Source organism: Petaurus breviceps, unplaced genomic scaffold (assembly GCF_028583685.1).
Source record: "Petaurus breviceps papuanus isolate PSGF00001 unplaced genomic scaffold, PetGlider_PUasm1.0 90804, whole genome shotgun sequence".
NCBI classification, from domain to species: domain Eukaryota; kingdom Metazoa; phylum Chordata; class Mammalia; order Diprotodontia; family Petauridae; genus Petaurus; species Petaurus breviceps.
In genome coordinates this window covers 6,399,683-6,453,203 of record NW_027187348.1, presented here as the reverse complement: position 1 = coordinate 6,453,203, position 53,521 = coordinate 6,399,683, and the positions used below count along the sequence as shown (strand labels likewise).

At 36.5% G+C, this 53,521-nt stretch overlaps 2 protein-coding genes and 1 pseudogene across 2 annotated transcripts; all 3 read right to left on the bottom strand.

Moving 5' to 3' along the window:
* Positions 1-20,563: 20,563 nt before the first annotated feature.
* LOC138147693 (olfactory receptor 10G4-like) lies at positions 20,564-22,199 on the bottom strand. The gene has a single exon (XM_069070267.1). It carries the CDS (start codon positions 21,503-21,505, stop codon positions 20,564-20,566), a length of 942 nt encoding a protein of 313 aa, XP_068926368.1. The 5' UTR covers positions 21,506-22,199.
* Positions 22,200-26,334: 4,135 nt separating this feature from the next.
* On the bottom strand, positions 26,335-30,525 carry LOC138147641 (olfactory receptor 10G7-like; annotated as a pseudogene).
* A 4,084-nt stretch (positions 30,526-34,609) lies between these two features.
* Positions 34,610-36,229, bottom strand: LOC138147692 (olfactory receptor 10G7-like). Its single transcript, XM_069070266.1, has one exon. The coding sequence runs from the start codon at positions 35,549-35,551 to the stop codon at positions 34,610-34,612; it is 942 nt and encodes a 313-aa protein (XP_068926367.1). The 5' UTR covers positions 35,552-36,229.
* Positions 36,230-53,521: the final 17,292 nt, after the last annotated feature.

The following is a 53,521-nucleotide window of genomic DNA, read 5'->3' as shown; positions in this document are numbered from 1 at the left end:
CACCTTTTAATTATCATCTCTTCCTGTTAAATTGGTCCTGTGCCCTGTATCTATGTATACCTGTAAACATATATACACACATTCACATATGTATTCATATGCCCATATACCCTCATATATAGACAAATATATATATTTCTAATCCCTTCAACTACTGAGAAAAGTTTCATAAGTTACAATTATTGTTTTTCCATGTAGGAATGTTAATAGTTCAACTTTGATAAGTTCCTTATGATTTCTTTTCCCTGTTTACCTTCTCATGCTTCTCTTGCTTCTTGTATCTAAATGTCAAATTTTCTGTTCAACTCTGGTTTTTTCAGCAAGAATGCTTGAAAGTCCTCTATTCCACTGAATGACCACATTTCCCCCTGAAACATGATGCTCAGTTTTGCTGGGTAGGTGACTCTTGGTTTTAATCCCAGCTCCTTTGCCCTCTGGAATATCATATTCCAAGGCCTTCGATCCCTCAGTGTAGAAGCAGCCAGATCCTGGGTTATACTGATTGAGTTTCCACAATATTCAAATTGTTTCTTCCTGGCTGCTTGTAATATTCTCTCCTTAATCTGGGAATTCCGGAACCTGGCTATAATATTCCTAGGAGTTTTCTTTTTGGGATCTTTTTCAGGAGGTGATCGGTGGATTCTTTCAAACTCTATTTTGCCCTCTGGTACTAAAACATCAGGGCAGTTTTCTTTGAGAACTTCCTGGAGGATGCTTTCTAGGTTCTTACTTTGGTCATGGCTTTCAGGTAGTCCAATAATTTTTAAATTATCTCTCCTGGATCTATTTTCCAGGTCAGTGGTTTTCCCATGAGATATTTCACATTGCCTTCTATTCTTTCATTTGTTTGGATCTCTTTAACAGCATCTTGATTTCTCATAAAGTCATTAGCTTCCATTTGCTCCAATCTAATTCTGAAGCAATGATTCTCCTCATTGAGCTTTTGAGATTCTTTTTCCATCTGGCAAAATCGACTTTTTAAGGCATTCTTCTCCTCATTACCTTTTTGAGCCTCCTTTGCCTTTTGAGTCAGTCTGTTTTTTAAGGTATTATTTTCTTCAGTCAGGCTGTTGACTCTCATTTCATAATTTTCTTGCATTGTTCTCATTTCTCTTCCCAATTTTTCCTCCACTTCTCTTATCTGCTTCTTAAGGTCCTCTATGGCCTGTAACCAGCTTGTATTTTCCTTTGAAGCTTTTGGTGCAGGAGTTCTGACTTCACTGTTTTCCTCCTGTTCCATGCTTTGCTCCTTTTTGTCCCCAAAATAGGAGTGTATTGTTGGAATCTTCTGTCTGCTTTGTTTCCTTTGCCTGCTTATTTTGCCACTCAATGATTTGACTTTTGGGCTTTTTGCCATAGTAGGACTCTGCTACCAGAAGACAGGGGAGTTTTCGTCCCAAACGCTGGGGTTTTCTCAGCTGCTGGAGTTATTAGATGGGTGCCCTCTCTGAGGTCTTCACACACTCTGACAAGCTGGCCACACACCCCAGGACCTCCACCCTAGACTGTAATCCAGATCCAAGCAGGTTAAAGCAAGAGCGATTACCCCTCAGACTGGTGCTTGGTCCCCCTACACTCTGCAGACCAGGACTGAAGCCCCCATGTGGGGCTGGCTGGCTGTGCCAGCATCTCAGCGGTTTCTCGCCCTGGGGGTAAAAGCCACACACTCCCACTTACTGGGTTCCAAAGTCCAGAGTGCACTGGCCTCTCACCTTGTCCTTCACATCTATGTGTTGAGAAATCTGGAAACGGCCATAACTGCTGCTGATCTGGAGTCCCTCTGGCAGGCGGCTGGTCAGGCCCACCCTGGGGCTAAAGCCTTGGCTTGGGGCTGGGCTCAGCTCCCAGAGCGCTGCTCTGGCTGATTCCTGCCGACGTGCCAGGCTGTCCCCAGCGGGAGGTTAGCTTCTCTGTGTCATTTTGTGGGTTCTGCAGCTCCAAAGTTTGTTTAGAGTCCCCTTTTTAAATGGATTGGGGAAAGTGGAAGCCGGAGCCATGGGAAGGTCATCCTTCTACTTCGCCATCTTGGCTCCGCCCCTGTGCTGTCTCCTGTTGATTCCTATGTTGATGATTTGTGTTGACCTCTTGAACCTTGTTTGTGGGTCCCTATTGATTTCACAGGAAGATAGTAAGTTGATGATGGTGCCAGCAATGTGAATGAATGTCGTTTTGGCTATATTAAGCCTTGTCTTCACAAAAACAGGAACTGTGAAGGACTTGTGGTGGACTGGACACTGTGAGCTTCAATATGGAACTAGACAATGAACTGGACAAGGAACTGGGAGCTGCCTGCCTTTGAACCCAGGTGATAGTTGTGTATATTTGGCCAGAAGCTGGGACCATGGAAAAGGAGCCATGGAAGCTGAGAGCCAGCCTTGAGTCAAGATGAAAAGATCTTTTCTTGGGTACCTGATGCTGACTGATAAGATTATGATTTACTGTGATCTAGGGGTAGAGAACTTTGACCTTAAGGAGGCAAGCCTCCTTAAAGATGATTGAATTAAAGACTTATTGAATGATTGAGTTACTAAATGACTGTACTTTGTTTAAAACTATGTGGCCACTTTGGTGAAAACTATATGGCCATTTTAGTGATAAGTTATTATGTCATAAAATTGTGAATGCTCTACTTTGATTTCTGTGAATGTTTTGCCTTAATTTACTGTTGAATAAATAGAGAGTTCACTATACTATGTAATAAGAACCTTGAAGCTGTTCACAGCAACAGTCCTCTGGAAAACTGCTTATGCTTGGCTTTACATTACTAGCATTATCATCTCACTTCACTTTCTGTCTGAGAAACCAATACAGAACAATAAACAGGACTTCTATCTGAAAAATCAACACAGAGGAGATAGGACTTCTGTCTGAGAAATCAGCATAAAACAACAGACAGGACTTCTGTCTGAAAAATCAACACAGAACAGATAGCCCTCCTGTCTGAGAAATCAACACAACAACAGACTGCCTTTTAATATTCATATTTTCTGTTATGTAATAAGCATCATATGTCTTATAAAATTTCCTGTCATGCTTTACTGAAACTTCAGGTTCCTTCTTGGAACTAAAGGCTGTTTCTGTTTATTATAATGTTTATTTTATTGAAAAGAATTCTTCCTCTCCTGCAAGTGCTCTGCTCTCCTGCAGAGCCATCAAGATCCCTGTCCCTCTGCTACTACACTCATCAGACATGTGTTAGCTCCATCTCCCCTGCAGCCACAGCCAGGGACTTGTCTGGTCAGCAGAGCTGTGCTTGGCATCCCTTGGCAGTGGAAAGTCCTTCAATCTTCTACGCAGCTGTCAGGCCTCCAAACTTTCTAGGAAGTGAAAGTTCCTGAGGCTGAGTCTACCTCTCAACCCAGCTGCCCCCAGGGCTTATTGTTTGTTGATTCCACTGAGTTGGCCTTGAGGTGTTTGCACTTCACTTAGGTCAAATCTCTACCCCTGGAGGTCAGGTCTTTCTGGGAGTCTTATCAAATTGTCTTAAGTGGACAACTACTTTATCCCAACTTTTATTTATTTCTGCTGCTCTACTTTCACTTTGAGGTAATGTTCTACCTTATTTTTGTGGAGGAAATTTGGAGAGTGTAAAGTTTTCTGATCTATCTTCCCAGAATCCTCAGAATTACATTTGCTAAGTACCTTCTACATACCAGTCACTGTGCTAAGTGCTTTTACAAATATATCTTATTTGATCCTCCCAAAACCCTACAAAGTAGGTGTTATTATTATCCCTATTTTATAGCTGAGGAATGTGAGGCAAACCTAAGTGGTTTGACTTCGATTACATGGCTTCTGAAGCTGGATTTGAACTTAGGACTTCCTGACTCCAGGCCCAGCACTCTGCACTGTGCCACCAACTGTCTCTTTGCATTGGAAGGAACTCTAGACATCATCTGATCCAAACCAACCATAAGAAATTGAATTGCTCTATCCTATCTCTCTCACTTTAATGGATGGATCAGAGTTAATGGTGCGGCTCAACAAGATCACCATTCTAAATATTTTCCCACAATTTCTGATACTCTATGCCATGCCATGTCATGCCTTAGTCACACCACATCATGCCTCTGTCATACCATGGGACACTTATGAGAAATAAGTAAGTTAATGAATTGTAAGGGTAGTGTGTTTAAGGAGTAACAACTTCCCCATAGTCATGTCCAGGCCATGCCACACCATGCCTGTGTCAGACAATGTCATACTAAACTATGACTATTTCTAAAATTACTACATGATGTCATGTAAAGTAGTACCCAAGTCATGCATGCCATATCAAACCATGTCATACATGTTTCTTCCTATGTCACACCTTATCAGATCATGTCATGACACATCATACTCATACCACAACATGCTGCACCTGTCATGCTGCAGCTGTGTCACACTATATCACTCTATGTCATCCTTGAGTCACAAAATGCCAGTCTATGTCACACCTATGTCATATGCATGCCACATTGCATACATGACATACCAGGGTAATGAAATATCATGCCACATCTATGTTGGTCTATGTCATGTCAAATCATACTTATGGCTCAGGAGGAATAAAGAAGCAAATCATGAGAAATGAGCAAGTTGATGACCTGTGAGGGTAGGGTGTTTGAGGAAGTATGAACATGTATGTTGAAGTCCCCTAGTAGGAGAGTTTCTAAGGAGGGGAGGATGACTATGAGCCAGGCACTGTCCTTATTGAGGAAAAAAGGAGAGTTTTCTGGAGATATGTAGAAAATAGCTACTAGGACTTTGATTGAATAGTAGATATGGACTAAGTGAACCTTAATGTAGGAGAGAGATTATTGAATTATGGTGATAGAGAGAGAACTTGTAAGGACAGTGGGGAGCAAGGAGTATTTGGACTTGCTCACCTTACCCAGTGAACTGAGGGAAATGAACAGAAGTGGAGCCAGTACTGGAAGGGGAGTTAAACTAGGTTGTGCCATCAGGAGGGAAGAAAATCTCAATGAGAGCTAGAAGATGGAAGTAGTGGGAAAGGAGAAGATTTAACATGAAAGCAAGTTTGTTACTTATGCAGTAAGCATTCCAGAGAGCATGGTAGAAGCAGTGAGTATAGGAGTTAAGTTGGGGTAAATGAGAATAAAGAATCAGTGAATGGAGGGATGGAGAATGGGGGTTGAGTGATAGCCAGAGTGTATTTGAGAGTCAATGGAATAGGGATGATATGACTAGACAGAATCTATTAATCATTGAGAAACGAATTTCAATAGTTTTTATTATTCATAGGGATTTCTCTTCAGGGTAGAGAACTATCATGGCCTTAGGCAATTGGACTGGGAGTTTAAAGAATGATTTTTCTTCTCTTCCCTAGAAGACTAGAGTCTGATCCCAAATGGATTGGTATCTGTCCTCTTCCAAAGCAAGGTGGGAGACCAAGCAAGAGACTTAGCTAGATGGAATAGCATTTTCTCATCTTACCCCAAAGGCATGAGACTGTTGCATGCAAGATCCTAACTTGACAATACAGAAAAGCAGGTCACAGATCTGAATGGAATGTCTGTCATTCATTCCCCAGTTTAGTTCTTAGATCCCTATGTGGGGTTATTCAAATCACCAAAGGCTACCAATCTTAAACACATATCAGTCCATCCCAAAGTACTTTTCACATAGTAGATGCTTAAAAAGTACTTTTTGAGTTGAGTTGATTGTAATTATGGAGTTTGTGCTTTCTTACTTTCCCCAGAATTCATTCCCTAAGGTAGCAGACCCCACTAATTATCCCAATTTACACACTTCAGGGATAGAAAGGAAGAAATATCCCAGTACACTCTGTAGGAAGATAAATAAAACAGTTCCTGTCTTTTATGAAACTGACAATCAGGTGGGAGATATAGAACCTAAAAAAATTAAAATGATATGAAATAGGAAATGAAAAATTCATTAGAGAATGCAAATAAAATGCTATCTAAAGCTTCAGGAATGATAAATAAATGGAAGGGAGAAATGTGAGATAACTGAAGAAAAGAATGACAATAGATTATGGTAATGCTTGAATGCCAAGCTAAAGAGTTTAAATTTTGGTTGGTAGGAAGTCATTGAAGGGTTTTGAACAAAAGTATTTTGCTTTGATCTCCATCTAAGAAAGATTAATCATGCATCAATGTAAAAAATGGATTAAACAAAAGGAAAGACTTGTTGGATCACAACATTGTAATGTAATGCCAAGGAAAGGCAACTTCCCAAGGTTCAAAATACCAGCATAGGTGCTCTCCATTTTATTCAGTGACAAACCAAGAACAGAGAAGGTCAAAACATGACATCATTCAAAATACAGCATTTACTAAGTGTGATTAAATAATCTCCAAGTACTACCCCACCCCAGGACCTTCCATTCATTCAATCAATTACAAAGTCCCTGTTCTAAATACTACTCCACCCCTAGGCTGTACCTTCATTTAGTCCACCACAAAGCCCCTCTTCTCAAATGGAGATTAGTTTCCAATCTAAGTAAAGTACATTCATTTGTTCAACCATAGAACACAAAAAGGTCAAAAGTTCCCCACCCCTGGATCACAATTGAATCTACCCCAGAGTTACATCAAGTTTAAGCACAGCACTTAATACCCAAATGGAGGTCTTTTCTTCATCTTGACAGGAGGCAAGTTCTCAGCAATCTTAGTTCCTGGGGAGACAAGGCTTAGCAAGGCCACAAGATAAATTGCCAGTCCCTTCATTAATTCATCCTCTGTCTGCAGAATAGTCCTAGAACCCCTGAAAACATTAGCAAAACCCTCTCCCAGGATTTCTGTAAACATACAACAAGAAAATCCTTCTTCAGGGCTTCTGAACCAACAGAAAGGTTCCCAGACCCCTGCAACAACAGCACTGTCCTTCACCAGTGGACAGTATTCACTCTGTCTGCAGGACAGTATCCAGACCCCTGCAACAACAGCACTGTCCTTCACCAGTGGACAGTATTCACTCTCTGTCTGCAGGACAGTCTCAGGGCTTCTTAACCAAAAGCCAGGTTCCAGGACTTCTTCAACAACAGGACTGTTTCACCAGTGGACAAATCTGGCAAAACAACATCAAAACAGACAAAGTACCAGCAAAACAGCCATGTCTCCTAAGTCCTTGGCAGCTCAGGGGGCAGGTCTCAAAAGTCCAGGGCAATTCAAAGCGGCAAAACAGCAATCCTCTCAGTGTCTCTCTGCCTCCACGAGGGTGCTGCTTCCAAAAAGTTCTTCTGCCTCTCTCTTGTCTCTCCAAATCTACGTCACCAGCTCCTCCCAGTTCAGGACTCTCTTTTCACATCAACAAGTCCATCCCACAGGTGGGATTAACAAGCTCTGGGTTTTAACACAATCAGTTTGAAAAACCAAGCCAATACAGGGGAATCTTTAAATGCCATTACTATCACAAACATCCAGACAGATGATCACCATTAGGATAATGATAATAGTGACTGAGATGAAGGAACAGATTCCAAAGTGTTTTTTTCAGAGGTAGCAGTTTAAAGACTTGTTAGCTAATTTGATGTGGAAAGTGAGGGAAACAAAAAAAAAATAACAGATAAAACCAAAAACATTAGCATGGGAGTGTGGGTCTCCCATAGTAGAAACAGGGAAGTCAGAACCTACAACATGGCTTGGGGAAAATTATAGTTTCATTTTGAACCCACTTAGTTTGAGGTGACCCCAGGACAGACACAGCATTAGAGACATTTCCTGGAAGTGAGAGTAAGGATCTAGGATGGCATTAGTCCTATTACTTGACTTTATGAATTGAGAAGTATTGAAGAAAAGATGGTCTTCAGCTGAAAGGGTTTTGAAGACTGGTGTTCTCAGAGGAAAAACTAAGTTGTAGTTAAAGTGGGGACACAGGATATTTGTAGAGAAGTTTGAGGTTATGGGGGTGGTGGCTCTTAATAATAGTTGGTTTTTCATGGTGATAGTAGAAGGGATTTTGAGAAGCTAAGTACTAGTGTAAACAGCAGACATCTTGGAAAGAAAGGAGAGGAAAATAACAATTTAAAAAGATAAAATTTTGAATCACAGGCAGCTAGGTAGTGGTTCAGTGGATAGAGTGTTGGGCCGGGAGTCAGGAAGACCTGAGTTCAAATTTGATCTCAGACCCTTAGTTGTGTGACCCTGGGCAAGTCACTTACCCTCTGTTTGCCTTGGAGTCAGCTAGGTGACTGAGTAGAGTGCTGGGCCTGGAGTCAGAAAGACCTAAATTCAAATCTAGCCTCAGACGCTTACTAGCTCTGTGACCCTGGGCAAGTCACTTAACCTCTATTTGCCTTAATCCACTGGAGAAGGAAATGGCAAACCCTTCTAGTATCATTGCCAAGAAAACCTCATGGACAATAATGGCATGCTACAGGTTACAAAAAGTTAGGCACAACTAAGCCACAACAATTTGGAATGACAAAGAATTAGACCCCTGTCTACGTGTATAAATTTGTTTATATCTCTAAAAGTTCCTCTTTTTCATCTTTGATCTGTAAAAATGTGTTCTCTGTTGATGGTTGAATATGGAATTTAGTAGCACTCCAAAAAATATATTTTATCACCCTTCTATATTTGGCATTTACTCACTTATTAATACTAGATGCTGATCCTAATGAGACAGCTTATTTTCCTGGTTCCTACTCAAGCACCTTATGTCAGATATTGCCTCTGTGACTTAAAACAAGGAGTGCAGAGTCCCTGCCTTTCTAGTCTCATAGAATGCTTCTGCTTCATATTATTTAAAGGAGTCTTCACTTCCAACTCTACACTAATTAAGGATGAGTCAGTCAATAAGAATTTATTAAGGACTTACTATACTTAAAGACTTATTATATGCTAAGTCCTAGAGATACAAGGAAAGGCAAAAACAAAATCTATGCCCTCAAGGAACTCATATTCTAAAGAGGGAGACTTCATGAAAATATCTGTGTATATTTGGGATATTTTTACTGTTGTTGTTCAGTCATTTTCAATCATATCTAGCTCTTCTTGACCCTCTTTTGGATTTTCTTGGCAAAGATACTGGAATGGTTTGCCATTGCCTTCTTCAGCTTGTTTTAAGGAACTAAGGCAAACAGGGTTAAATGACTTACCCACAGTCACATAACTAGTAAGTGACTGAGGCCAGATTTGAACTCATGAGGATAAGTTCCTGATTCCAAGTCCAAAACTATATCCACTGTGCCACCTACCTGCCCTACATATAAGACATGTATGGTATAAATGAGAGGTAATACCAGATGGGAAGTTGGATGGACTGGGAAAAGCCTCTTGAAGAATGTGATTTGAGCTAAACTTTAAAAGAAACTTGGAAAGCCAAGATATACAGGTGTAGAGGGAAAGTATTTCAGTCACGTAGGGCAGAAAGAGAAATGGCAGAGATGGAGTGTTTTGTGTGAGGAATAGCCTATCTTCCCAGTTCCTACTCAAGCACATTCGGTCAAATATTGCCTCTGTGAATTAAAACAAAGAATGCAGAGTCTGATGATGTTGCAGAGGTTGATGTTGCTACTTTATGCAGTATGTGGAGGGTAGTAAAACATAAAAAAACTGGAGAGACTATGTTGTAAAGGATTTTAAGTCAAACATGGTGTTTTTAATTTCGTCCTTGAGATAATAGTGAGCTACTGGACATTATTGAGTAGGGGATAATATGATCAAATATGCACATTAGGAAAATCACTGGCAACCAAGTGGAGAATAGACTGTAGTGGGGACAGACTTAAGGCAGGACTACCAACCCTCAGGACATTGCAAAATCAAGGAGTGAGGAAATGAGTGCCTGTGCTAGGGTGGTAGTTGTTTAACTGGAGTGAAAGGAACAGTATGAGCCAGTCTTATTTGCCTCCTCTCATTCACCTTACTAGAGCAATGTGAGACTCACTCAGATGAATACTTCCTACTAAAATCTGAGTTTGGAAGGAATACCCCCAACCTTTCCGCCAACTTATAATTCTGTCCTCAACCTACCTCTGAAACAAATAGATTGATCTATTCATAAGGAATCTGAATTTTCATTGTTCATCATGTTGTTTATCAATGAAGGGGGAGGGATGGGTAATGTGAAGGTCAGTTTATAATTGCATGGGAAAAACAAATAAATTTGTAAAAATGAATACATCTATATTAATAAATTATAAAACAATTGAACCAGCTAGAAAACGCATATTTCAAAACTAATAAAAACCACAATCTTACTGATGTCTCTTTAAAAACAACAACAACAACAAAAAAAAAAACAATGAGAGAAGTTGGACAACTCAATGAAGGCCAAAAGTGCTTCTTGACTAGAGAGAGAGCCAGTTGTCCCTAGGCCATGGTGGCCACCTGTTGGGAATGTTATAACGAGAATTTATGCTTCATGTAAATTGAACATGTAAATTGACATATATAAGATCTCTTCCTATTCTAAGGTTCTACTCCCCTTCATAGCCAAAATATCTTGTGGAAAGTTTTCTTTTGTAGGGGTAGAGAACAATGGTTCAAATTATTTTTTGAGTCTAGCCTCTACATAAATATATGCAGTTTTAAAAATGAAAAAAATTCAAATGAAAATTAACAAAAGCAAAACTAATCCAGTGAATTCCCTCCAACTTATGATTTAACAGTTATTTGTGCTGATGAGTCAAATTTAAAAGAGCACATGTAAAATCTCAGTGTGAATATGATCTGCCATTGTCACTATTAGTCAATGTAAATTCATGAAGCAAATTAGTAGCATTCTCATTCTTCTTGTTATATTTAAACATGAAATGTATTTTTAAAAGGATAAAGAATCTTTATGTGAAAGCAAAAAAAATCAGTTGTATTTCTCAAAATAATTACAATTATAAGTACAATATAATATGGTAGTTTCCCCCCTCCCCCCCAAAAAACACCTACATTTGCTTAAAAATTAAATAACTTAAATATAGTAGAGAATAATTATTTGAAGATTTAAATAAATAAATGTTAACTTAGTTTTCTTAAATTTTTATTATTTAATTTTTAAAAATTGAAATAATAACCCTTCATGACTTATAAACACATAAGAAGTTTGAAGAAAAAATCTGCTGAAGTCACTGAAACGAGTAAAAGTAAGGAAAATTGAGGAGACTAGGAATAGAAGGTAAAGCCTCAAACCAGAAAATGTGATCCAATTTATTGTATAGTGGCATTCACAGTAGGTTATTAACTGATTAATATTTATACTTTGTACAAATACTTTAGGTGTAGGTGGCATGGAATCTAACAAACTTCAATAGCTTCAAGGTGTCATGAAAATAGAATATATTAAAGAGAAAAGAGATATTTTTATTTTGGAAAAAAGTATATTTTATTTTTTAATTACATGTAAAACAATTTCTAATATTTTTTTTAATTTAAGTTCCAAATTTTCTACCTCTTTATTTTCCCACATCCCTCCTTGAGAAAGAAAGCAATTTGATAAAGGTTCTACATGTGCTATCATGCAAAACTTATTTCCATATTAGTCATGCTGTGAAAGAAAATAGACCAAAAAAATGAAGAAAAATAAAGTTTTTATAAAAAATATGCTTTGACCTGCATTCATATTCCAACAGTTCTTTCTCTCAAGAAGAATCTCATTTTTCATCATACAGTATTGTTGTTACTATGTACAATCTTCTCCTGGTTTTGCTCACATGACTTTACAGCAGATTTTTACTCAAACCATCCTGTTCATCCTTTCTTGGAGCACAATAGTATTCCATCATAGTTGTATACCACAACTTATTCTGTCATTCACAATTGATGGATATCCCCCCAAATTTTCAATTCTTTGCCACCACAAAAAAAGTTGGTAAAAAATGTTTTTGTACATATGGGACCTTTTCCTTTTTATAAAAAGAAAATCTCTTTTAGGTACAGAACTAGTAGTGCCATTTCTGGGTCAATGGGTATATACAGTTTTACAAACCTTTGGGCATCATTTGAAATTGTTTTTGGAATGGTTAGATCAGTTAAGAACTCCATCAACAGTGTATTAGTGTCTCATTTTCCCCACATCCTCTCCAACATTTGTCATTTTTCCTTTTTTTCTCAAATTAGTCAACTTGAGAGGTGTGAGGTGGTACCTCAAAGTTGTTTAAATTTGCATTTCCTCTAATCAATGGTGACTTAGAGCATTTTTCATATGACTATAAAGAGCTTTGATTTCTTCTCTTTTTTTATATGTAATTGGGGCTAAGTGACTTAACCAGCATCACACAGCTAGTAAGTTTCTGAATCTGAATTTGAACCCAGTTCTTTTTGACCCCAGGGCCAGTGCTCTACCCATTGCATCACCTAGCTATCCTGATTTCTCCTTATGGAAACTTTTTGTTCATATTTTTTGATAATCTACCAACTGGGGAATGAACTTATGTTCTTATAAATTTGACTCTGTTTTTTATATCTTCGAAAAATGAGGCCTTTATCAGAAAAAGTTGCTGTAAATTTTTTTTCCCATTTTCCTAATTTCTTTCTAATCTTGGTATAAAGCCAAGCAAAGGCAACTTCCCAAGGTTCAAAATACCAGCATAGGTGCTCTCCATTTTATTCAGTGAAAAATTAAGAACAGAGAAAATCAAAATATAGCATCATTCAAAATACAGCATTTGCCAAGTGTAATTCAATCAAGTACTACCCCACCCCTGGACATTATAATTCACTTAGTCAATCCCAAAGACCCTCTTCTAAGTACTACTCCACCCCTAGGCTGTACATTCATTTAGTCAACCACAAAGCCCCTCTTCTCAAATGGAGATTAGTTTCCAATCATAAGCAAAGTACATTCATTTGGGCAATCACATAGCACAAAAAAGTCAAAACTTCCCCACCCTTGGATTACAACTTAATAGGCCATCTACCCCAGAGTTACAACAAGCTTAAGCACAGCATTTATTACCCAAAGAGAGGTCTTTTTTTCATCTTGACTCAAGGCAAGTTCTTCTCAGCAATCTTTGTTCCTGGGGAGACAAAGCTTAGCAAGGCCACAAGATACATTGCCAGTGTCTTCACTAATTCATTCCCTGTCTGCAGAACAGTCTCAGGATCTCTGAACCAACAGCAAGGTTCTAGAACCTCTGCAACAACAGCATCATCCTTCACCAGTGGACAGAATTCATTCTCTGTCTGCAGAACAGTCTCAGGAGCTCTGAACCAACAGCAAGTTTCCAAGACCTCTGCAACAACAGGACTATCCTTCACCAGTGGACAAATCTGGCAAAACAACATAAAAACAGACAAAGTACCAGCATAACAGCCATGTCTCCTCAGTCCTTGGCAGCTCTTGGTGGCAGCTTTCAAAAGTCCTGGGCAATTCAAACTGGCTCTCAGCAATCCTCTCCGTCTCTCTCTGCTTCCAAGATGCTGCTTCCAAAAAGTTCTTTTGCCTCTTTCTTTGCTTGTGTCTCTCTAAATTTACGTCACCAGCTCCTCCCAGTTCAGCCCTCTCTTTTCACATCAAAAAGTCCATCCCACAAGTGGGATTCACAAGCTCTGGGTTTTAACACAATCAAACCAAAAACCAAGCCAATACAGGGGGATCTTTAAATTCCATTACTATTACACTTGGCTGCATTGGTTTCATTTGTGTAAAAACTTTTGTAATTTGGTGTAATCAAAACTATCCATTTTATATCCTGTAATGCTGTCTATCTCTTGTTCAGTCTTAAACTCTTCCCTTATCCATAGATTTGACAGGTAAAATATTCCATTCTCCCTTAATTTCTTAATTGCATAACTGCATGTCCAAATCATGTACCCATTTTGATGTTATCTCGGAAGATAATGTAAGATGTTGATCTATACCTAGTTTCTGTGACACTGTTTTCCAGTTTACTCAGCAATTTTTGTCTAATGAGTTGTTGTCCCAAAAGTTTGTATCTTGGGTTTTATCAAACACTAGATTACTATGGTGATTTACTACTGTGTCTTGTATACCTAATCTATTCTACTGACCAACCAACCAGTCAGTCTTATTCAGTGCTAGGTTGTTTTGATGATTATTGCTTTGTAATACAGTTTGTGGTCTGGTACTTGTTGACCACCTTCCTTCACATTTTTTTTTCATTTCTTTCCTTGATATTGATTGTTTATTCTTCCAGATGAATTTTGTTTTTCTTTTCTACCTCTGTTGAATAATTTTTGGTAGTTTGATTGGTATGCCACTGAATAAGTAAATTAATTTAGGTGGAATTGTAATTTTTATTATATTGACTCTGCCTATGAGTAGGTAATATTTTCAAATTGTCTAGATCTTACCTTATTTGTGTGAAAAGTGTTTTGTAATGTGTTCACATAGCTCCTGGTTTTTTTGTCTTGGCAGACAGACTCCCAAGTATTTTGTATTGTTTTAAATGAAATTTTTCTATTTCTTCTTGCTAGACCTTGTAGAAATGCTGATGATTTATTTTGATTTATTTTTTTATCTTGAAACTTTGCTGATGTTTTAATTATTTCAACCAGTTTAATTCGGTGTTGGTGGTGGTGATTTACTATTGTTGTTCAGTTGTGCAATCATGTCTGACTCTTCATGACCCTATGGGTGCTACTGTCCATGGGGTTTTCTTGGCAAAGATACTGGAGTGATTTGGCATGTCCTCATCTAGAGGATTAAGGCAGAGTGACTTGTCCAGGGTCACACAGCCAGGAAGTATCTCAGGACAGATTTTAACTCAGATCTTTTTGATTCCAGGCTAGTGCTCTGAATACTGAGTGACTTAACTGCTTCTCTGAAATTCACCTTCATAGGGTACCTTCTGCAGAGAATGATAGTTTTGTTTCCTGATTGCTTATTCTAATTCTTTTAATTTAAAAAAAATATTTTCCCATTACTATAACTAGCATTTCTAGTAAAATATTGTACAATAGTGGTAATAATTGACATCTTTGCTTCACCTCTTCTCTTATTGGGAAGGCTTGCAGTTTATTTATGTTACAGATAATGCTTGCTGGTGGTTTTGGATGCTACTTATCATTATAAGGAAAGCTCCATTTAAACCTGTGCTTTCTAGTGTTTTCAATAGTAATGTATTGTATTCTATCAAGAGCTTTTTCTGCATTTAGCAAAATAATCAAATGATTTCTGTTGGTTTTGTCATTAATATGGTCAATTATGTTGATATTTTTCCCAATGTTGGACCAACCCTGCATTCTTGGCATAAATCCCAATAGGCCCTAGTGTATTTTCTTTGTGATATGTTATAATCTCCTTGCTAGTATTTTATTTAAAATTTGTGCAGCAATATTTATTAGAGAAATTGCTTTATGGTTTTCTTTCTCTGGTTTTATACTTCCTGGCTTAGGAATCAGCAGTGTATTTGTGTTATAAAAGGAATTTGGTAGTCCTCCTTTGCCTGTTTTTTACATGTTTTTTTTTAAACATTAATTGATTGTTTTTTACATGTTTGATAGAATGCACTTGTGAATCCATTTTGTCTTGAAGATTTTTTTTCCCTAGAGAGCTCCTTTATGGCTTGTTCATTTTTTTCAGAGCTATTTAAATATTCTAATTTCCCTTCTGTTAACCTGGACAATTTCTTTTTTTTTTTTTTGCAAATATTCATTTATTTCACTTTTATTGCTAGGTTTATTGGTATATTGCTAGTCAAAAGAGCTCCTAATAATTGCTTTAATTTCATCTGCATCAGTGATGAATTTACCTTTTTCATTTTTTGATTTTGGTAATTTGGTTTTCTTCTTTCCTTTTTCTTATCAAATTAACCAATGGGTTATCCATTTTATTGCTTTTTCATAAAACCAACCCTTATTTTTGTTTATTAATTTAATAGTTTTCTTACTTTCAATTTTATTAATCTCTCCTTTGATTTTTGGGATTTCCAATTTGGCATTTAACTAAGGATTTTTAATTGTTCTTTTTCTATTTTATTTTTAGTGGCATGCCCAAATAACCTGCTCTTTTTCTATTTAGTTGATGTAATCATTTAGAGATATAAATTTCCTCCTAAGTATTGCATTAACTGCCTCCCATAAATGTTGGTATCTTTTCTCATTGTTGCCTGTCTCTTTAATGAAAGTATTTATTGTTTCTATGATTTGTCCTTTGACCCACTCATTTTTTTGAGATTAGATTATGTAAGTTCCGATTTATTTTAAATCTATGTTTCCACTGCTCTTTAGTGAAAGTTATTTTTATTGCATAATGTTCTGAAAAGGATGTATTATATATATATATATATATATATATATATATATATATATATATTTGCTTTTCTGCATTTGATTGTGAGGTTTTTATGTCATAATGCACACTCAATTTTTTGTTATGTGCCATGTACTGCTGAGAAAAAGGTATATTTTTTTTCTATTCCCATTCAATTTTCTCCAAAGGTTAATCATATTTAGCTTTTCTAAAATTCTATTCCTATTCTTAATTTCTTTTTTGTTTACTTTTTTGGCTAGATTTATCTAGTCTTGAGTGGGACTGATTACTGATAGGGGAGTCCTGAGGTTCCATATCAGTATAGCTTTATATCTATTTCTTCTTATAATTCATTTAACTTTTCCTTTAAGAATGTGGATACTATGCCATTGAGTGTATATATTTTTAGTATTAATATTACTTCATCGTCTATGACATCTTTTAGCAAAATGTAGTTTTCCAGCTTATCTCTTTAAATTAGATTTCCTTTTACTTTTGCTTTGTCTGAGATCATGATGGCTACCATTATTTTTTTCTACTTCAATTGTAGCATAATGGATTCTGTTCCAGAGCCTTACCTTCTTTGTGTGTGTCTCTCTTTGCTTCAAGTGTGTTTCTTGTAAACAACATATTGTTGCATTCTAGTTTTTAAATCCATTCCACTATCTGCTTCCATTTTATCCATGAGTTCATCCTATACACATTTACAATTATGATTACTAATTGCATAACTCCATCCTATCCATCCACCTGTTTATCCTTCTCTCTCTCTCTTTCTCTTTTCACCCCACCTTTCCTCAAAAAGTCTGTTTTGCCTCTGAACACTGCACCCCCAGTCTGCCCACCTTCTCTCAATCATCTACCATTCTTTTCTCCCCCTCCACTCCTACTTCTTTGTGGGACAAGACAGACTTCCATACTCAACTGAGTATCAATGTTATTCCCTCTTTGGATCAATTCCAATGAGAATAGATTTTAATCATTGCTCACTGCTCCTCCATTTCCATTTCCATTGTAAAAGCTCTTCCTTTTCTACCTCTCTTATGTGAGATAATTTGCCCCCACATTCTACTTCTCCTTTTCCCCTTCTCTCAGTGCATCCTTCTTTATCACCCCTTAATTTTTATTTTTTAAAAATCAACCCATCATAGTCATCTCACATTTGTGCCTTCTGATTACATATAATCCTTCTAATAACCCTAATAATGAGAAAGTTCTTAGGAGTTACAGTACCAACTTCCCATGGGGTAATGTTAACAGTTTAACCTTAGTGAATATTTTAAGATTTCTCTTTCTTGTTTACCTTCTGTTGAGTCTTGGATTTGAAAGAAAATTTTCTATTCAACTATATATCTATTCCCCCCCCCCCAAAGGATTGTATTCAGTTTTCTTAGATAGATTATTCTTGGTCATAATCCTAACTCCTTTGCTTTCCAGAATATCCTATTCCAAGCCCTCTTCTCATTTAACATGGTAGCCTATAAATCTGTGTGTAGTTCCATAGTATTATAATAGTTTCTTTATAGTTACTTGCAATATTTTCTCCTTCATTTAGGAACTTTGGGACTTGGCTATAATATTCCTGGCATCCCAAAATGATCTCTTTCAAGACTTGATCTGTGAATTCTCCATCCTGGAACTGTGGCCAGGGCCCCTGCTCCCCTGTGACCTCAAGTGCTTTTTGTTCTTATGACCTGGGAATTGTGCCTCAGGCTCCTGCTTTCCTACAAACAGAAATATCAGCCCTCTTTTCTGTCTTGCATGTGAAACTAGGGACCCTGGTCCCATGTGAATGACCACAAGCATCATCCTCTGACTTAGAATTGTTACCAGTGTCCCTGAACCTTTAGGACCACAAATGCTCCTCCTATTCCTCTGAAACTGCAATCCAGAACTGGACATAGACAAGACAACATAGTCCTGCATTGAATGCCAACAAAGCATCTCCTATAATTTCCTTTCAACCAGTTGTCCAACCCTCTTACTCTGTGTGCTGAGAACCCCTATAGCCTCAGCCCTAATGTAGGCACCCTCAAAGGCTGCTGCTGGACTGATGGGCTGCCTTTGTGTTCCAAGCCCAAGCACCACCCTAGTGATACAGACCTTTCTTGTTGACCTCCTAAATTGTTTGGGGCTGGAAAATTACTTCACTTCCACCTTTTGTTGGTTCTACCCCTCCAGACTTCAATTTGAGGCATTATTTTAAAGCTGTTTTGAGGGGAATTTGGGAGTGCTCAGGCGAGTCTTTGCTTTTACTATCTTGGCTTTGCTCTCAAAGAGAGACTTTGCTACAGAAAATGAAATGCTTTTAATAAGCAAAAGAAGCATTTTGAAAGGCCATAACTCTGATATTTAAAAGTGTGGTTTGCATCTTGCAAGGTAGTTTACAGAATTGCTAAATATTGAAAAAATAAACTTTATTCAATAGGAGAAATGTTGGGAATATTAGCAGTTATTGCTGTGAGTGAAATGATACCTGACAAAACTTAAAACGATATTAATACTACTATTACTAACTAGCATTTGTGGGTTGCTTTAAGATTTGCAAAATACTTTACATCTATCTTATTTTTCTTTACAATAACCCTGGAAGGTAGGTGCTATTATTCTCCCTATTTTTAGGATGAGGAAACTAAGGCAAACAGAGGTTAGGTGACTTTCCCAGGATCATACATAAGAAGTAAGTGATATTAAATTTGAATTCAAGACTTGCTGATTCCAAGCTCAGTCTAATGACTCTGTACTATACTATGTTGTCAAAATGGATATTAGGAAAACTTTACTCCTTTATAAAGCTAATGATGGCAATGTCACATTGAGAGGATTTTTTTTAAAATAAAAAAGTTATAGTGAGAGACTCCAGGTCCACCTCAGAGCCAAACACCCTCGACTGTCATTTAAATTTGCAATGAATGCACACACACACACACACGTATGTATGTTTGAATAGTATTTGTGCTTTTTCATGCTTAGAATTTGGTCATTTCCCAGACTGGTTTTTCAGAAATTTCCTTGTACATTATAAAGTCCTTCATTCACAATGCTCTTATAATTGCCCATCTGATAAATTGCAGTCTTGACTCCCCATCTGAGGAAGAGGAGTTAAGAGGAGGGGATGGTTAATAGTATCACATGCTACAGAAAGACCAAGGAAGGTAAGGACTAAGACAAAACCTTTTAACTTAGCAGTTGTTAAAACATTGGTAGACTTTCATAGAGCAGTTTCAATAGAATGGCAGGGTTGGAAGTTAAATTGCAAGGGAAAGAAAAGGGAGTGAATTATGTAGTGGAGAGAATGAAATAAAATGACTCTAGGAGTCTGTAAAGGGAAGAGAGATGCAGAAAATCCAATGTGAGTGGGTAGTAGGAACATGGAAATGTTTTAAGGATATGAGAAAGCTAAGCATGTTTGTAATAAGAAGGAAAGGAACCAATATATAATTATAAAAGGAAGATAAAAAGAGAAAGGAAAAATTAAAAGGACAAACTCCTGATGAAGGTAAAAGTAGATAAGATAAAGGAAAAAGTGGAGAGTTTATCATTGACAAGAAAAAGGGTCATCTTATCCTTTAAGACTTAAGAAGGAAAAGATAGTTAAGATGTAATGGATTTGTAAAATGTAAAGAAGAGAGACTGAGTGAGATGAAAAAGTTGATTGAAGGATAGCCCTAATCCTTTTAGTTAAAAAAAGAGTCAAACTACTGAAACACAGATGGTTGGTGATTTTGATTGTGGACATGAAGAGAAAGTTTTGAAACATCTTCTGTAGGGATTACTATGGGGAATACATAAGTGATGAAATGAAAAGGTATCTATGTAGCAGTAAGGTCTCAGTGCACTTTATAGTGGATCCAGTGTATGTGGTTTTGTGACTTCCTCCATCAGGCTTCCAGTGAGAGTGCAGTGGACAAGTGATAAGTGTGACCCAAGAAGATGCCAGGTATAAAAAGCAGAATGACAAGGAAGGAAGGGATGGGATTCAAGGATTGAAAATAGTATCATATTTAACTGGTGAAATAATGGTTCAAGATTGTAAAGAGAAGTCTCAGAAAGGTGATAGGGAGAACAGGGATATATTCAGAGTTAATAGGCTATTGCAATGATGAAGGGCCAGTTCAGGAGGAATGAAATATTGGAAGAAGTAGAAAGGAAATTGCCAACAAGCACATTTGGGATATAGAAATATGTTTGCTGGTTGCTAAGTAAGTGCTTTTAGGATATTGGCATTCTATGTACTATCAGTGGATATTCTGCTTCTTTGAAAAAAGAAAGTAAAAGAGACAAAATCCTTTTTAGAAAAAGACTATAAGAGGTACTGGATTCCTAGACATATGACTTTGTTTTCAATTCACAAACTAAAGATCTTCAACAATTACCTTTGTAATACATACAATGTTTAAAAACACAAAGCTCAAAATATAGGCATGATTTTTTTCCCCATTGTCTATTTTCTCTGAGCAAACACTTCTCTTCTCTTTAGCTTAAGCAGAGCTGTCTTCACCTCTTTGTTTCTCAGTGTATACACCAGTGGATTCAGCACGGGTGTGAGCACAGTGTAGAAAACAGCCACAATTCCATCCACAGCATCTTTGGAGCCTGGTCTCAGGTAAATAAAGACACATGGCCCAAAGAAACAGAGGACCACAATACAGTGGGAAGCACAAGTCTGGAAGGCTTTTTGTCTTCCTTCTGCTGTGCGGATCTTTAGGATGGCATGGACAATGGACATATAAGAAAGGAAAATCAGGAAAAAACAACCAGAGGCCACCACCCCAATGTTGACAAAGATCACCATCTCATTGGCTGAGGTATCTGCACAGGCTAATTTGAGAATAGGGGGTGCATCACAGAAATAATGTTGGATCTGGTTGGGGCCACAGTAGGGCAGGCGGAAGGTCAAGATAGTTTGAATAGCAGAGTGCACTGAACCACTGAGCCATGTACTTCCAGTTAAAAGAGCACAAGTTTTCCCACTCATCATAGAGGCATAGTGTAATGGATGAGTGATAGCCAGGTAGCGGTCATAGGACATGACTGTGTAGAGGAAACACTCTGTGCTCCCCAGAACATGGAAGAAATAGAGCTGGGCCACACAATTGTGAAATGAGATAGCCCCACCATCTGGAGCGAGAAGACCCATGAGTATCTTGGGCACAGTAACAGTAGAGAACCACATGTCAATAAAGGAGAGGTTGGCCAGGAAATAGTACATGGGAGTACGGAGGTGGGAGTCCACCTTGATCACCAGCAGGATGAGGAGGTTCCCCACAAGAGTGAGTACATAGATCACTAGGAAAATTACAAATAGGACAATATCTAGTTCTGGTGCATGGGGAATCCCCATGAGGATAAACGTAGTCACAAAGCTCTGATTCTCCTTTTTCATTCAGGCAGTGGACCCCTTTCTTAAAGGAAAGAAAGAAACTATATTCACAAAGAATTCACACCACATAGAACAAAACATTTGAACTTCATGGATACCAAAGTTTACAAACACCCTGCATGGGAAAGTTATCAGTGTTGGATGAAGGATGGTGGTACCTTTATAACCATCCATCCATCTATCTATCTATCTATCTATCTATCTATCTATCTATCTATCTATCTATCTATCTATCTATCTATACACATATATATTTAGAGTTGGATAAGGAAAACAAAATGAATCTTATCTTTTTAATCAAGCTTAATAGACTAAGAACTTAAAGACACTAGGACACAATAAAGTATGCTTTCTACTGGGCAGGGTGGGGTTAGACCACATACTTCCAAGAGGCACAAAATCAGAGGCAGCTTCTAGTTGACTTTCTCAATATCCCACACTTAGCAGTGAAATGTCTTTCACTATGACTACAGTAAACCCTCACCTCTTTCCTGCAATATACTTGTCACCTCAGTTGACAGGGGAATATTTGTCAGCCATATAATATTGTGGCTTCCCAAACTGCCTCACAAACAGTACTACAAATCTAGCATGCCTTGAATGTAGAATCAACCCAGTCCAATGAAAATCAAATTAGAGACACACAGAATGTCAAATTTTGAAGTACCAACTGAAGCTACCCAGTCCAACTCCCTTACTTTACAGAGGGAACACTTAAAAGTCAGAGAAGTGATCTTTCTCGAGGTCCCATTGGCAATTTATAGTAGAGCTGTGTCCAGAAACCAGAACTCTTAGCCCAGGCAGTCCTATATTTGTCCTGCCTAGCAAACAACTAGATTGGTTGACTACTAAATCAATACTCACTTCGTTAGTTCAGCAATTATTTTCTAAATTATCCAAACTGGGATACAGAAATAGACCTAAAGAATATGTAACAGCCCTATTTTTGCAGACAAGTCAGAGGGCACTCAGATGTCCATGTAAAAATATGGTTACTTAAATAGAAAAGATAGGGAACAGTCTACATAAGGATCTCAAGTATGAACTTGTATTCTGACCTGCTAAACAGAGAACAAAACTGAAAATGAGTCATCTATATGAGGAGCTAGAATTTTAAACCAGTCTCATTTTGTTGCCAGGATCTCTATTACTAGCACAGTATAAATAGCAAATGAAAGTTTCTCATAGGAAAGTGAATTAAACTTCATTGGTGGGGAATGATCACAGTCCTTTACATTGCCATAGTGCTTTACAATTTGCAAAGCACTTTCACAATCCTTGATTTCACTTTATCTTAACAATTATTATTATTTTTAATCATTTAAGGTTAAGCAAATTGCTCAAGGTTACATGGCCAGTTATTTTGTGTGAGTGTTAAGTATCTGAGGCTGGAACCAATCCTAGGTCTCCTGACTCCAGGCTGGTGCTCTTACTCACTGTGCCACCTGGCCGCCCCAATCTTAATAATTATTACAAGAGGCAGCACTGGTATTAAAATCATTTTACAAATAAGGAAAATGATTCTCAGAAAAAGATGTAGCTAATAAGTTGGTGCACCCATGCTGTGGACCCATACCTTCTGACAATAAGTTCAGTGCTCTTGTCAACCATACTGTGTCAAAAGAATAGGCAAATCAGGAAAAATAGGAGAAAAGACTTATCTAGTTGCATAGACAAACCTGTTAGCAGGAGCAAACATATTCCATCTGGAATGTTTGTTTTCTAATCTTGTAGGAACCAATCTCATTTCTGACTTTCCTTATTAAATCAAAGAGGATTCCATTGATAAGTGGAATTAAGGAGGAATTTCCTACAACTTAGACTTATATGTATGTGTGTGCATGTGTAAAAGTGCTTATGTATATGTATACGTTTGGAAATTATTATCTTATCTGTGTAGAATACAAAGTCCTCAAGAAGAAATGGAAGCTCTATTAAAACTGGGACTATTATTCATTTTTGTCAACATAGAAATACCTGCTAGTGCCTAGGAAAGTGTCATGCATTTAGTAGGTATGTAATAAATATTTCTGAATGGGGTTTGGTCCCCTCTGAACAAAGGGCTATTGGTCCAAGGACATCAAGATAACTAATAATAAAAAACAAATTCTGTGTATCTTAATGGAAAAAAAAAGGAAGGAATGCTTAGAAACAAGAACATCTGATAAGTGCTGGGAACTTACCTCTTTCTGATGTAAATTGTCTAGACTTTTCTAGTCTTCACTACTCATTTGCCTGGAAGAAATTCTAGATAAGGTGGGATTGTTCAAATGAAAACACACACATTTCCAGTAGGAAAAAAAGGTTACTTATTGTTAAAACAAGATTAAACAGGGAGGGGCAGGAGAGGAAATGGACCTGGAGAGAAAGGACAAGAATTTAAATTGGTGCACATGCCCTGGGGGAAGGGATTGCACTCTGGATCCCAGAGCTGCCAGCTCAACAGAAAAACAAAAGGCAAAATGGCTGAGAATGTTTTCAAATGTGAATATGGGTCTGTCCTTCATATAACATCTTATAGTTCCATATGCACATGCTATTTTAGGTCAGAACTTCACAAGAAGCAGCTGCCATCATCTCTTAATCTCTGTAATCTGGAGGTCTAGAAGCATTTAAAGATTTTTTTTTCTAAAATTGATTTAAAAGTATTTCTTAAATGAATTGAAAGGTAGCAGATATCCCCATCCCTGAGGGCATTCTGTATTACCTTTGGGGTTTTAAGTGTTTTCCTGATTCCTACTTAATTTTCTAAAGGTTATTTGTAACTCATGTACCAGTAATTACAATTTAACTCAATAGTTCTCACATGAGGGAGAGGAGTAGGCTATAGAATTATTGCTAGGTGTGAATTCATAAATAAGAAAACATTTCGTTTGTGAACAGAATAAATATTATATACACACATACACCACTATTTGTAAATTTAACAAATTATGGGTTTGTTTTTTGCTTTTTGGGAGGGCAATTGGGGTTAAGTGACTTTCCCAAGGTCACATGGCTAGTTTTTGTGTTAAGTGTCTTGAGGCTGGATTTGAACTCAGGTCCTCCTGATTCCAGTGCTCTATTCACTGTGCCACCTATCTGCCCCAACAAATTATGTTTTAATGAAATGGAAACTCATTTAAAAGTGTTTCTGAACTCTTTTTATTGTCAATAATTTTCTCAATCAATTTACACTGACCGGACAATTAACATGAAAAGCGCTTCATTTAAAAAAAACATTATATAATCATAGATTTAGAGTAGAAAGAGATCTTTGAGGTTATATGGTCCATCTTTCTTATTTATAGATTGGGAAATTGAGACTCAGAGAGGTGATTTAATGTGCCTATGGTCACTCAGCTAATGTCTAAAGCAGGATTCAAACTCAGTTTTTCTTACTCCCAGTTCTTTAAGCATTAGTTTTTAAAAGTATTTTTTTTTTTTTGCTTTTTGGAGGGCAATTGAGGTTAAGTGACTTGCCCAAAATCACACAGCTATTAATTGTGTCAAGTGTCTGAGTCTGGATTTGAACCCAGGTCCTCCTGACTCCAGGGTCTGTGCTCTATTCACTGTACCACCTAGCCACCCCTGAAGAAAGTCAATTTTAAATAGTCTGGATATTGCTAGTTTTATTCCTATCTGGAATGTAACTCTTTACTCTCCATTTTGATCCTGAGAGAGCTATAATTAGGTGACTTCCAACTTGATTCAATTCAAAGCAATTATTAAGCTCTTATTACTGAGACACACACACTATGTTAAGTGCTGAGGGTACAAATGAGAAAAAGAGACAATCCTTTCCCTCACGAACCTTACAATCTATCATGGGAAGACAATATGCAAAAAGAAAGGTGAAAAGGGGCTGGTGCTCAGAGTGGAGTTGGGAGTTAGCAGCTGACGGAGAATGCAGTTACCAGAAAAGCAGTAAATAAAGTAAGCCTGTGGGAGGAGTTTAGTGCTCTGCTCTCCAGTAAGAGGCAAGTAAGGGTGAGTTAAGAAAGTGTAGAGTATCAAAACCTGAGTCATTCTTCATGGTGATGAGATTTCAGGGGATCAGTTTATCTTGGAGGGGCCGGGTTGAGGAGGGTATATTATTCCATGGAGTCAAAGTCAACAGAGCAGCTGATGGAAAGTGGGGGGAAAAAACTAATGAGGAATAATGAGCCTAACCAGAACCCATTCTAGATTTTCCTCTCTATTAGCTTTGATCCTTCTACATTTTTTGGAGTACCTATTGACACTTACTTATAATATGGGGACTGGATCGGTAATTTCATTGTTGTAGGGAAATATCTGATAAAGAAATTTTATCTAGTACTGAAAGTAAGCATCTCCCTGGAAACTTCTGGATCATAGAATGTTGGTTAGAACTAAGTGGCTAAGGATCACATGACTTATATGTTTCAGAAATAGAATTTGAATAACACCCAGGTTCTCCTAGCTCTGAGGCCAGCTCTCAATCTGCTAAACCATGTAGTGTCTCTTCTTTGTAATCAGATGGGCCATATAGACAGAGTTAGAAGGGATCTCAGAGACTAGATAAATAAAACCTCATCATTTAATAAGTGAGGCCCAGAGAGGTTACATGACTACTGGATTCAAAGCCAGGTCCCCAATGCTAAATTCAGTATTCTTTCCTCCAATTTGCCTTGTTCCTTTTAGTTAAAGCACTTAAGACATAAAGGACAGAGAAGTTAAACTGATATTTGAGTCAAAAGGCCTAGAGTTGACTCCTGATTTTTTCATTTAATCACTAGATATTGTGGACATGTCCTTTGTCCTTAAGAAAACTTGTTTCTTAGGATGTGCTGCTAGATTCCTTAAATCTTGACAAATAAATGATTGTTTGATTAATAATGATTAGATGTCATAAACTCAATGCTAGGCACATGTTTCACAGTTTTCTTTGATCCTTTGCCTTGGGAGAATTCCTGAAATCCTTCATCTAAAAACCCCTGCAATTTCAGACCAAGAGCAGATCTAGAAATTATGGCAGGTAGCAGCTGAGAGACTTCACAACACACAAATCAAGGAAGATTTACATTGACAAGATAATCTGGAGAGTCTGAACCATCTCTTCTCTCCATCCAAACTCCACCCTGTTTCTCCTTGAAAAGATAAACATGGTCCAACAGAATATTGGAGGGTTAATATCAGGGTTCCTAGTAAGAAAAGAAGTGTTCCCCATCACACAAAATGTTTTGTTTTGCAGAGCTGACTCTTGATCCAACCTTGTCTGAGCATAGTCAGCCTGTAATGCCTCCTCCCCACCCAAAATTTTATTTGTTCTATCATTTTTATACCCCACCCCTGCCAGGCACTTTCTCATGAGAAAAAAAAATTTAACAAATATAGAAAAACAAAAACAAAAAAAAACTATGTCCATGGGTGTGTTGAAGTAGGGGCTTCATATCCATTTGCTAGATATATTGTCAAAAACATTTCTGCTTCAGGTTGAGCTAGATGACTTCCAAAGTCCCTTGCTTCTCTGTCATTCTACAATTCTGTAATTTGCCTTCCAAGGAAAATGAAATCCACTGGTCAGTCAAGTTATATTTGTGGTAGTGGTGGGAAATAGCTCTCAATTAATCTCATTGGAACTTTCAGTATTTTTATATGAATAGCATAAAAAACTGGTACTAGCAAAATCAATTGCTAATACCCACAGTATTAGGTCACATATAAAAGTTTCAGGGATGTTCTTATTTCCGTTGTCCAAATCTATTAGATATTAGGGAGGTATAGTGATACATAGTCTTCAAATGAGAGAACAGATTTTCTTTTCTTGCCTATGTTCCTTATAAAAGTTAATCTAATTTCTTTTTTTGTTGTTGTTCAGGTGTTTTAGTCATGTCCAGCTCTTGAGGACCCCACCTGGGGTTTTCTTGGAAAAGATAATGAAGTGTTTTGCCATTTTGTTCTCTAACTTATTTTATAGATGAGGAAATGGAAGCCAACAAGGTTAAATTGACTTGTTCAGGGTCACACAGCAAGTACATGTCTGAAGCTACATTTGAACTCATGAAGATGTCTTTTTTTTTCTTTTAAAGCAATTGGGGTTAAGTAACTTGTTCAAGGTTACATGGCCAGTTATTTCTGGGTGTGGTGCTAAGTATCTGAGCCCAGATTTGATCCCCAGGTCATCCCGACACTGGAGCCAGTGCTCTTACTCACTGAGCCACCTGGCCACCCCTAAGCAATTGGGGTTAAGTAACTTGCTGAAGGTTACATGGCCAGGTGTTTCTGGGTGGGTGCTAAGTGTCTGAACCTGGGATTCGATCCCCAGGTCATCCCAACACTGGAGCCGGTGCTCTTACTCGCTGTGCTACCTGGCTGCCCCCTCTTACTTGATTTTCAAAATCCTTTTTGAGCTCCTACATGGCCTGTGACCAGTTCATATTTTTCTTGGAGGCTTTTGATAAAGGAGTGTAGCAGCAAACACCACAGCATCCCCAGGGTGGCTGCCAACACAGGTTCTTAGATCTGCTTTTCTAAAGGAAAGCAACTCAAAATGGGTTAACTATCTTGCCTTAATCAATCAAACACATCATTTACCTAGTTCAGGGGGAAAAGTCAGCACCCCAAACTTCAGAGTATACAGTCACGTTACAAGCAGAAGTTACAAGACAGAGAAATATTTCAAGCAGACAGGCCTCCAACTGTCCAACCATTACATCTATACCTAGTCAGTTACCCAAGAGGGAAGCAGCAACATTTGAGCTTTTCAAAGCTGGGGGGCTCTCAGCAACTGCCCAGAGTCTCATCTGGTCAAATCACACAACTCTTCTCAAAGTGAGCCCCAAAGCAAAGCCTCACATCAGAGATTCAGAGATCAGCCTTCTCCTGGCTCAGAGAATGTAATAACCCTCTTGACCCCACTGCCCAATCACAAAGTATCTCCTGAAAAACAAACCTCCTACCACAGGCTCTAGGTGCACTTAAGCCTATCAAATGGACTAGGGGCAGGGAAGATCTTAAAATTTCCATTCCTTAAATGTCCATTCCATTCCTATAACAAGGATTTCTGACTTCCCTGTCTTCCTCCCACTCCATTCCTTGGGCCTTTTGGTTCCCAAAAAAGGATTCTATGATTTGTTTGTGCTTTCATTGCTTGTTCATATTGACAGCCAATTACCTGATGTTTGAGTTCTTTGCTATATCCCTTGCTGGGGTTTTTGCAGCTGCTAGAGCTATTAGGAGGATGTCCTCTCTACAGCCCCCACACGCTCTGACTCACTGGTCACACACCCCAGGACCACCACTCAAGACCATGATCCAGATCCAAGCAGTTTCAAGCAGGAGCAATTACCCTCTGAATGGTCACTTGGTCCCCTACAATCTGCAGGCCAGGAGGTCTGGAAGCAGCCATGTGGAGGTGGCTGCATAGCCACCTCTAGCTGCTTCTCACCCCAGGGGCAGGGGCCAGACAACACTCTTCGGTCCCTCCCCCCCACCCTCCCCCACCCCCCCCCCCATTCCAACAGAGTTCCCCACTGACCTTATTTTATCTTTGGTGTTTATGGGTTGAGAAGTCTAGAAACCACCACAGCTGCTGATGATTCACTCTCATTAAGTCAGTTATGGCAGCCACTGGTTCGGGCCTCCCCGGGGCCAGAACCATGCAGCTCACATTGGACTGTGCTTGGCTCCCAGCTTGGAGTGATAGACCCTTCCTGTCCACCTGCTGGACTTCCTTCAGCGGGAGATTTGTTTCTCTCTGTCACTTTGCAGGTTCTGTAGCTCTAAAGCTTGTTTAGAGTCTTTTTTCACATGTATTGGAAGTGATTGGAACGGGAGCCCACACCAAGTTTGTACTTCTACTCTGCCATCTTGGTTCCACCCCCAAGACTTTCTTTTAATCAATGGGATTCTAAATTACATTCCTAAATGGTTAAACATTTTGCAAACATTTAAAGTATCTAGGCAAAGAATATTCTGGTTCTCAAAAGGAAACCTAATGGAGTGTGACAAGATATCTACATCAACATCTCATCTATATTCATCTATACACATATATATATGCATAGATGAACATATATGTGTATATGTATATACATATATATAGAAGAAAATATAGACATGTTCTACCCACACCTTCCCAATCATCCATTTCCTTTTAGAAAAAAATCCTGTCTTCTGTAGCTCTCTTCACTTCCTTTTTCCTTGATGTGTATAGCAGACAGTTTAAGCACAGGTGTGAACACAGTATAAAAAACAGCCACAATTACATTCACAGCATCTTTGCAGCCTGGTCTCAGGTAAATGAAGAGATAAGGCCCAAACCTATAATGCAGTAGGAGTCACAGGTCTGGAAGGCTTTGTATCTTCCCTTTCCTGTGCAGATTTTTAGTATGTCATGGACAGTAGATACATAGGAAAGGAAAATTCAAAATTAGAAACATCTAATGGTCAGTGCCCCAATGTTGACAAAGATTATCATCTCATTGCCTGAGGTGTCTGCCCAGGCCAGCTGGAGGATGGGAGGAGGTGCATTACAGAAATAATGTTGAACCTGATTAGGTTAACAATGAGGAAAACAGAATGTCAAGGTAGTCTGGACAGCAATAAGAAGAGTGCCAGTAAGTCATGTGCCTCTGGTTGGAAAGGCACAAGTTTTTCCACTTATCATGGTGGCATAGCACAGAAGGTCAGTAACAGCCAGGCAGTGGTCATAGGGCATGACTATGTAGAGAAAACACCCCACCCAGAGTGTGAAAAAACTAGAGCTGAGCAGTATAATTGTGGAAAGAGATGGCTCCACCATCTGAAGAAAGGAGGCCCATGAGAATCTTGGGCATAGTTACAGTTGAGAATTATATGTCAATGAAGGTTAGACAGAAGAGAGGTTAGCCAGGAAGTAGTAGTTTGTGGGTGCAGAGGTGGGAGTCTCCTTTAATTGGCAGCAAAATGAAGAGATTCCCCACCAGAGTGAGTGCATAGACCACTAAGAAAATCCCAAATAAGGCACTGTATATTTCAGGTAGATTAAGAATCTTCATGAGGATGACTATGGTCCCAAAACTCTGATTTTTCCTTTCCATTTAGACAATGAATTCCTTACCTAAAGAAAGAGAAAGGAAACATCATTATAAAAAGTTGTAGCACCATATCATTGTTGTTTGACCTTCATTCTCAAAGAGAACCATAACATCAAGAAGGTGATTCCATGACTTGCAAGTAAATCAGATTTAAGTGAGGAGGGCTGTGCAAGTCACCAGTCTCACTTTCTCCTTCGAAGTGATCTGGGTCAAGTGGTAAGATAAAGATGAGGATGAATGGAGATGGGCCTCTCTCAGGAGGGAAGTGGGATCAAGAAATAATTAAATAAAATATGAATAATAAAAAATCAGAAGAGAAAGTGAAACATCTTGAAAGAAAAACAACAGATTTGGAGAATAGATCAAGAAGAGAAAACATAAAAATAATCAGACTAACTAAAAGTTATGATCAAAAAAGAATCTTGATGGAATAATAGAATAAATAATTAAAGAAAATTTTCCTGAAGCATTAGAACAAGGGGGCTGAGGGAAGAGTAGAAATAGAAAAAAAAATCCATTGATCACCAATTAAAAGATATCCTATGAGGAAAACACATAGGAAATATCATAGTCAAATTCTGAAACTGCCAGCACAAGGATAAAATATTAAAAGCAACAAGAATAAAACAATTTAAATATAATGGTGCCACAATTAGAATCACACAAGACCTAGAAGTGGAAACATTAAAGAACTGCAATTCTTGGCACAGTATATATTAAAGAATAAAAAAACTGGGACTCTGGCCAAAAATATCATATCCAGCAAAGTTAAGCATAATGCTGAAATAAAAAAGAAGACATTTGATCAACTGTCAGACTTTCAAGACTTTGTTTAAAAAAATCCCTGAACTTAATAGAAGATTTGTCATGCAAGAGCCAGGGGAATATAGGGTACACACCAAGGACTAATTATAAGATATTCAATAAGGACAGACTTTACTTATCATATATGTAAAATGTTAAACATATGTCTAAGATTCCCATTAATATTGGGTAGCTCACAAGAAAGATGGGGGTAAAACCAAGTATGATATGATTTTATAAAATAAAACCATTTAAGAACTATTAAAAAAGGGTAATTATTTTATTCAAATGATTTGCAAGAGGAAGAATTGACACAGAGGAATTAGATGTGGGAGGAGAGGTGGTAGATTTGGTAATCTATTTCATCAGGAATGGGTTTAAGAGGGAAAATATATACATATATATGTATGTATGTGTATATATGTATATATATTTAGAAGAGTATAAAAGTCTTCTAAATTCAGAAGAAATAAAATGGTAGGGGCATAGGGAGTAAGGAGAGGATAAGGAGGGGATCTTTAGAAAAGAGGGTGAAAGAATAGGTAAAAGTGCAGTACAGAAGGGTGTTTAGATTTATGGGAATGGGAGGATAGGGGAAAGATCCTTGGAGGGTGGTAGGGAAGTAATGGGACGGCAAAGTAGTAGGTAGAGATAAAGTAGAGGAGTCAGGATGGATAGGAAACAGAGAGAAAGTAACATAAAAATGAGGATAAGGAGTAGAATTTGCTTAGAAAACTATATGTCTATATATGTATGGATATATGTATATGTATATTTAAATATCTATAGCTAAAGAGAAACATATCCCAACTTCATTATAGCCTTCTGGAGGATGGCGGTGGGAGGGAAAAAATAACAAAGTACAAAAGTGCACAGTAGAGATCAAAAGAAAACTTACAGGGCGGCTAGGTGGTGCAGTGAATAGAGCACTGGCCCTGGAGTCAGGAGGACCTGAGTTCAAATGTGGCCTCAGACACTTAACACTTACCAGCCTTGTCACCTTGGGCAAGTTACTTAACCCTAAATGCCCTACCTTCCCCCCTCCAAAAACCAAAAAACGAAACAAAACAAAACAAAAAAGACTTACAAGGAAGCAAAGATGGACAGTTCTCAACACAACATGTATTATTTATCATACAGGCTTTCTTGAAATGAAAATTTATTGTTGCATATTTTGAATCCTCGCTTATGTTCTCCTATTCATATGACTTGCTTTTTTTTCCCTTTCTTTATTTGTATTTAAGTTCCAGTATTTAAGTTTATGATATATTTTTGTTTCTTTTCTCCATTGTGTATTTGTGTTCTGGCATTTGAGTCTAAGATAAATTTTAAAAAGAATAAGAAGAGAGCATACAGGTTAATAAATAAGGAGGCAGAGGGAATAACTAAAAAGAAGAGGAAGAAAGGCAGAAATCTTGTTTCAGTGGTGAAATGACTTGATGAATGTTCCTATGATAAAAGAAGGTATTCTATAAAGCAACATGGGGACATTTCAACTGATATTTTCTGCAAGCACTTGGTGCTAGGGGAGACAACTCATTTTGCTTCAGGAGGAGGAGATTTAGGGGAAAGTTACACCTAGGAGAGTGGAAGGGCATGCTCCCATGGATGATATTTTAAGACAAATAGAGGGAAAATGACCAAGGGAAGAGCTAAGACCAAGACGGTCTTAGGAAAAGAAATAGAAAATTATTATCATGAGGTAATATCCTCTCTATTAAAGTGCTATTTAAATATTAGTTATTACTATTTCTTTATAAATCATATCACTAAGCATTCATTGTAGACATTTTTCTGTGTTTTGAGTTGCTCTATTAGGTCTTGAGGTGATACAAAAAGACAGGAGAGCACAAAATTCAATTCATAATAAAATGTTATGCTTAAAACATTTTTCTAGCCACATACTACCCTAGAGAGTGTTCTTCCTTGGTGGATTGTTGTGACTAGCCTATTCTAAGCAGATCACAAATGTGCTAAAAGCAGCTGATAGATCACAAATGATGCTTAGAGCATATCTTAATAGAGAATGAGTGAAAGGAAATGTATACATATATACATACATACATGTAGATTTCTTAGTAGAAAGTAGAAATATAAATTGAATTGATTTTTACTTATTTTGTAGTTAGGTTTTCTGTTTTCACTGTCTGGCTACATAAAAATGATTCTTCTTCCCTAGTAAAATGGGAGCCTGGCCAGTAAACTCAATCCTTATTAGCTTGCACCATGCTCAGCTGATACAAATCACATATGAACTTTGGAGTACACATATAGATTCTATATAGTTTCAGTCTAACAAGCACATGGTGAAAAGCCTCTAATATTAACTATGTAGCTAGAACTGAGGGGAAAGGGAATTACAAAGCATTAGTTATCTAGAACCTTGCCCTTTTGTTTTCTGACTTCTCCTTGCCTAATGGCTAACAGTAGAAGAAACACACTTAAATGGGGCCTCAAGCTGATGGTATTTAAGAAACATATATCCAACCCTTTGGGAGTAGCTCAGACGCTTAAGGGGAGAAATAGCCAACCTCACTCTTAGAAAGTGAAGCTCAAATACTGAAAACAGTAGATTAAATGGCTATTCTTTGTGCCAATAGAAATGTCCTTGGGTTGGTAACACATTTAGTTTTTCCTAGAAATTTACAAATTAGTTTGAATTAATTTCAGTAATTTACTTTTTTTCAAATCCTTGTTATTTGTCATTTAAATGAACATAGTAGAAAGAACATGAAGGTATAAGAAGCCTGGGCTTGGAGGAAGTCCTGGAGGAATAAAGAATTTCAATAGGAATGGTGAAAAGAAATTAAATAAATCTTCAGTTTCTTCATAATTTTTGCCTAGGAGAGCCCATACCTCTAAGTCCAAGGCATACATTCTCTCTCTCCCCCTCACATAGTATGTATACATATGCACAGACATATGTATATATATTTGTGAGAATACATATATACTTATGTACATATACATCTATCCATATATGTATTGTATATACACCCATATGTATATATGTATAAAACTAATTCCAGGATTCTCTAATCTATTATAGAAGCATGCAAAACAGAAGTGGAAAGGAAACTTCAAAATCAATTAGCCTATATCTTGCACATAAATATTATAGATGATGAAAATGAGGTCTGTAAAGGAAACTCAAGGCCACAGAGTTTTTTGGTAGCAAAAATTTAGATATCAGAAATATTTCCACTACTCCATAACACAAATAAACCATTCATAAAAATGTAAAAGTTTATTTTATTGTGAAAAAAAAATCCATTTCCAGAGCTTACTTAGTTTGTACAAACTTTCCTTGACCTTTTAACCTAAGCAAAGCTGTTTTTACCTCTTTGTTCCTCAGTGTATATACCATGGGATTAAGCAGGGGTGTGATCACTGTTTGAAAAATGACCACAATCCTATCCACAGCATGAGTGGAACCAGGTCTTAGATAAACAATGAGACCAGGCACAAAGAAACAGAGGACCACAATGCAATGGGAAGCACAGGTCTGGAAGGCTTTGTGTCTGCCCTCTGCTGTGCGGATCTTCAGGATAGCATGAACAATGGACACATAGGAAAGGAAAATCAGGAAGCAGCATCCAGAGGCCACTATGCCAATGTTGACAAAAATCACCATCTCATTGACTGAGGTGTCTGCACAGGCCAACTTGAGAATGGGGGGTGCATCACAGAAATAATGCTGGATCTGGTTGGGGCCACAGTAAGGCAGGCGGAACGTCAGGGCAGTCTGGGCTGCCGAGTGGATAGCACCACTCAGCCATGTGCCTCCAGCCAGAAGGGCACAGGTTTTCCCACTCATCATGGTAGCATAACGCAGGGGATAAGTGATGGCCAGGTAGCGGTCATAGGACATGACTGTGTAGAGGAAACACTCAGTGCTCCCCAGAATGTGGAAAGAATAGAGCTGGGCCACACAACTATGAAAGGAGATAACACCACCATCTGGGGAAAGAAGACTCATGAGTATCTTGGGCACAGTGACAGTGGAGAACCACATATCAATGAAGGAAAGATTGGCCAGGAAGTAGTACATGGGAGTATGGAGGTGAGAGTCTACTTTAATCACCAGCAAAATAAAGAGGTTCCCCACCAGAGTTAGTGCATAAATCACTAAGAAAATACCAAGTAAGGCAGTGTTTAGTTCTGGGCCATGGGGAATCCCCATAAGGATGAATGTGGTCACAAAGCTCTGATTATCCCTTTCCATTCAGATAGTAGACTCCTTCCCTAAAAAGAGAATAAGTTAATCAATTAATTAACAATCATTTATAAGCACCCAAGGAGCTATGCTAGGCACTAGGGAAAGGACAACACACATACACACATTTATGACGTCGAGGAACTTATATTCATTCTATTAGGGAAAACAATATTCACACGGAGACTAAATATAAAATGTATGGGAATCACACAATTCCAGAAGTATACATTATGCATAGGATGATTTATTTGTTTTATACCTGTTAATGTATACTAGAGCTACAAAAGCTTAAATGGGGAGGGAAGGGGATGATATTAGAAAGCAGATGGCTTCGGAGAAATTTGGGAAGACTTTGATGAACTAATAAGCTTCATATCAGAAGTGACTAGAACCAACAGAACAATTTATATACATATAATGAAAATTTAATAGTGGGCTTGAATTAAAGTATATATATCTGTGGAGGCCATCTGTGGGAGCATGACCTGTTTCCAGTCAATCATAGAGGAACTTTGGGTGCTTCCATATGTGATAGGGCTAACGGGTGTGGAATTTGAGAATGCTTTTGTTGACTTATGGGCTAGAAATGTGATGACAGTGAAATTTTAAAAGGGAGTAAGCTCAAACTCAGTGATTTCATACCTTCTGACTTCTATTTTGAGTTACGCACTATGACAGTTGGGTGCAGAGTAGTTTGTAGTATCCTTCACCAGGATTACAGTGGGACACTAAGCACATGATATCTAAAATATAAATTCTGACTAGTCCACCTGAGGTTGGGTTTTATGCTGTATCTTTTATGTTTTTTCTCTCCTGATATTAGGAGGACAAGTAGTAATCCATAGAGCGGGAGATGTTTGAATAGTGAAGAGTCAAGGTGAAAGGAAAACTCCCAAGCTGCAATCACCTGCAAGCTGTTCTTTGCTCATGTTTAAGTATGAATCTATGAAGAGAGCATCATGTTTTAAGTTACTGGGTCTTTTTAAAGCTGTTTTGTTAATGCACACAGTAAGTCTTTTGTGTTATAATTTCTTTTGCATGTAGGAAATAAATATCTGTCCCATAATTACTTTATATTTTACACTGAGTACCCTATTAACCTTCATTGGGGAAAGGTCTAGACATGATCCAAAAATCTAATTAAAAAAAAATTTTCCTGGAATTCTACCACAGGGATTTAAGGAATTAAAGCATATGAGAAAGAGCAGCCTAACACCTCATATTAGAGATTAGGGTGCCCCAGGAATAAACCTGGTCTGGACCACACATCTGCTTTCACTTAGAGAGATGGAAGTGTACAGTGCCATACCACCTCGGATCCAGCAGTAGTTCTTTAAGGTGAGATAAAGGAAAGCAGCTCTAAATGATTAAAGATTGCTGATCAATTCCATTATCAATAATCACTTCCTTCAGAAGATCAATGTTTTCCTTTCTGGGTTTACTGGACCAATCTCTCCTCATAGTGGTAGGTTAGGTCCCTACATGGATGGATGTTACTACTTCTGAGACCTATGGAGAAAACTATTGAGAAACCTGCTAGTCTGCTAATATTAGCTCCCAAGCCTCCATAAGTGTACTTCTCTTTAACAGTAAGGAGAACTTGTTCTTTAGCAAAGATATTTATATAGCAAGAGCACTAGTTTAAAAGTATGTCCCTAAAAGCCTGGTGTTTAATGTTCAACAAACACAAAGAAAGTCTGGGGGAAGAGAGAGTGGACACATATTTAAAATACATTGTAGTAGAGTAAAAGGAAAGGAAACACAAGTGGCCAAGACAATTCCCAGTTTTGGAACTGCACGGACTGAATGCCCTTTCTCATGAAATGTTCTTAGTATTGGTGATAGATGTCATTCTGATGATCAGTGGCACTGAATCCTCTAAGAGCATGACTTCTTCCTCTGGGTGGATCAATTTCCTAATGGACTAAATTAAACTGCAAACTCACCTGCTGCATTAGCTTCCTACCAGATTTGACTTCCTGACCTGCCAGGAAGACTGCTTTGAAATGGGGCAAACTTTGCTGAACAGTGTCAGGCAGGTCATTCTGTCACTTGGCTCTTGCTACCAAGCTGGGACAGGAGGGTTACTCAGCCACATCTCAAGGTGTGGTATCTCTGTTATATGAATTGATCCATTGGACTTCCTAGCTTTTCAATGGACAGCTCTAGTTTTTCTCAGTTTTAGCTACTGACTTGGCTAGGTAGTACTGTGCTCTCTTTATCTAGAGTTCTTCGGTTGGGCTCATTCACCGAACTACTTTTCATAGTGGGAGACTGAGTCCCCAGAAGGGTGGATGATACTATTTTCAGGGTCCTGTGAAGAACCCTGAGCTTAACACAAGCTCATAAACCACTGCTTTAACTAAAGTAATCCTCTTAGTTTAGGATCAGCAGAAGTCAATCTTGGCTTTGACTCAGGTTCTACACCTAGGTTGTTTGCCATTTCCCATTAGGATGTAAGAGTAGTTTAGCCTCCTCTTGATTTGGCAATCCTTTCTAATTCAAAAGCCCCAAATGAGGAACTCCACTTTGCTTTAGGATGATCAGTCAACTTTTCATTTTTCTTTAGGCATTTTATGCAGATAAGCAGCTAGGGACAAAGATATGAAAGCACTCTTTGCCCTAGAGGCAAATTCATTTTTTGCTGGTCTTTTCTTTTTTTTGAAGTGGGGAAGGTATGGCAATTGGGTTTAAGTGACTTGCCCAAGGTCATACGGCTAGTTTTTTTGTGTGTTTTAAGTGTCTAAGGCCATATTTGAACTCTGGTCCTTCTGACTCCAGGGCTGGTGTTCTATTCACTGTGCCACCTAGCCGCCCCTTTGCTTTTTTTTTTTTTTTGGTGGTCTTTTCAAATGAATTATTGAAGCCTCAGACTCCATCTAAGGATGGGAAAGTGTTTTTTGCATCTGAAGGTATTTCCTTTTACATTTCAATGCTTATCATGCACATACACATAGTATTTTATAGTATGTAATTATATGCTATAATTACATAATACATGATACATGTAATACAAATTATTGTGTATAATATATTAATATGCAATAGGTATATAGACATATTATATAACAAAGTTCTATAACATATTATGTCCATATATATGATTATATATGATAATATATTACATGCTATGTAACATATTTATATGTAATTGTAATGTACATATAATTTATATATTATAATGAAAATGTAATTTATATACTTATTTGTGGTATACATTATACTATATTTAGTAATGATAATATATAGCATATACTATACAATATGATAATTATATAATTTATATGAACTTATAAATATTTATATAAATAATGCAATAAATATAATATAAATAATAAATATATCAACTAAATGATTTGCATAATTTATGCGTGTAGATTTGTCTTATTTCTATTACATAATTATATATAATTTTAGTATATAATATACATCTATTCATAGATATAAACATATACAAATATCTATATATGTAAAAATATATACTCACATATATAAAGAGAGAGAAAGAGAAAGAATTGAGAAAGGGAGAGGGAGAAAGAGAATTCTATTAAAAGTCTTTGAGGATTTTGCACATACAGTGTATTCTAGAAACACTATTCCCTGTAATACTTGAGAACAGAACAAAGGAAATATACCAATCTACCTTATTTCCCAAGACACTGAATTTAATACTTATTTTGAGGAAAAATAAGATGAAGATTGTTAAGAGATTTTAATCATTATGTGGAGTGACCTCAATGGTGATTTTTTTCTTGATAAGGATTTGCCTGCTATTATATTGAAACTTTTAGATTATTTCTGACTGTCAACTTTTCATAATCAACATACTGTAAATAGTTACCTATATCTTTGTCTTACCATCAATTCAGTAGTTAAAAAAAACTATATTAGTACCTACTATCAGGAAAAGACATTATTTTACTCAGTCCTCTATAGTTCCAGATCTTTTGATTAAGAACATATTAGTGTAATTTTTGTGTCTATTGCACCCATATCATGAAGGTCCATGATTTCCTATCAATGATATTGTCTCTTAGCTTATATTCCATGATGTCAGAAAACCAGGAAAATCTATGCATAAGAAGGTGATGTATTAGGAGAAATTTAAAAAGAGAATGTGTGATGGTTAAGGGTGGTTTGAGCAACATCTATAAATCTACAAAGCAAATAGACAAGGATAAGGACAAGGACAAGAAAAAATATATTTGTAGAATGTAAACCAATTAAAGATAGACTCACTCACAATACTAATTTATGGAAGTAGTAGTTTATTATAATTGGTATTAATTATTAAGTGTTCAAGTACTTACTCACCAAAGATTACACATTGGTTGTGGGGGAGAAAACAACAAATGATGATCTAAGGAAGTAGGGGGGAAAAGTTTTGACAGTATCAGGAGAAATAAAGGTAACAGTAGGCCAAAGAGAAAAGTTAAAGAAATTGTAATAGAAAAAAAAAAAAAACTTCAGTAGTTTTTTTTTTTTTGTTTTGTTTTCTGGACTTCCTAAAACACTCAAAGAAGTCATTATAACCAATAAATGTTATACAATGAAAAAATAAATAGCTTCAAAAAGGTTTAGATAAATTCCTTGATTATAGGTTTAAGGTTTAAAATGAAACCTAGAGACCAGTTAAAACTACACTAATCATTTAACAGATGAAAAAGGGGAAGAAGAAAGAAGTTATGTGACTGGTTTAAGATTAAATATCCATTACAGAAATACAATATTAGATCTGGAAGATGTTTCAAAAAATAATCTAGAACAATCCCTTATTATAGAGAAGAGGAAATGGTAGATAACAATGACAATATCACTTGTCCAAGATATATAGCAGGAATTAAAAGAATAGAATTTTCAAACTCAATTCTGCTTTTATGTTCTGACTCAAGTTCAGTTTTCTGTATACTGTTTTCATGGGATTTGAACCCAAGTCTTTTGACCCTAAAGGCAGTACACATTATGGCTTAATTTATTAGTTAGAATGAAATTAGATTTATTATTTAATATCGATGATCAAGGAGAACACCAAAGGCCTCTCATACCACATTCCTGCATGTTACTGTCATGGACAAAATACTGAGTTGGATAGAGCATGTTGATAATCCAGGAAAGTTATTTATCATATGATATGATTTAATCTTTTCATTTCTTTTCTGGGCAATATATATATATATATATGCATACATACATACGTACACATATATGCACATACACTTAACCCCTACCTGGATTTCTCCTCCTTGGTTAAGCTATTCATCAAGGAAAATTCTTTCTGTAGAACTAAGAACCTCCATGCCTTCCAGCAAAGTAGCATAGCCTAGCTTTCAAAAATGAGTACCAGAAACTGTACTATGGCATGGACAAATCCTATCCATATTGCTATACTGTCATGGTCCAAGGCTCCCACTGGAAGAAGTAATACATACAGAGCAATTTTACATATTTACCTTCCTAAAACTTCTTATTGGTTCGGACAAAACATGATTCTAAGGAAATTTTAGGGGAAAAGGTTTTAGCAGATAAGAAGAAATTAACCAAACCTGGGTCAAAGATAATATAGCATTTTTTAAAAAAAGAAGCTAAGAGAAATAAAACTTCAACATTTACCAGTATTCTGGATTTTCTAATCCCATAACAAAATTCCATTTCCTAATCCTAGGCTCTAGGTCAAGTGCTTCTTTATTGGGATAGTCCCAGAGATTAGGAAAAAATCAGGTGAATGAAGTTAGAATATACAATACAGGAATTTTAGCATGGTAAGCTGAACACAGTGTATTCTACTAATATAGAAGTTTTATCCCAAGAAAGTGATGTTCCTCTTTGATTACTACACTTATGTTTAATTTGCTGAATTATCTTTCCCTTGCTCAATATATGCCTAGCCCAAGATTTTTCATTGGCATTCTTAACTTCTTTCTGCGTGTCTTCTTGCTTTGAAGTCTCATCTGGGCTCAGGTTTCAAATATAACTCATATGTGATTTGTCAGTCCCAAATTTATCCATCCATGCATTCTCTTCTGCATTTCCAATTCCTTGATCAATATCTTCAATTAGATGTCTCACCAGAACTTCAAACTCATATCCAAAGCCAAATGTAATTCCTCCCAAATGTAGTTATGAAATTTTCTAGTATTCATGGTATTATCATTTCCTCTGCCAATTAAAATTGTTTTAATTAGAGTAATTTGTAATTCCTATCTCTCATTAAACTTCCTTAAATCATTAACCAAGGCAGCTATGTGGTAAAGTAGAGTGCTAAGAGTAGAGTCAAGAAGACCTAAGTTCAAATCCAGTCTCAGTCACTAGCTTTGTGACCCTGGACAAGTCACTTAATCTTCATTTGTCTCAGTTTCTTCATTTTTAAAAGAGGGATGATAATAGCACTTACCCTGCAGGATTGTTGTAAGGGTCAAATGACACAATATTTGTAAAATACTTCACACCATTCATGGATTTTAGTAGGTACTTGCTTATTCCTCTTTTTGATTTTGCCTACGTGGTGCTTGTAAATCAAACCACCCTTTTCAATTCCTATTGCCCCCATGTTAATTTAGGACTTTATCATTATTATCATCTGAACTATTGTAGTATGCACCTAATAAATTTATATAGTCCCATCTCCCCCATCTCCACCATTTCCATACTACACATCACAATTAGGACAGTTTTCTTAGTACACACCTGTGATCTTGTCACTCCACTGCTCAAATTCTCTCCATGGTTTCTAATTGCTAATCAAATAAATTCAAACTTTTTACTCTGGCATTATCAATCGTAAGAAAGGAGGAGTTTTAGAAAGGATCATCTGGGTGAACTTGCTTTTTTTTTTTTTGTTTTATTTTGGTGTGCTTTATCCTCTTATAGGTGGTGTAGTGAACAGAGGAATAGTCTTAGGATCAGGAGCCCTGAGTTTAAGTGTTTTGTCTGATGCTTACTGGTTGTGTGCCCCTGGGCAAATAATTTCATTAATTTGTCTTATTTTTCAAAAAATCACAGAAGAGAATCAGAAGGACCCTCAGAAAACATCCAGTCAAATGTATACCTGAAAGGAATCCTCAATGTGCTATACCCATCATCTAGTCATTTTTTATATGCTTTTAAGGAAGGAGCACCCATGACATCTGAAGGTAGTCCCTTCTCCTTTAAGACAGCTGTATTTGTTAGGAAGTTATTTCCGACATCATCTAAATTGACTTTGCCATGCCAATGATTACTCTTATTTCTATACTCTGGAGAAAAACAGCAAACCTAGTCACTGTAAGAGTAAATTCTAAAAGCCCAAAAGCTCACTTGGAATAATATAAACTTATGTTGGATAAATTTTCTCATATGTAAGTATTGAAATAATAATTTTACTCACTACTTTAGACAATTATTGTGAAGAAAGTACCTTGTAGATTTTTAAAAGCATTAAAATTTGACATTATTTTAGTAAACTCCCTGAGAGCAGGGACTGTACCTCATTCATTTTTGCATTTCCTTCCACACCTAGCATAGAGTCTTACATGTAGTAGGCATCTAATAAATATTTCTTGGATGATTGAGTGAATGAATGGATTCATTTTTCTAAAAGGTGAAAAATGTTTGAAGTTTTTCCAAATTTTCACTACTGACCTGCAAGTTGGAAGCACTATGTCAGAAGGTATGTTTTAAAGGTTAGAAAAGATGGAAAGAAGGTTCACTTCTTTGCTATGAAGAGTCCCCCTAAGAGTTAGCTCCAAAAGAATAATTGCCTGGAAACAGGCTCCCCTGAAAGAGTGTGAGCTTAAATTGGTTTCATCCCTCAGAGATAAGATTGCCCTCTGGACGCCTGAACTCCCTTGATGCTCAGAACAAGAGAGAAAACAACTGAAAATTAAGTGTTTATATATTTCCTCTACAACTGATAAGTGTTCATTTCAAATGTCCATGTTGTTAATAGCAAGAATACTTTATGAGAATAAATTAGGATTTTATGAATTAATGTCTATGCATCTTGTGCTCAAAACTGATCTAAAAAATCTTTTGTGGATAAGGGTTTTTACAGCATTTACTGCTAAAATTAAACCAATAAAATTGTTCTCAGCCTTAAAAGTGTTATCTCCTATTGCAATCCACATTTTATTATTTTTTAAATTTTATTTTTATTTTATGGAGTAAAAGAAATGTTCAAGAACACAATGCAATAAAAAAAAACATGATTGCATATAAAAGTGTAAATCTGCTATGTACAACTTGCTATTCTTTTCAAATATTTGACACAATTATCATATAAATTTCTTTTGTTTTCTTCCCCATGGCTACCATTACATACAAATAGGTATACACACACATATTTATTATATATACTTTTATTTATCAGTTCTTTCTCTGGATGCAGATAGCATCATTCTACTCTATAGTTACTTTAGGTATTTATAATAGTCAAGATGATTTATTTGCTCAGTCGTTCTTAGAACAATATTGCTGTTACTGTATATGATGTTCTCTTCTGCTCATTTCACTCTTCATTGTTTTATGAAAGTCTTTCCAAGTTTTTCTAAAGTCATTCAGCTCATCATTACTTATAGCAGAGTAATATTCTCTCACAGTCATAATACAACGACTTGTTTAGCCATTTTCCAACTGAGGGGAAACCTGCAATTTCTAGTTCTTTGCCACCAACCTGCTATAAACATTTAAGAACATTTAGGTCTTTTCCTTTTTCTCTACTCACTTTTGGAAGTAGACCAAGTAGTGGTATTGTTGAGTCAAAGGTTATAGTACTATAGGTAGTTTAATAACTCTTTGGGGCACAATACCAAATTGCTCTCAAAAATGGTTAGATCAGTTCACAATTCCACCAACAATGAATTAGTGTCCCAATTTTTCCATATTTCCTCCAACATTCATTATTTTGCCCCTCTGTTATTATAGCCAATGTAGTAGGTATAAAGTGACATATCAAGGTTGTTTTAATTTGTGTTTCTCTAATCAATAATGATTTAGAGCATTTATCATATGACAATAAATTGTTTTGATTTCTTCTTCAGTAAACTGCCTGTTCGTATCCTTTGGCTATTTATCAGTTGGTGAAATGACTCATATTCTTATAATTTGACAAAGTTCTTTGTATAGTTTAGATATGAAACCAATATTTGATAAACAATCTATAAACATTTCTCCGATTTTTGCTTTTCTTCTTATATTGCCTACATTTGTCTTCCTTGTCCAAGCCTTTTTTAATTTAATATAATCAAAATGATCAGTTTTACACCTAACTCTCTATTTGCTCTCTATTTACCCTTGTTACTTGCTCTCTGTCATTTATTTTTTTTTTAAGCAATTGGGGTTAAGTAACTTGCTCAAGGTTACATGGCCAGTTATTTCTGGATGTGGTGCTAAGTATCAGAGCCTGGATTCAATCCCAGGTCATCCTGACTCTGGGGCCTGTGCTCTTACTCACTGTGCCACCTGGCTGCCCTAAGCAATTGGGGTTAAGTAACTTGCTCAAGGTTACATGGCCAGGTGTTTCTGGGTGGGTGCTAAGTGTCTGAACCTGGATTCGATCCCAGGTCATCCCAACTCTGGGGCTGGTGCTCTTACTTGCTGTGCTACCTGGCCGCCCTTGTCATTTATTCTTAAATTGTTCATGTATCCAAAAGTATGAAAAGTAATATGTTGCATGTTCTTCTAATTTTCTTGTAAAATCTCTAGATCTAGGTCATTTATCCATTTTGACCTTATCTAGGTATATAGTGTAAAACATCAGTTTATGCCCTGTTTCCCGTTCTCCCAATTATTTTTAATCAAAAAATGATTTCTTATTCCAAGACCTAAGTCTTTACACCTGTCAAATACAAACTCACTATGTTTATTTGCTGATGTAAAATTGTATGTCTATTCTTTTGCATTGATGTACTTTGCTATTTCTTAGCCAATACCACATAGTTTGTATAGTTACTGTCTTATAGTTTAATGTCTGGCACTGCTAAACCTTTTTGCTTTACATTTTTTCATTATTTTCTTTAATATTCTTCACTTCTTGCTCTTCCAAATTAATTTTGTTATTTTTTTCTAAAATTCAGTAAAAAAATTTGGCAATTTAATTGGGTTGGTATTATATATATATATATATATATATATATATATATTAGTTTGGGTAAAATGACCATTTTTCTTATATTGGCCCTGCCTACCCACAAACATTTAATATTTCTCCAATCATTGATATCTGATTATATTTTTATTAAAAATCTTTTTAAAAATATATTTTTTAAAATAGTTTCTGTGTTTGTTTTGGTAATTGTACTCCCAGGTGTTTTATATTTCTTAGAGTTATTTTAAATGGAATATTTTATGCTATGTCTTCTTGAAATTTTGTTTGTGACATATAGAAATGCTGATGATTTATATGGATATGTTTTATATTCTTCTATGGTAAAATTATTAATTGTTTCAATTAACTTTTTATTAGTCTTGGAGATTTTTCCAAGTACATCATGATATTGTCTGTAAGAAAAGAGATGGTTTTGTTACCTCATTCCTTATTCTGATTCCTTTTATTTCTTTTTTTTTCTCTTATTGCTATTGCTAGGATTTCTAATACAATACTGCATACTATCAGTGACTGTGGGCATCTTTGTTTCACACTTGATCTTACTGGGAAGACTTCTAATTTATCCCCATTATAAATAATACTTGCTGATGATTTTAGAGAAATGTTTTTATTTCATCAATTTATGGAAAAATTAATTTATGCCAATACTTTCAAGTCTTTTTTTTTAATAAAAATGAATGTTGAACTTTAGCAAAAGCTTTTTCTGCATCTACAATATAGTCATATTTTAAAAACTATTATTATTGATAAAATAAATTATGTTAACAGTTTTCCTTATGTTAAACCATTCTTCTATTCCTGCTTTAAATTCTACTTGATCATAGTGTATAATCTTTGTAATAGATTGCTGTGATCTTTTAGCTAGTATTTTATTTAGGATTTTTGCATCCATATTCATTCATGAAATTGGTCTGTAATTTTCTCTTTTTCTTTTTGCTTTTACTCTTTCTGGTTTAGATTTCACTATCATATTTGATGCATAAAAGGAATTTGGTAGGATCCTTTCTTTGCCTATTATTTTCAAATAATTTATTTCATATTGACATTAGTTAATCAGTAAGTGTTTGATAGAATTCACTTTTAAATCCATATGGTCCTGGTGTTTTTCTTTTGTAAGTTCATTTATAATCCATTCAATTTCTTTTTCTAAAATAGGTTTATTTAAATATTCTATTTCCTCTTCTGAAAACTTTGACAATTGATGTTTTTGTAAATATTCTTCCATTTTACTTAAATTGCTAAAATTATTGGCATATAATTGGACACAATAACTCCTTGTAATGATTTTAATTTCATCTTTGTTAGTTGTATATTCACCTTCATTAGTGGTATATATTTTTGATACTAGTTATTTGGTTTTCTTTTCTTTTTAAAATGAAATTAAACAGTTTTTTTACTTATCTTTATTTTTTCATGAAATCAACTCCTAGTTTATTTATTAAATCGATGATTTTTTCTCTCAAATTTTTAAATCTCATTTTAAATTTTAGGATTTCCAAATCAGTGTTTAATTAGGAAATTTTAATTTGTTCTTTTTATAGTTTTTTTAAATTGTGTAACTAATTTATTAATCTGCTCTTTCTCTATTTTATTGATATAAACATTTAGAGGTATAAATTTCCCTCTAATCACTGCTGTTTTGGTATCCCATAGGTTTTGATATGGGGTCTCATTCCTGTCATTCTCTTTAATGAAACTATTGATTATTTCTATGAATTGCTCCTTAACACACACATTCTTTAAGAATAGGTTGTTGAATCTCCAGTTAGTTTTTTAACCTATATTTTCTTGATCCCTTATTATTTTTAATAATTATTATTATTTAATGCAATTTTTCTGAAAGGGATTCTTTTAATATTTCTACTTTTTCTGGTTTTAACTATAATATTTTTATGTACTAATGTATTACCAATCTTTGTAAGGGTACCATGAACCATTGAGGGAAAGGTATGTTTCTATTTCTATTCAATTCTCTCTTGATATCTATCCTATCAAGTTTATCTAAAATTTTATTAACTTCCTTAACTGCTTTCTTAGTAATTTGGGGGTTAGATTTATCTAGTTCTGAGAGAGGTATATCAAAGACCTCTACAGTTATAGTACTATTGTCTATCTCTACTTGAAAATCATTTAAGTTTTCCTTTAAAAAATTTAGATTCTATGTTACTTGGTGAATATAGGTTCAGTATTGGTATTGCTTCATTGACTTTAGTACCTTTTATCAAAATGAAGCTACAGTGTTTATCTCTTTTGATTAAATCTATTTTAGCTATAACTTTGTCTGAGATCATAATTGCTACCCTTGCCTTTCTTGCATTGGTTGAATATAATAAATTCTATTCCAACCCTGATTTTAACTCTGTGTGTATCGCTCATTTTTAAATGTGTTTCTTATAAACAACATATTGTTGGATTCTAATTTTTAATTCATTCTGTGATCCATTTCCTTTTTATGGGTGAATTCACATTCAAATGATAATTGCTATTTGTAAATTTCCCTCCATCTAATTTTTACTTAGTATTTTCCTTCTTTCTCTCTTTTTGCCCTATCCCTATTACTTTATCTTTTCCCCTTTCCTTGTTATTCCTTATTTTATCCATCTTTCTAAAATTCCACCCCCTTATCTTCTCCCCCACTCTCCTAATCTTATTCTGTACACCCTTTTAAAAGTCCCCCCTCCAATCTATCCCCCAGTTTTCTCATCTTTCTAGAAGTTAACAAGACTTCTAAACCTCTTCACATGTACACTTTGTTTCCTCTTCAACCCAGATGAAAGTAACTTCCAACAAAGTAAATTCCAACATTAGCAGCATCCCATGCCCACCTGTTTCCTCTGTATTAGTTCTTCCTTTCATGCCCCATTTTTATGAGATATTTATTCCTTTTAACCTTTTCCTACACAATTTTCTTTTTTAGAATCACCCCATTGTACACAACTCAGCCCTAACCTTTTTTTTCAGACTACCTTAATGATGATAATAGTTTTAAGAATACTGATAACATTTTCATACATCATAAGTAAAAACCACCTTTAATGGCACCTTATAGTCTTTAGTGATTTCATTATATTTCTTCTGGATCTTTTATATCAAATTTTCCATTGCATTCTGGTCTTTTTGTTTCAAATACCTGAAAGTCTTTCCGTTCATCAAATATCCATTTTTTTTTTATTCAGGATTATATTCAGCTTTGCTGGATAAATTATTCTTGGATGCCACCCCACGTCCTTTGTTCTTCATAATTTAATGTTCTTATATAAGATAAAAATCATGTAAACTATTTTTCTATTTGTTTAAGAAAATCAGTTATTCAGATAAGATAAGCAAGAACCAGGGAAAGTGAGGGTGGAGCGGGGCAGAGCCAAGATGGCAGAGTAGAAGCACGACCTTCCCACAGCTCCGGCTTCCACCCTCCCCAATCCATGTAAAAAGGGGACTCTAAACAAACTTTGGAGATGCAGAACCCACAAAATGACACAGAGAAGCTAACTTCCCGCTGAGGACAGCCCGGCAGGCTGGCAAGAATCCAGCACAGCACTCTGGGAGCTGACTGCAGCCCTGGGCCGAGGCATTAGCCCTAGGGCGGGCCTGAACAGCCGCTGGCCAGAGGGACTCCAGATCAGCAGCAGCTGTGGCCATTTCCAGATTTATAAACACATAGACACAAAGAAACAAAGTGAGAGGTCAGGGCAGTCTGGACTTTGAGACCAGAAAGTGGGAATGTGTGGCTTTCACCCCCAGGGCGAAAAGCTGCTGAGACACCAGCACAGCCAGCCAGTGCCACGTGGCAGCTTCAGCTCCTGGCCTGCAGAGTGTAGGGGGACCAAGCACCAGTCTGAGGGGTAATCGCTCTTGCTTTAACCTGCTTGGATCTGGATTGCAGTCTAGGGTGGAGGTCCTGGGGTGTGTGGCCAGCTTACCAGAGGGTGTGGAGACCTCAGAGGGCACCCATCTAATACCTCCAGCAGTTGAGAAAACCCCAGCATTTGGGACAAAAGCTCCCCTGTTTGGTGGCAGAGACCTACTGTCACAAAAAGCCCATAAGTCAAGTAATTGAGTGGCAAAATGAGCAGGCAAAGGAAACAAAGCAGACAGAAGATTCCAACAATACACTCCTATTTTGGGGACAAAAAGGAGCAAAGCATGGAACAGGAGGAAAGCAGTGAAGTTAGAATTCCTGCACCAAAATCTTCAAAGGAAAATACAAGCTGGTTACAGGCCATAGAGGACCTTAAGAAAGATTTTGAAAACCAAATAAGAGAAGTGGAGGAAAAATTGGGAAGAGAAATGAGAACAATGCAAGAAAATTATGAAATTAGAGTCAACAGCCTGACTGAGGAAAATAATACCTTAAAAAACAGACTGACTCAAATGGCAAAGGAGGCCCAAAAAAGCAATGAGGAGAAGAATGCCTTAATAAGCCAAATTTGCCAGATGGAAAAAGAATCTCAAAAACTCAATGAGGAGAATCATTGCTTCAGAATTAGATTGGAGCAAATGGAAGCTAATGACTTTATGAGAAATCAAGATGCTGTTAAATAGATCCAAACAAATGAAAGAATAGAAGGCAATGTGAAATATCTCATGGGAAAAACCACTGACCTGGAAAATAGATCCAGGAGAGATAATTTAAAAATTATTGGACTGCCTGAAAGCCATGACCAAAGTAAGAACCTAGAAAGCATCCTTCAGGAAATTCTCAAAGAAAACTACTTTGATGTTTTAGTACCAGAGGGCAAAATAGAGGTTGAAAGAATCCACCTCCTAGGAATATTATAGCCAGGTTCTGGAATTCCCAGATTAAGGAGAGAATATTATAAGCAGCCAGGAAGAAACAATTTGAATATTGTGGAAACACAATCAGGATAACCCAGGATCTGGCAACTTCTACACTGAGGGATCGAAGGCCTTGGAATATGATATTCCGGAGGGCAAAGGAGCTGGGATTAAAACCAAGAGTCACCTACCCAGCAAAACTGAGTATCATGTTTCAGGGGAAAATATGGTCATTCAGTGCAATAGAGGACTTTCAAGCATTCTTGATGAAAACACCAGGGTTGAATAGAAAATTTGACATTCAGATACAAGAAGCAAGAGAAGCATGAGAAGGTAAACAGGGAAAAGGAATCATAAGGAACTTATCAAAGTTGAACTATTAACATTCCTACATGGAAAAACAATAATTGTAACTTATGAAACTTTTCTCAGTAGTTGAAGGGATTAGAAATATATATATATATATATTTGTCTATATATGAGGGTATATGGGCATATGAATACATATGTGAATGTGTGTATATATGTTTACAGGTATACATAGATAGAGGGCACAGGTCCAATTTAACAGGAAGGAATGATACTTAAAAGGTGAAATTAAGAGGTGAGAGGAATATAATGAGAGGAGATAGGGAGAGACAGATTGGGGTAAACTATCTCATACAGAAGAGGCAAGGGAAAATGGTTACAATGGAGGGGAAGAATAGGAAGGCAAAAGGGAATGGGTCAACCTTATTCCCATTGAATTTGGCTTGAGGAGGGAGTGAAATACACACTAAATAGGGTATCTCACCCTCCAGGAGAATAGGGGGGGAAGGGGATGTGAGGGGGGATGATAGAAGGGAGGGTAGGCTCCCAAGGGGGGGTGAGGGAGGTTGGAAGCACTCACTTTTGAAAATAGATGGGATCAAAGTGGAGACTAGCGTGGGTGGGAGGTGGGATGGGAGGGAAGGAAGTGTAGTTAGTCTTTTACAATGTATCTCCTATGCTATTGTTTTGCGTTAGCCACACATGTGCAACTTATACTGAACTGCGTATCTTCCCAGTAGGGGTGGGTGACGGGGAAGGAGGGGATTGAATCTGGAATTGAAAGTTTTGAAATCAAACATTCAAATATGTATATATATATATGTATACATGTGTGTATATATATATATATATATATATATAATTATTAATACCATCTTACACATAATTGGGAAATGGGATGTGCAGGCCCTGAGGCACTGGAAAAGTGGAAAGTGGTATGGGGGAAAATGTGGGAGAGAGCAGACTGGAGGAGGGGATATCCTGTGGGACTGCTATTTTGGGGCAGTGGGTGTGGGAGAAATGGGGAGAAAATTTGTAACTTAAAATCTGGTGGAAAAGGATGATGTAAATCAGAAGTTAATAAAGTATTTATTTTTTAAAAAAGTGATAGGGGATGGGCCTGTGATTTCATTGGTAGAGAAAGCTCCTACATGAAGAAAGTCTCTCTACCAATGCATGTCAGTACCTTCTTTACAAGTTATAGTCTTAGGGAATTGCTTAGAATACTGAGAAGATAACTTTCCCAGGGTGACAAAACCAAAATGTATCAGAAGCATACTTGAAGCCAAGTCTCCCTTGCTTCAAAGTCTGCAATCTATTCACTATACCACACTGCCTAGAAGCAATCAAAAACAGCAGGTTAATATGTGATAAATCCAACACAAAATACTATGGAGAGGACTCCTTAATCAAAAAGAACTACATAATAGGAAATTTTACTGTCAATTTGGTAGAAAGTAAGTTAGAACAAACAAATAAGGCACATTGTATCACTATGTACCAAGTGTATCCAAATATTTGAATCACATTTAAAATTTAAGAATAGACAAATGGACCTTTCATTACAATTATTGGGAGAAAATTGTTAAATAAATGAGGGATAGAGGAGATAATGAAAGTAAAACTTAATTCCATAATTTGTTTTTGTGATTTCCCTTGAGATTCTAGGGCTTTATTCTTCATTTAAAAAAAAATTATTATCTAGCTCTATGATGTGCCAGATTGGTAAAGGCTACTAAAATTTTAAATTAACAGAGACAATATCTTAATTTTAATATATAGGTGTTGCCCCACAGTGAGCAATGTGCTTCTCTCCTATTATTTGTCATTTTCATTTCATTAAATAGAGTTTAGCAATTGTATTTATATGAACCTTGAAAGTGACTTAATAGGTTGTCTTGAACATATTTTATGTCTTTTATTTATTTTCTGATGAAATTTCTCTATTATTTCTTCCTGGATTTTGTTATTTCTCTATAGAAATGATCATGGTTTTTATTGATTTATTTTTGTATCCTGATTCTTTACAGAAGTTATTCTTTGTTGATTTTCTAAAGTTTTCTAGGTAAACCATCATGTCATCTATACATAGGGATAAATGTGTCCCCCCCTTGTAAATATTTACTAATTTAATTTCTTTCTCTTAATTTTACTTAATTAATCATCTATTAACATCTAATTTTAAGAGAACTACATTATATGTAAGAAGTAAAAAGAGATATTTCTGCTATACTCTTGTGTATATTGTTATTAAATCATTTCAGTCATATCTGACTCTTCATGACCTTATTTGGGGTCTTCTTGGTAAAGATACTGGAGTAGTTTGCGAATTCCTTTTCCATCTTATTTTACAGATGAGAAAATGGAGGCAAACAGGATTAAGTGACTTCCCCAGGTTCACACAGCTAATGTATGAAGCTATATTTTAGCTCAAGTCTTCCTGAATCCAGACCCCTAACTCTATCCACTGCACTACCCAGCTGTTCCCTTGTATGTATTAGAAAACTTCAAGTGTTTTTCCACTGAGAAAAACACTACAGACAAAAAGAAGATAGCTTTTACTGCATAGCCATATACACATAGACATGCTATTTGTTACATTTATATTGTCTATATTAAAGTGGAGCTTCTGTTCTTATCTTTTTTTTTAAGAGGGCAATTGGGGTTAAGTGACTGTATCAGCAATGCCATATTCACAATGCCTATAGAGATTACAAATATGCTGATATAATTATCCATTACAAAATACGTCAGGTTTGCCACATGAGGAAATAAACTAGAAAATTTATTAAGATACCAAAAGACTGAGT

Excerpts from the sequence above, each read along its gene's own strand:
- LOC138147693 (XM_069070267.1), bottom strand. The coding sequence starts at position 21,505 with ATGAAAAAGGAGAATCAGAGCTTTGTGACTACGTTTATCCTCATGGGG.
- LOC138147692 (XM_069070266.1), bottom strand. The coding sequence starts at position 35,551 with ATGGAAAGGGATAATCAGAGCTTTGTGACCACATTCATCCTTATGGGG.